A 61,913-nucleotide genomic window follows, 5' to 3' on the forward strand; every position below is an offset into this window, starting at 1 on the left:
CCAACTTGAAAAACTTGGCGCTGCTAGCAAGCAGCGCGGGAAGTTCAAAATACAAATGTTTCAAACACTATACACTAAATTACACACAATATTTACAAGTCCAAGCACACTTGAAATTGAAAAAATTGAAAGGGATTCACTAAAGTTGTTCGTTTTCCGAAAAACCAGCGTTATGCTTCATCGGAAGTGGTATATCTGTCGTCAGGTCATGCAAAAACGATTGCGCAATTTCTACATACGTCCTACGACCGTAGTTCGAGGACCGTTATTCCCGGCTCTCGTGACTTCCGCTTGTTCTGTGGACGACAGGGTGATCGCGTGTCAAGAGCGACGCGAAGTGCATTTTCCTGACGACAGACCGTAGCCGACACGGGCGAACTGAAACGGGAAATCGGTGTGTTGCATTTTAAAGAGAGAAAGAGTTTTGGAAATGAACGGGCGGTCGAGGCAGCTGATGGCGGGTGCAGACCACCAACTAGCAAGCGGCGAATGGAAGCGGGGTGTGTTCCTAATCATGTAAATGCTGAAGGATGGCGTGTTCCGCCTCTGTGGCCTCATGAATAAGCGCCCCCAGTTGGGACGGCCGCGGCAATCCCCGCCCGCGATGATAGCGCGCGCAGGAAGGCCCCCGGAAGAATGGAATGCGATGATGCCCCTCGATTATAAACGCATTTAGTCGGACGGGTTCCCCCCTGGGGCAATTGAAGGACCATCGTTGGGCTTACGCATTTCAGTGCGAGCTAAGTATATGAAAGTCTTAGGTACTCCTATACTTTATCAAAAATCATTACCAAAAACACTTTCACAACGTTGTCTCTTAAATTGATAAAGATTTGGAAACGTTCGTAATATTTGCACCAAATGTTGACGTACCAGGAAAAAAATTATTTTCAAGTACTTTTTTTAGGGATTTTATTCTGATTTTTTATTAACAGTAAGAGACAGGAGGAAAAAACTGGCAGTTTACCTAGTGTAACAAAAATGATATAGTATTTACGCTAACTTTGACCTCAGGAACTGTCCATAGCTAGGACCAATTCCTTGAAATAACCTGAACTTGAATAAGAAATTATTTTGTGCCAGCTGCGTTTAGGTACTTCAGAAATAAAATCTGGCTGAAATACAACTTTGGTGTTTTCTCGTGATTGACATTGGGAAACGTTGGCATTGGTAACTAATCCGTGTGTTTTTTTTTCGGCAGACGATACACTCCAACTTTACCGGCGATTGTCCTTGATCGTCGGGGAACATTTTTAAAGATTTCCCGGCGAGCCATATATATTTCTCCGAGATTTTCGAGTGTTCCAAATTCTTCCGGAGGGCAGCTAAGGTACGGCGGCTCAGTTGCCGGCGTGCCCTTGGGGAACATATGGACCCTTTTTTTTCTGTTACGTCCTTTATTTCCCCCCCCCCCCTCTCCCGCCAAATACGACAGCTTCCTGTCCTTTCGCCCTCTCTTCCTTCCCGTTGTCATCTGCCCTCCGCCTCGCTTTCCGCGGACGACGAGAAAAATATTTTTTCCCTTCCTCCTCCTCGGGACCCGACAGCGACTCCGTATAAACCGCCAATATCCCGGACCCCGCAGAGTTCAAAACACAATCCCCCCCCCCCTTCCCAACGCAGTGCTTACCTCGAGCAACCACCCCTCCCCCCCTCCCCGGGCGAACAGCTATGAGGGTGGAGACCACGTGAGCTCCGATTTACGACTCGGTGTTCACCGGAAGGAAAAATAAACTACGTCACAGCTCCCTGTTTAAGTGGGAAGTTGACGAAGAAGGCTTTCAAAAGTTTTTTTATAATAAAAACTCGAAACTTACATAAAAGTTAATTTTGCTTTTGCTTTCACTTATTTACTTAAACTCTTATTTTTGGGACTTAATTCTCTCTTTTTGTGGCAACTTCGTATCCCATTCCTTTTGTTTATTTTCTCATCCTAGGACTGGAGGCGCCTCCATTTCGGACAAGGCGGAGAATTTATTTTTTCTCATTCCTGCTCGTACATGCAATGTATGTCACCATGTGTGACAGTTGGTAGCCCTGAAGCTCCTCAGCGGTCTTAAGCCCCCCGCCATTCCTTTTTCCCAACATGATGTAGCATTTGAATTCCAGAGCCGTGTAGAGTCATTTCCTAGTCTTGTTGTTTCTATGTTGTTGAATTCCCTTGTGGCCACCACAATAAATTTTGTTTCTCTTGAATGTTTGTAGTCTTATCTTTGTTCAACTGTAAGTTATTCCTGGTGTTGATTTGACAACCATGATCGGTGCTCTTGTAAGGCTGTATACTTTATTGTGGGAACTGCATAGGTTCTGCGAGTTGTAAGACGACAACTCAGTATTATAACTTATGTTATATTGACTCGTCAACCTACTGTATAGGACATATAACTTACCTGAATCATAGCTCGTATACATTTTAATGTTAATCTTTGTCTTGTTTCTGATTGTACTGTTCTATTAGAGTAATGCAATGTCAAGATTGTTATTTAAAAGTTGTAAGCATGAGTAATGTGTATCCACATTCGCTGGGAATGTTTTAGCTAGCTCAACATCAGCTTTAAACTCCTTTTTTCGCGAATTTCTGTGCATTGGAATTATTTTTTATTGACCCCGAGTTGCGTTAGATTCGCAGTCCGCGTATGCACTCGTGTTTAATATTGCACTTGATCGTTGTTTGTATTGGTTTTGAGACATTTAAAATTGTTATCATTATTGTATACATGCTTCCGTGTTTACTTCTTATGATGTATATTGATTTAATAAAAAAGAAAGCATTTTTTTTTTTCCTTGAACTCAATTTTTTTTATGATTCAGATTCAGCACACCTTCTATGCTTGTAAGTTTCCCTAACAGAAGGGAATTTTCTTTGAGTTTCTCTAATTATGTCCTCGTTGCTGGTTGGAGCTTCCTCTGACGGGATCTCATCACAGTACGCTTCAAAGTGACAGAGTTTCATGACTTTATGTAGGCTTTTGGAGATACGCCATTGCTTAGCACATGTATGTCTGTAGAAGAAAACTACAAAAAAACACAAATCAAACAAAAAAAAAGCAAAAAATTGCTGTTGTCAGGATTTAACGCCACACAATACTCCACAATAGGAATATGGTCAACAAACAAAGAAAAACAAATAAAAATGGACTGATAGAACGAAAAAAAAAACACAAATGATGAAAGCACAAAAAAAAAAACCGAACCCAAAAAAATTCAGCACAACAGTTGAAACGAGACAAAAACACAGCAAAACGAAAAGACGAAACAAACACAATAGTTTCCAAAAACAAAACAACAAAAGAGAAACGAAAAAACCCACACAAATGATGACAGCACAAAAAATATTGAACCCAAAAAAATTCAGCACGACAGTCAAAACGAGACAAAAATACGACCAAACGAAAAGACGAAACAAACACAACAGTTTTCTAAAACAGAAACAAGCTACGTTTCGGGAACTGCTATCTGCTCCCGTCCTCAGGCAGAGACGCACATGGTACGGAAACACAGGTGCGAAACACAGGTTTCATATTATCATTTTGCAAGGTAGGGCTAAAGGCTTGGTCTATCACGTTTTGTTGAGAACTTAGTTTTCTTAGCGTTACTCTTATTGAAAAGGCTAGTCTTGTACATTTTGCTGAAACAGATTTTTTTTTGTTTGCAATTTATATTCCATCTCAACATTTTTCTTTAAATATTTACTTAATTATATATCATAGTGGTTATAAGTCACGCAAGTGTTCATAGATATTATACTTTGCGTTATCTTTTATACTCTGAATATAAAGTTTAGTGAAACCATTTGTTACCTAACAACAAGTGCAACAGTACTATAGATTTACAGTAAAAACTCTAATCGTTTTTTTTCCTCTATTGTTATGTTTTTTGTTCATGATTGTTGTTGTTCTGTTTTTTTGCCCTGTTATTATTCATCTCGGTGACATCCCATTTATTGTATTTGTATTTATATCAATCATGTGTATACTTGTGTTTGTATATATTTGTATATATGTGGTGCCAACTATAACAGTTTTTCAAATCTTTTAGCAGGCATGTCACATTAAATTAATTAAATAAATAACCACGAGAACATCTCTTCTGTGTTTGTTCCAGGCGCCCAACAGCGAGGGAACACAAACAGCGCTGATGGCAGAGAAGAGACGAACAAGAACAGCGACAGAACTGAAATATTTTATGCCGCAAAGACCTTTGATTGGTTTGGGATGTCTCGTAGCTAGTATTTTGAAAAACAACACTGGGTAGTGGTCAATTAGATAGCGAGTTTTAACTGAATCGCCGCGAAAGGAGTCAAAGCCGAGGGGGGGAAAGTTCGTAGAGAGAGACGACAAATCAGAGTGAAGATCACTTCAGCCTTAAGTCTAAGGGGAATGAAATAGTGGCCTTGTCCAAACAACTCAAAGCTTCCTAGAAATAATGTGCTAATGGTTGTGAAAACATTTTCCGTGGTGGTGTGGTTAAGTTAAATATATATATTTAAAAAAAAAAAACTTTCCTGGAAATTCGTAGGCTGTATTCTCTTCTTCAAGCTGGTATTGTCAAGTTAGCTTCAGGGGGGAAAAACAACTGTGGTTGCAGTAAGGAAAGAGGTGTGTAGCGTAATGTGCAGTTTCTAACCGAGCTGAAGTTATTAGTTTCTAGTGCGTTCAGGTGGGCTAGGGAATGTAATATTGGTGAGGAAAAAAAAGGTGAAAGGTTTCATAAAAGACAGTAGCAAAACGCGTGGTTTCTATTAGCGCGGGAAACATCTGTTCTCTTGGCTCGCTGGAGGAGCAGATGGTAATGTCGTTGAGGAACATGCGGCGGTAGGAAGGGCGGAGGCTCTGCGAACGGTCCGTAGCGGGACGCGCAGCTACTAGCCGCGCCGAGCACATCCGCCTGCGTTGGCGGCCAACAATGGCGTGTGGGTGCGCGCGGGCGACCTGGACCTGCTGGTAGTGGCGGCCGCCTCCGCGCCGCCCCCGCCGCCGCCGCCGGCCATGCTGATCGGGGACGGCGAGGACAGCTGCTGCTACAGCGAGGACGACGAGGAGGGCGGGTCGCCGCCCCCGGCATCGCCGCCGCCGGCCCCCGCCTCCGAGCCGGGCACGCCGTGCCGCCGCTGCCGGGGGCGGGCCGGGGGCGGGCTCCGCCGCCAGCTCAGCGCGCACAGCTCGCACAGCGCCGCCACCGTCAACAGCTACACCGGCTCCTGCCGCAGGGGTGAGTAGTCTCCGCTTCCCCCCCTCACTGGGTAGTGACCTCCAACTCCTGGTCGCCTGACTCTGCCTCTAGGGGCACGGTTACACGGGGTAGTGACCTCGTTGCCCTGGATTGGTGTTGCCCATCATTAACGTGTAGTATTCTACTGTCCTTTACAAAAATAACAGCATAGACCTGCTTACATTTAAAAAAAAATTACATAATAGTAGCCAGGATTCTGCCATTTCAATTCGAAAATACCTTGCTACCCTTCAAAAAATATACGCAATACCTAGTTTTTACCCTCAGCAGCTCTCTCTCTCTCCCTCTCTCTCTCTCTCTTTCTCTCTCTCTTTGAAAAACAAGAGAAACACTGCGACTTAACTAAACACACGAATCATAATAAAATGAAAACCGTTTGGTTCTATGTGAGTCTCTACGACCACTACACACTTATATGCTTTTCCCTTGTCCAAGTTTATTACAGCAGAGTACTTCACCTTTCTGGTTAAATGGTGCCCGTACTAAATAGGTTAACGCTGGTTTTACAAATTACCATGAATTTTATCACAGGCTCAATCAAATCTGAAGTTACGTTTTGGCTACCACCAACGAGTCACTTCCCACCGTCACAGCTGCAAAGGGAACATGCATTTGTCAGAGAATACAAGATGATCATAGCCAATACCCAGCTACCATTTCCCTCCATGCAACCACCAATCTACCTAGCCACATCACTGTTAGCAGTGGTTTTAAACAGGAAAACAAGAAGAAAGAACAGTAGATTGGAAAATTTTCCAACCGACAGTCAGGTATTGTAGTAAAACAATCAAGAGCCGCCGATATTTCATCTTCCTCGTAATATACGATCATAAAAAAAATCGGATCAGGATTAATATGTACCGAAACTACCTATTATAAATGGTGATAGAATACCCTCAATGTGATTATGTTACAGGAAACTCGACTATTCTCTACCCTGTCCAGCAATATCCCCTTGAGACATGAACAATTTTATTGGATGATCTTTAGAATGCAACTGATAGAACACTCGGATTTTTTGTGAAATTCGGAAACCTGTTTATCAATACAGATCGATACAATACTCCTATACTGGTTTTATACACAATTTCATTGTATCCTTTTCTCTCGTGATTAAGATGCGTTTCATAAAATCCAGATGTGTCCAGGGGAGCTGTGGTGATGTCTTTTTCCCAGGATGCCCCTTTCGCCAACAATTTTGGTTTATGAGGCATTTTCGCGTACAAAACACGCTTGAAGACGAAACAAAAAGAAGGCCGGGAGAAATACATGGAGACCTGAAAAATTCGCGGATACATTTCGCGACAGGTTAGAATCCAAATACGTTGGCCTTCTTGCTGCTTCAGTGATTGGGCAACAGTTTATTTGAAGGACTCTGGGCCAATGGAAAACCATTAACCAATGAAGTATCGAATACGATCATTCCAGTTAACATGTGTCAGGATTCAGTAGCCAATGAGCAGTTGTAGTTCGTCTGAGTGCGTAGATGATATTGGAGTTCATCCTATAGGTCATTTAAATCGCGAATTTTTACGGTCTCTAGATATTACGCTATGTGGTTGTTAAAATACGATATAGAAATCCTCATAATTTGGAATTGGTGCGGTTTCTTCTCAAGAAGTGCTCGCCGTTGGGCATCCAGGCTGAACAGAGATCACGTAATTCACGGAGGTCTCTCAGCAGGGGACATCTCGGGCACCCGAGGAAGGAGTCCCCCGGTCGAGGTCTGGCACCGGAAGCACGGGGGTCGCTCCTAGGGAGTGCCGCTTGGAGCTTCCGGCGAGGACCCTGTGCGGAGGAAATGACGACGGCTCCTGAGGACTCGAAGGAGTAAATCAAACCGGCGCGCGAGGGGGTCACCACGCCCACCTCTGGGCCCGACAAGTGCCTCACCCGTCCCCTTGAGGCGCGCCGGGGAATGTATTAGCGCGCCAAGTGGAAGACTCCGATTGGTGCAGCGGAGGAGGAGAGGCGGCGTGGTTGGTCGTGCGGAAATATTGGGGGGAGTGGAGGGTTGGGGGAGACGCGAGCCTGCTTTATCTGCGCCGTTTCCGCCACGGGGAGAAAATGGATGCGTCAGAATCGTTCCCTCCGAGGAGGTGGGGGAAAAAGAGACGTGGAGCGACGAAGACTCCGACGGGTATAGTATCGCCGGAACAATGTGGCTTGTCTAATGACGCCTCTCTGTCGTCCTGCTCTGCTCCCGTCGTCGCCCCAGCGCAAACACTCGGAGCTCTCCGGAAACACGTATCGACATTTCCCCCCGGCCCTTCAGACACACCCCCCGTCCTCCTGCGCGGTGGAATTTGAAATTCATGAGTCTGCGGAGCGTTGCGCGATTTATGCGAGGAAAAATTTGACGGCGGCTCTGAAAGAGAGGGAAAAAAAACGATTTCATGGGAAGACCTGTATGTTTTTTTTTTAAGAAATCTGAATGGATTCTTGTGATGATGTGGCTGATGGGTTTGGCTGGGTATTGTTAGTTCACGGATTTACAACCCTCGGTAGCACTGGCAGGTGTAATTATAGCCGATGTATTTAACGAAAATAAGAAAAGTCAGTTATTTTAAAATCAACGAATTATTTACGCTAGGTGAGGACTGTGACGCATCGCGCGGGCTGGAGGGGGAAGCGCCGCCATTTTGAGGTCATTTTGCTGCGTTTCAAGATTTACATTTAGTATATATCTTTTGACTCGGAGAAGCTACGACGTTCGTTTGGTTTTCAATCGTCAGCTCTCGTCAAAATCTATCGATCGTATATATATGGTGAATATATATGGTGTTGAAATAAAAAAAAAGCGTATTTGATATTTTTTATAGATAATATTACCTGTTACGTACACGACATGTCCATGACACAGCCACACCACCTTTTTTTATTATTTGCTGTAAACGATTCCTGATAGTTAGGTTCTTGTCAAGATTGCTGTGTCTTATAATTCTAAAAATTTCTTGTTTGAATATGTAATATCTTACAAGCACTTTGCTCCTCCCAGACGCAATGCCGACAGTGCTTGAGAGTTAGTAACCGTTACGTTAAAAATACGCGCTGGCTGTAACCACAGAATTTGAATTTAATGAATCCAAAATGACAGCGGGTACGTTTGTAACTCCAAATAAAAGAACGTGCCGTTATTTACTTCAGATGATTCGGACCGTTCATTAGGCAAATTCTACTCGTAAGTGAATGATGGGCCACACAAACAGTCCACCCCATCGTTAGTCCAGGGTATCGCCCCCCCCCCCCCCCCCCCCCCCTTCCCAAACTTTTCTAATCTCCAATATTCTCGGTTCTCCTCAGGCCACGAGCATAAACCCATTCTTCAGACAACCGGAAAAAAAAATTGATTGAAATATCGGACAGCCCTCGTCATAAACTCGCGCTGTTGGCTGGCGGGGAGAGGGGAGGGGGTAATGCTAGCCATGACCCGGAGCTGTGCGGGCGGATCGCGAACTCAGAAAGGGGGGGGGGGGGGGGGGAGAGAGATTCTATCCGAGGCGTATCGCCTGAGTTATCGCGACCAAGAGCATTACCTGAGCCTCGGCCAAGCTTTCCTGGCGGGTAATTGGCGGCGGTCACGAGCGTAACCTCCCGCCCGTAGCCCGGTGCACACGAGCCTGCTTCCCGCCCGTAGCCCGGTGCACACGAGCCTGCTTCCCGCCCGTAGCCCGGTGCACACGAGCCTTCTTCCCGCCCGTAGCCCGGTGCACACGAGCCTGCTTCCCGCCCGTAGCCCGGTGCACACGAGCCTTCTTCCCGCCCGTAGCCCGGTGCACACGAGCCTTCTTCCCGCCCGTGGCCCGGTGCACACGAGCCTGCTTCCCGCCCGTAGCCCGGTGCGCACGAGCCTTCTTCCCGCCCGTAGCCCGGTGCACACGAGCCTTCTTCCCTTCCGTATCCCGGTGCACACGAGCCTGCTTCCCGCCCGTAGCCCGGTGCACACGAGCCTGCTTCCCGCCCGTAGCCCGGTGCGCACGAGCCTTCTTCCCGCCCGTAGCCCGGTGCACACGAGCCTTCTTCCCTTCCGTATCCCGGTGCACACGAGCCTGCTTCCCGCCCGTAGCCCGGTGCACACGAGCCTGCTTCCCGCCCGTAGCCCGGTGCACACGAGCCTGCTTCCCGCCCGTAGCCCGGTGCACACGAGCCTTCTTCCCGCCCGTAGCCCGGTGCACACGAGCCTTCTTCCCGCCCGTAGCCCGGTGCACACGAGCCTTCTTCCCGCCCGTAGCCCGGTGCGCACGAGCCTGCTTCCCGCCCGTAGCCCGGTGCACACGAGCCTGCTTCCCGCCCGTAGCCCGGTGCACACGAGCCTTCTTCCCGCCCGTAGCCCGGTGCACACGAGCCTGCTTCCCACCCGTAGCCCGGTGCACACGAGCCTTCTTCCCTTCCGTAGCCCGGTGCACACGAGCCTGCTTCCCGCCCGTAGCCCGGTGCACACGAGCCTGCTTCCCGCCCGTAGCCTGGTGCACACGAGCCTGCTTCCCGCCCGTAGCCCGGTGCACACGAGCCTTCTTCCCTTCCGTAGCCCGGTGCACACGAGCCTGCTTCCCGCCCGTAGCCTGGTGCACACGAGCCTGATACCTGTCTGTGAGGCCTGGGTTACACGAGCCTGCTTCCCGTCCGTGATGCCCGGTGCACACGAGCCTCCTTACTGTCCGTGAGTTCTGGTTTACACGAGCCTCCTTACTGTCCGTGAGTTCTGGTTTACACGAACCTGGTTCCCGTTCTTGAGACCTGGTGCACACGAGCCTGATACCTGTTCGTGAGGCTAGATTTACACGTACCTGCTTCCCATCCTTGAGGCCCGGTGTGTACGAGCTTGGTACCTCTCTGTGAGGCCTGGTTTACACGAGCCTCCTTCCTATCCGTGAGGCCCAGTTTACACGAGCTTCCTTCCCGCATGGAGGGAAAGAGAGTGCCAACAAGACAGTGCTCACTGGATCGTAAGAGAAGCAGTGTTCAGGACCTCTTTTTTTCATTTTTGCGCTCAACTTTAGTCTTTAGTTTATTTCAGCCCGGAATTTTGCATGAAACTGTATAAAACAAACAAAAAACTAAATTATTAATCAAACCAGGTATTAACTGTATACGTAACCGCTATAAAACGTTGCGGTTACAATACCTTTAGGATAGACCTATTAATCTTCTGCACATCGGGGCAAATATCACCTGCTCATTGGCTACTTTCTTGCCAGACATATTCACTGGGTAATTTGCGATTTCACACTTTCCCTAGTCGAGGGTTTCATGTCGGCCTAGAGTTCTCGGATAAACGTAACCCGAAATACTTCCAATAATTTCCCGGTCCCAATTATTATTGGTAAACCACCAATAACTCAGACTTCAATAACTAAACCAGAGCCACCATTGTTTGATGGATTCATTTAGCTCTAGGATAGACTAAAGTTACCTAAACAAGCAATTTTAGTGCGCTCATTAGTCTACAACAAAATCACACCATTTGGCGGTTTACACGTGATTGTCTAACCATTTCTTCTTCTCGTTTAAAAATGTCTTAAGGTCGTCAACGGCATGTCAAGAGCACTGTGGTCCAACTTTCGACGTGAAGCAGAATTATATGTGCTTCAACCTTCTTTGTCACACAATTGATTCATGAAATAATATTGTCTCTAGTGGAAACAACTTTAGAATTTCGTTTTGGACATCTTTGTAGCTTTCTATTTGCGTACTTTGGGAATTTCGCGCGAACTGGCTGGTGTACCTGACGCTGTCACACACGGTGGTCGTTCACACGAGGGTTTGGCTTCAGCCCGAGCGCGGGGATTGGCCCGTGTGAACCGGGCTTGATCGCCTTGAATCAGGGGGAGGGGTTGGGGAGTAGAGGGGGCGCAGGAGAGGACCTCGGCCCCTGGAGCGGTATGGGTAGAGACCTGCAGAATTCGCGGATTTATTCGGTGATAGGCTAGAATTCAAACACATATACCTCTTAGATGATTTTGCCATTGGCTTACTGTTCATCTGGACGAATCTCAACCAGTTATAAACCCTCAACCAAAGAAGGATCGAATCACAGACAAACCAGCTGAGACGACTTACAAGTCGGCAGCCAATGAACTTGCGTTACTGGCCCAAGTGTACAGGGGTATGTGCAGTCTATCCTGAAGGCCATCGAAACCGCGAATCCTGCAGGTCTCTATGTATGGTTTATTATCCCGGGCGCTACGACGGCGCATTGCGCGGGGCTCGAAGTCCGCTCTTTCCTGGGACTCGGTACCTGCGGCTAATAGCGCATGGGCAGCGTGTTGCCGTTCCGTTACGTACCTACATGGTGTCGCCATGCGCCACGCGCCATTTGCATTTTTGGTTTTTCGGTAATTTGAAGGTTTTTTTGACGTAATAACGTCTTATAAATCGATGAACGCCGGCTGCACGCATGAAAAATTGTCACGTTCCGCCTGAGCCGAGCGAGCAAGAACCGGCCAACCCCCGTGCGAGAAAATCTTCTATAATATCAAACAGGTTAAGGCGGCCTTTTTAACTTATTGTTCGTTATTATATTTAAACACATTATTTAAATTAAATTTGCATAAACTGTAAATAATTGGAAATTAAAAAGTATGTAATTTTTCATCAATTTTTTCTTATGACGTTATCGCGTAAAATTATCGTCCGTTGACCGACTTTACACACAACCCCCTTTTTTAAGAGTAACTTTTTTTTTCAGAAATGAGAGTACAAAAACAATTTTGTATATGCTACCCAGCTGTACACACAGATGAAATGAACTTGTAGAAAGTGACCACGAGCAGTTTATAAGAAGTGGAACATTCCGGCTACACAATTTTGCACAGGCCACAAAATAAAATGCTTATGTAGTTAGAAGTCCAGAGATATTGTCTTTAAATCAAATAATTCAATGAAAATGCTGCACCTAACAACGCGCTTAAAGCCAAGCCTTGATTTCATAGTTTAGTGTCTTTACAACATGTCGCGTCATGACGCATAAAGTTTCAATTGTTCCCTTTATAATTCATCATGTTTAGCTGCAGGTAATTTTGTTACTCTTGTGACCATGGTTCAAGTAAATTAACCATTGTCACGTTTTATCTCACTCGGGAAGTGCGGAGTGCCTTTCAATTCCCGCCAGCGGCGGAACATGCGTTATAGGATTCTGCGTGACATCAGCTTTGATGTACAATGTCCTGGGAAAAGGTCAAGCATCACAATCATGTATTTAGTAGCGTTTAAATTAAAATATAACGAGTATGCCTACCAGCATTGGCGTAGCTTTCAGTAACCCTCTGCTCAGTTTTCAGATATAATAGATGCAGAGAGAATTTAGACTAGAATTTTACAGTGTATTAATTATAAAAAACTAGAAGAATTTATTTTTCAGTTTAGCATCAAATAACTGAACGTTTTTCTTTATTCTACGATGTATGTAAAATTATTTGTTTAATTATCCCTATGGGAAATTGCTTGAAAATTAAATTAGTATTTTGGCTTTAATTTTTTGTATGAATTTGTCTCTGTTTTTATCATATTTTACTTACTTTCACTCCTCTAGGAGGCATGTAATGAACTTGCAGTTCACCAGCCGTGATTTATTTCATCTGCGGATTTCGGATAACCGCGCGATAAATCATCGCAGCCATTAATGATTTTGTTTGTGAACCGTTTTTTTTGCGTCGCCCCGCCTCCGCGCGGTGCGAGCTGGTGCAGTGTTACCGCCCCGAACTGCCCCGGTGTTACCGCCCCGAACTGCCCCTGTTTTATCGGCAGTTGAGGTTTGTCCGAGGATTCAGAGGATCGTGGAGTCTATCCTGAAGGTCATTGAACGCGCCAAGTTGTTAGCCAATTGGTAAGGACCGGAAAAATTCGCGGGTTCAATGACCTGCAGGATGAACTCCATAGTTCTACGTACACTCGGTCAAATGTCACCCACTCATTGGCTGCTGTCTTGTGAGACGTCCCAACGTAGCAGCCTGTGATTCGATGAATCTTTGGTTGGGTGTTTCTCATTGGCCCAGAGTAATCCAGGTGAGTTGTGAGCCAATGGCAGAGGCAGCACTGAGGTATAAATATTTTTATTTTAGCCTATCGCGAAATTAATTCGCGAATTTTTCCGGTTTCTACCAATTGGTTGTAAACAAACTACTGTTGTGCGTGATTAGGTTTATTTTTTGTTGTTAGTTTATTTTGTCTCAGTATTCTTCTAACTATGAGCAGAGGTATGTGAATCTCAGATTGTTTCGGTAGCATAGGTATGCATATGCTCTACTTTGATGACAGAACTACGTTTAAATAATTTAAATGCTGTAACTTCTGCTTCAAAATATCCTAAATTATGTGCAACACATTCCAATCCAGCCAGGTGTGAAAAGAATCTACGAGATAGTCGATGTTAAAGCCATGGGAAAAGTTTCCCAAGCGTAAATTTACAATTTAAAACAGAACTTCAACGAAATGGTTTATGAAATTTAAAAATAAAACTCTGTGTTTATTGTAGAATTAGCGTGTTTAAAAAATATGTTTCGGAAAACAGGTCTCTCAAGAACAGGCCATGCACAGTACATTTGTCAGTCAGTTGCGAATATTACATCAGAACGGTGGAATCTACATTTCCTGCGACAATCGCTTGTACGAATGTCACGTGAGGGGGTGGGAGAAGGTTGAACGACGCGCACAAATCAATCAATCACATCGTCGCAAACAAGCGTGGGTGTGTCGTGCGCGCATGACTTCTCTCGAACCGTTTATGTCGAGATGTGCTGCATTTTGACAGAAGCGATGGTAGAGAAAACATTACCGGATAACGGCTGGCAATACAACAACTGGTAATGGAAAGTTGTATTTCACTCTGTGATACGGCTGGAAAAATATTCCGAGACAACCCGCGAGTTCAACATACACCACTGCTTGTGTGTCGTGATTGGCTGAGTTCCTTGAAGGCGCGTGTCTGATGTCGTCTCACCAATCACAGCCATCCAGTGAGAAAGCAAGCGTTCCCTGAATGACCCGGACAAAGAAGGCAATGACTAGGGACCGGAAAAATTCGCGGATTCAATGACCTCTAGGATAGCCTCCATTATCCTCTGCACATCTCAAGTAAACACGTGTGTTCATTGGGTACTAACTTGTGAGTCGTCTCCACTGGGTATCTAGTGATTACGACGGTTCTTTGGTCGATAGTCTCTCATTGGCCCAGAAAGCTCCAGTTGCACTGCGAGCCAATAGCAGAACCAGCAGAATTGTACACATGTTTGAATTTCAGCCTATCACGAACTGAATCCGCGAATTTTTCCGGTCTCTATATATGCCATATTCATATTTATATTTTCTGTTAGAGACTGGGATTGAACTGTTTTGTGGTAGGTTGATTTCAAATACTCACACATTCGCATTGCTTTGTTCATTAGACTACAGTTATTTTTGCACGCTCCCAGAACCTGTATATAATAACAACTAGAAGTCAAAGGAATGATTAATCCATAACTTAACTGGAAAAATAATCATTTTATTTTGTGGAAAAAAAAAGTAATTGAAGCACCGAAAGGCACTCAAAGTCATAAATAATGAAAATTTCATTCCAGCGTGAAATTATTCTATGAAATTTCCTGATCTGAGTGAATTATGTATGCACGCGCGTTTATTTTTATAACTGAATCTGAATATATATGCAAGTTTAATAACTATGGATATGATTTATTTATGAAATACTAGTATTCATATTCAACTGAATTTTAGATATTTAATAATTAATCACTTGGACCATCGAAACATCCATCTCTCGCGTCGCTTAAAGCGACCGTCGATGCAATAAGCACTAACAAGAAGTCACGTGATAGCGCACGCGTGGAAGAATGGGGTAGAGAAGGAGGATGGGGTGTAAGGGAAGATTTAGTAGCGGAGGTTGGTAGACGAACCGCAGAAAGGGGAGGAAAAAAAATTTACCGCCCGCGCGAACGAATAACGGCTTGCAATACATTTCAGAACTCGGCAGTGCGTGTAGGCAGATGAAAGGGAGTCGGTGGTTGGGTCGTGGAAAATTTGCAAAAAACACTGAAATAACAGAGAAAATGTGCGGGTGCTTTTGTATGCGTGTTGGATGACTAAACACTCAAGAGTTACCACGCGTGCTAAAAGTTCATTGTTACGAATCACGAGCCAGAAATAGCACAATGAGTGTAACCATTTGAATACAACCTTTGGTTTGATGAATAAACTAAAGTTTATAGTTAACATAAAAAGCAAAACATAGCGCATATTTCTTTACATTAAAGATAACTAACAATGTGGTAAATATCAACGCCGTGTATGTTCTAACGTGACTTTATCGGCTAAGAAATTATATGTAAATCTTAAGGGAAACAAACAAATTGCCCAAACTTTGTTCAATAGTTTCAGAACTAAAAAGTAGCTACTAGTAGTTCTTGTATTTTTTCAATATTAAACATTGTTATGAGCATATGCCTTTCAGTTGTTTGTTGATAAACAATATTAGTTTCATCCTCAACGCACCTAAATATGTATGGCTACAAAAACTCACCTGCTACCATGGACATCAGCCGAGGTGGCCATTTATGCCCTAAAAATTAAAGGTTATCTTCACTAATGAGTGAAAGTATCGTGTTTCAATCTCGGCTGCATCTGTTTACATAGCTTACCATTTGCAGCTTTATTCGCGCTAATATTGTGAGATTGTAAGAAAGGTTTGCGCTGAAATCCAAATTTCCTTAAAATCAAGCAGTATGGATACTAAATAAAGTGTAATAAATGAAACGTTACAAAACCATTTTAAGTTTAGAAATTGGTAACGTATATGCTTAAGCCTGTTTCATTGCTGGTTTACGCTTGTTGTAGTAAAGGGCAAAGAAGATGAACACATTAACACACGTAGAACAAACCAGTATAAACTGATGTCATATTCTGCGTAATTGAACAACACAGAAAATTTCGTGGAAAGAATTTAGTCGGAATAAATGACAATACGCAATGACGTGACAGTCTCAACAAGACAATACAGAAAAACCACGACTGCGGAATGAAATAACGTACGAACAGACAAACCTAGTGATAATAAACCCAACAGGTAACTTGGACGACACGGCCAGAAGCACGGACGAACACAGTGACATTTGAACCGCAATTTTTTGACGTGATAACGTCTTAAAAATCAACGAACGCCGGCTGCACGCACGAAAAATTGTCACGTTCCGCCTGAGCCGAGCGTGCAAGAAACCGGCCAACCACCGTGCGAGAGAATCTTCTATAATATCAAACAGGTTAAGGCGGGCTTTTTTAACTAATTGTTCGTGATTATATTTTAAAAAATTATTCAAATTAAATTTGCAAAAACTGTAAATAATATTTGAAAATTAAAAAATATATATATACAACTTTTCATCAATGTTTTCTTATGACGTTATCACGTAAAATTATCGTCCGTAAACCGACTTTACAGACAAACCCCTTTTTTTCTGTAACTTTTTTCCCCCCAGAACCAAGGTCTAAAATCATATCTTATCCTGAATGGGATGTCGAAGGACTCGGACCACGAGGTCGGGTGGAGTCCCAGGGAGGTCGCGGTTACCCTGAGTCGCGGAGGAACTGTTCCGAGGCCGGCGACTCCATGGAGTCCCAGGGAGGTCGCGGTTACCCTGAGTCGCGGAGGAACTGTTCCGAGGCCGGCGACTCCATGGAGTCCCAGGGAGGTCGCGGCTACCCTGAGTCGCGGAGGAACTGTTCCGAGGCCGGCGACTCCATGGAGTCCCAGGGAGGTCGCGGTTACCCTGAGTCGCGGAGGAACTGTTCCGAGGCCGGCGACTCCATGGAGTCCCAGGGAGGTCGCGGTTACCCTGAGTCGCGGAGGAACTGTTCCGAGGCCGGCGACTCCATGGAGTCCCAGGGAGGTCGCGGTTACCCTGAGTCGCGGAGGAACTGTTCCGAGGCCGGCGACTCCATGGAGTCCCAGGGAGGTCGCGGTTACCCTGAGTCGCGGAGGAACTGTTCCGAGGCCGGCGACTCCATGGAGTCCCAGGGAGGTCGCGGTTACCCTGAGTCGCGGAGGAACTGTTCCGAGGCCGGCGACTCCATGGAGTCCCAGGGAGGTCGCGGTTACCCTGAGTCGCGGAGGAACTGTTCCGAGGCCGGCGACTCCATGGAGTCCCAGGGAGGTCGCGGTTACCCTGAGTCGCGGAGGAACTGTTCCGAGGCCGGCGACTCCATGGAGTCCCAGGGAGGTCGCGGCTACCCTGAGTCGCGGAGGAACTGTTCCGAGGCCGGCGACTCCATGGAGTCCCAGGGAGGTCGCGGTTACCCTGAGTCGCGGAGGAACTGTTCCGAGGCCGGCGACTCCATGGAGTCCCAGGGAGGTCGCGGTTACCCTGAGTCGCGGAGGAACTGTTCCGAGGCCGGCGACTCCATGGAGTCCCAGGGAGGTCGCGGTTACCCTGAGTCGCGGAGGAACTGTTCCGAGGCCGGCGACTCCATGGAGTCCCAGGGAGGTCGCGGTTACCCTGAGTCGCGGAGGAACTGTTCCGAGGCCGGCGACTCCATGGAGTCCCAGGGAGGTCGCGGTTACCCTGAGTCGCGGAGGAACTGTTCCGAGGCCGGCGACTCCATGGAGTCCCAGGGAGGTCGCGGTTACCCTGAGTCGCGGAGGAACTGTTCCGAGGCCGGCGACTCCATGGAGTCCCAGGGAGGTCGCGGTTACCCTGAGTCGCGGAGGAACTGTTCCGAGGCCGGCGACTCCATGGAGTCCCAGGGAGGTCGCGGTTACCCTGAGTCGCGGAGGAACTGTTCCGAGGCCGGCGACTCCATGGAGTCCCAGGGAGGTCGCGGTTACCCTGAGTCGCGGAGGAACTGTTCCGAGGCCGGCGACTCCATGGAGTCCCAGGGAGGTCGCGGTTACCCTGAGTCGCGGAGGAACTGTTCCGAGGCCGGCGACTCCATGGAGTCCCAGGGAGGTCGCGGCTACCCTGAGTCGCGGAGGAACTGTTCCGAGGCCGGCGACTCCATGGAGTCCCAGGGAGGTCGCGGCTACCCTGAGTCGCGGAGGAACTGTTCCGCGGCCGGCGACTCCGCTGCGGTCTGTAACAGCCGGGTCTTCGACTCCGTCCTTGACGGCCTATGTTTACGACAGCGCTGCCGGGTCGGCGATACAGCCGCGGCCGAGCGGGGAAAAAAGGAATTATTCAGGCGAGGGCGGACCAGGAGGTAAGTTATGCCCCGCGGGTTGTTTGGGAAAAGGGTTGGGGGGGGGGGGGAGCAGCGCCTCGCGATAACCCAATTTCACGGGCGAGCGGTCGCGCCGGCGACGCGCGGCGTGTAACTCATTACTTTGCTCGCGTGAGGTTACCAAGACTGCCCCGCGCCTCGCGGCCCCGCGGAGGGGAATGTTGTTCCGCGCCTCGAGTGAGTTGGCAGGCGTGCGCCGCGCGCCCAGATGAACAGCGGAGAGCCCTGTTGGGTTCGCAGCACCTCGTAAACGGACCGGAAATTAATTGAAAACAGCGGGAAGCGGCACAATGAGGCTTTAAACCGCGCCGAATTCCCCGGGGGTTATTCGTTCTTCAAGAGGCGCAGTCGGCAGACACTTCAGCGGGAGGGAGGTTCATAGTTGAGTTTTCCGGGTAGCTACCACATGACACTGATACTAAATGGCATTCATACTACATGTCGTAGATACGATATGACTAGAGACCGGAAAAATTCGCGGGTTCATTCCGCGATAGGCTGAAATTCAAACATGTGTACAATTCTGCTGGTTCTGCTACTGGCTCGCGGTTTAACTGGAGCTCTCTGGTCCAATGAGAGACTATCGACCAAAGAAGCGTCGAATCACAAGCTACCCAGTGGAGACGCCTCACAATTTAGTAACCAATGAACACGCGTGTTGACTTGAGATGTGCAGAGGCTAATGGAGGCTATCCTACAAGTCATTGAATCCGCGAATTTTTCCGGTCCCTAGATATGACATAAATACTAGATGATATTAATACTAAATGACCTAGATACTAAATTGTTTTGCTGCTACATGACATGGAAACTGGATGTCATAGATAATAGACGACATATATACTACAATACATAATTACTAGACGTCATTAATACATTGATACTGCATAGCATTAATACTAAATTGCATTGATACTAAGTGGCAGAAAATACATGCAATTGATACTACATGACATAGATTCTACATGGCATATACACTACATGACATAGATATGCATTTCATAGAGAATACATGACCTGCTACATTTTATATAAAAAAATTAAGTTTTGCCACTGTCTTAAATAGTTATAAAATAGAATTTTATATATTAATTTAAAGAGTGAAATTTTGTTACAAGATTTGAAATACCATTTCAGATGTATATTCACTCTCTGTTCATCCATTCAGATATGATAAACCAATATTTTTCATGATAAAATGTAACTCAATCATGGAATTAAAACTATTACCGAATTATATTTAATTTTACTTAACAGAAGATGAAGGGATGTAAAAAGTAATCTATTTTTTAATACACTCATTATTTCATTAAGTATATAAAAGGTCACACTCTAGCACCGCTTCCACAAAAAAAAGTTTTTTTATTTTTAAAAAAACTGCAGGGTATGTATGTAGTAAATCGTAAACACCAGAACTCATAAACATTTGCCTGCACGTTCTAAACTAGAATAATCTAGGAAGTTACATTGATTTTTTCTGCATACTACTTTTTCAGTACCATTTTATTTATATTATCTTATAATGTAAGTATTATTTAACGCGACTTCTTCCCAATCCTCGCAGGAACGCCTCACTCAAGGCGACTGACCTCCGACATTATATTGGTCTCAGAACCACCTGGCGCCGACTTATTGTCCATTAATAGAGACCGGAAAAATTCGCGAATTAATTTCGAGATAGGCTAAAATAAAAATATTTATACCTCAGTGCTGCCTCTGCAATTGGCTCACAACTCACCTGGATGACTTTGGGCCAATGAGAAACACCCAACCAAAGCTTCATCGAATCACAGGCTGCTACGTTGGGACGTCTCACAAGACAGCAGCCAATAAGTGGGTGGCATTTGACCGAGTGTACGTAGAACTATGGAGTTCATCCTGCAGGTCATTTAACCCGCGAGTTTTTCCGGTCCCTATGAGTTCTAGTGGACCTGGGAACGGCAGTGAAGTACACGATATGGACGTGATATATCAGCAATAACGAGCCCAGATGCAGATGGAATATGAGTTTAACATCAACAAAAGTCGTATTCTTGTCCTCATTTTATGTGCCATTTCTTATGACTAGAAAAAAACAATTCACGGAACTTCGCATTAAAAATGACCTACATTTCAGTCTCTCTCACTCTGGGAGGATTGTTTTCAAATGCACGATATCAACGGGAATATTCATGCTTGTTTCAGCGATCACGTGACCACTTCCACCTCGGGCTCTTGGTACGGTGAGGGGGGGAGGGGTAGCCGGGAACTCTCCACTGCACCGCAGAACGCGACGAGACTAATAAATAAGCCCTCCGGAACATGGCGGGCGATTTATAAAATGGCTCTCCCAGTGCCGTAATTAATTTCACTGGACTAATGGGGCTTCCTCGTATCCCCCCCTCCCCCTTTTACTCGCCTCTAGAGGAAGAGTCCGCCCCTCCCACTACATTCCATTGCACTTCCCTCGTATTTCAGCCTCGCCTCCTTCTATTTTTATTATTTCAGTTTCGACCGTGGAGTAACTCTCCCTTGAAAAGCGAATGAAATCTTTAACATCATTAGCCCGATGGTTCCATCATAAATTTTCAAAACCGAAATTAGGTTACTTCGTTCGTTGCCTCTCATCCCCCCACCCCCCTCCGGGTTGAAGAGGGGAAACAGTCGAGGGTGCAGTTGGCTGTGTTTGTTCTTTTCCCCTTTTTTTCGCCCGTCTTCGCAGCGCCGTCTCGCGGATGTAGCGAGAATGCATTATGACTAATTGCCCCGCGCCGGGGACTCCTTCCTTCCCTCCGGCCGCGGAAACCAGGCGTCTGACGGGGAATTCAATTCCGGTTCCTCTTCCCCTTCAAACATCCTCCTCTTCCTCTTCCGACGTCTCTCCCCTTGCGTCTGCCGCCAGGGGTACCAACCGCGCCGCTTCCTCGCATCTTCCCGCGGACCTTTATTCCTCCCCGGGCTTCTGCGCTGCGAAGTTGTCGTCCCTGCCGTGAAATGGAGCCCCTTCCACCTTTCCCCCCTTCCCAACCCAACCCCTCCCCGACTCTTCTGCTCCACAAACACTTACAGACTCCGGAGAGAGAGAGACAGAGAGGTCGAGTGGGCTAATTGGCGGAAATGGGAAACCCTGGCCGGAATTCGGCAACACTGCGCCGCCGGAACTTTACCCCCTCTAAAAGTTGAGGTGACTTTCTGCTGATTTCTCAGAGGACAAAGATCTTTTCATCGAGAAGAAACTAAGTGTATTTATTGAATTTATAGCTCAATCCATACCTCCAGAAATGAAAAAATATATTATATAAAGTCTAAGTCAAGGGAACACCAACAACTTTAGGCTATAAAGGACACTATATATTTCATTTAAGTTATTTTAAATTTTAGGTGTTTGCAATGAGATGTATATATGCACAACTATGAAGTAACATTCAAAAAATTTAGTCTTATAGTATTTTTCAAGTTCACTAAAATCACCAACACCTCAATGAGAACTGTGAATTATCTCAGTGAACTTAGATCGAGCTCATATGGATTAACTTCTCAAAATTATGATGGAATACAGTTAAATTTGTAGTGTTTGACGTTGTAATGCCTCAGTGATCTATAAGATCATTAGCACTGACGGCAAACACAGCGCAGACGTACCACCACGGAAGTGAAGACACTGTAAAAACAATGGCTTCTTGTGTCGTACTGCTTCGCGCGTGTCTTAGTAGTCTGAGAATATAAATCTGAGAACACTGTGGTGTTTGAAAGTGCAATATAATTAAGGCTCGGAGCTTTCCCTGTTAATTCATCACAATAGATGTTTGTAATCGTATGCTTTGTCTCGAATATTCTCATCACGTATTTACTTAATCATACCTAGTAGCTCAAGTGTTCACAACTAGGATCATTTTCGTGACGTTATGTAGCTCGACAATAACGAGTACCTAGTACAAATCTAGTAAGAAACTTTATCACTCAACTAATGTATGTAAACTGTCGGAATGAATTGAGACAAAATTCCTTTAAGCCCTAGTCAGGGTTGTATCGGTGTTAGTGAGGCAGGATGATAAGTGCGACGCTAGCTGGTGCTTCTAGCACGGTATCGTCTCTAAGCGCAAGGCTCTGAAATGGTGCGCAGGACATCAACTATGAATTTTGAGCGGTGATATGGCGGAGAAATGAAGGGAAAATAAAGGTTTAATGCAAGGCCCTTGGATGCTTTCATGTATCTTCACCGGGAATTTCATGTCTAAAAATTATTCTGAAAACACTCGTTTTAGCCCCTTTCACTCTCCTAAAAATACAGTTTAAAAACTAAATACAGAATTATAACCACCCATCCACCCTCAATGCATTCTTAAATGGTTTTCGTAAACAGACATGACTCGTATATCTTGAGCATTTTCCAAATCGCGTGATTTCTCCTACAGCTCTGCACACCGCATGTGTGCGCGGGTAGACGGGGGCCTTAATTAATGTTAATGACAAGGAAATAAAACAAACAACTCGGTGTGTTAGACAAAGCCTTAAGCGTATGTAATTTATTAATGCGCTCACTGAAGCAGAAGTGATTTGGTACCTCCAGCCTCATAGCTGTCCTAGATTTATAGACTTGGAGGATCGTGGGTATAAGATATTTCTGTTCCGTTGGTCTCAGCTGTATTTCTTCATTTGGGCTCATAGTTTTCTCAACAGTGACAAAAGATCACAGGCCAGTAATGTTGGGGAAGGAACAGTCCGCGGCCTGTGATAATGAATCATCGCGTAACTACCTGGACTGGCTTCAGGAAGGAATGGTGGGGATAGCGTGTGTTCTTCCACCGACTTCCGAGTGCCTTCAGTGGTGACATAGGATTTTCTTTTGGACTTTATTAAGAATGCTTTTTTTGGAATATGAAATAGAAAAATATATCTTAATTTATATCACTAACAGGTTGACCATACGCAGGTACTTTAAAATCTTCGAATGAATACTAAAGGTTGGAGGTTTCTAGTTGGCCAAATTTCTTCCAGATCAACAGTGAACCTATAGCAGAAGCAATGGAAAGGTATAATTATTTTATTTTTAGCGTATCACGAAATGAATACGCGAATTTTTCCGTTCCTTTGTCATAGGTGATATTTTGTGCGTTAGTAATTATTGAGTCGGGACATGAATTCCTAGCGAAAAATTTCCAGACTAGGTATGTGATTGTACCATCGCGTGTCTCTCGTGATTGGTTGAGTTTCTTCTGGTACACGTCTACCGTTGGTAGACGAGTCACGGGAATTGTTTGCGGAAGCAAGCGCGTCCTGATTGGCCCGGCCAAGTAAGGTGTTGGCTTCTCTTGCAGGCGGCCGCCAATCACAGGGAAGCAACCACTGGAGCGGACATACCTTGTTGCGATCTCAATGAGTGTCAGGAACTTTTCCGTGAAGAATACCTACCCTCCAGTTTTGAGAAATAAAATTTTATCTTTGATCGTGATCGTCAGTAATGTTTCCTTTTGCACATATTATTTAATTTAAATTTTCAACCGGGTGTGAGATTGAAAAGTGATTTCACAAAAAAAAAAAAATTCAGGCTGGGTGACTCTGGCTTTGAGGGACGAGATTATGTGTTTGCTCTTCAGCCATCTTTGTCGTCTGTCCGCTCTTTGCTTTCCCTCACCCCGGGAAACTCGACCTTAAAGGACGCCACCGGATACCGGGTGACACGCGAGCAACGAAGCCAATCCTGTTGTTTCTCTTGTTCTCCGCTCCGGGGCATCGCCGTCTTCAGAGTCCGGGGGCTTCGGTGAGGAGGGGTGGGGGTCTCTCGACGTCTGCCCTCCCCCCACCCCCCAGCAGAGGGGCAAGAGCCGGCAGACACCCGGTGGCACTGAAGGTAGTGTCGAGGGTCGGCAGTTGTACAGGGAGAAACACCCGTCCCTCGCGAGAGTTTATATCCTGCACACTAGTTACCAAATATTGCGTTCAACCAAGTTACCGTTATTCAACCAAAAAAATATCTATCAGTAGGGACCGGAAGAATTCGCCTATTTAATGACCTCTAGGATAGCCTCCATTATCCTCTGCACATCTCAAGTAAACACGCGTGTTCATTGGTTACTAAATTGTGAGGTGTCTCCACTGGGTAGCTTGTGATTACGACGCTTCTTTGGTCGATGGTGTCTCATTGGCCCAGAGAGCCCAGTTAAACCGCGAGCCAATATCAGAACCAACAGAATTATACACATTTTTGAATTTCAGCCTATCACGAAATGAATCCGCGAATTTTTCCGATCTCTATCTATCAGTCATGGGGACTGTCGACAGAAGTGAAAACTTACATTTTTGTTTTTAAATGTGTAATATGAAATCATTTCTACCTCAAACGTACGCAAGAAAATGATTTTGGTATTATATCACTAGCATGTCGGTGACGCGAACCCATAAGTTTTGCCCCTACCAATGATAACTTTATAACTAGAAGAAATTAAGTTTTTTTTCATTGAAATAATACAAAATTATTAACTTAAATCTACAAAATAATCAACATTATCTCTAATAAATCAATAACCTGAAATTTGAAGAAATTCACATCGTAAATAAATAAACAATATAAAAAACATAACTTCAACTTAACTACCTACTGAAAAAATATCCAATACTCGCAATATGTATCACACAATAACGTTAAAATTTCCTTGGAAAATAAAGATAAAATTAAAAACTTGTATCTTTAAAAATATAATAAATAAAGTTTTATCGTCACGTGACAATGTCGATTACGACTTACATGAATTTACTCCCTATCCAAATCTTCCTATAGAAGTTTTCACTTCAAAAATACTTCACACAGTTGTCATATCCCAACAATATTTCTAGAAATATACAAAAGATATATTCTCACAGAAGCTACTTAAACAAGAAGAAAAAAATTCATAGACCATCTTACATTGTAAAAATATTTGTTTTATTATTATTTTAACGCCACTCAACAATTTCTGCTTAGTAAATTGGTGTCATACAAGGACTTATAACCTCTGCTAGGGATGGCTAGTGGTGGATCCACACACATCTCTGAGAGAAGTGAGTTATGAAAATTTCCAGTTACCCTTGTTACCACTGTTGTTACTGAAATCAGCTGGATACATATGCCTGTTCCTACACAATTTAATTTTTGTATTTTTTTTTGCCCCTGTGGTGGGAGTCAAATTGAAGTTATAACGTCAGACATATATGTTTTCGTGTTTAACATATCGACAAATAATTCCGTTAGTTGTATTGTCTCATATTTGGGATTTATTAGTACATTTTAAATTTTTATCTATTTACTAAGAAATAATAGGTACTACACTTATATTTTTGTGGTATTTGTGGTTTTTCAATGTAATGCGCTTATTTATTGCAAACCGGTTTTTTTATGTATTTAACTAATAAAATTAGATATTTATTTGTAAATGATATAAATTTTATTATCATTAAAAACACAATATATTAAAATGATTTTTCACCTACACAATATATTAAAATGATTTTTCACCTAAAGTAGTTTGCAAGCTAGGATAACATGTTTTCATGACAAACAACTTTATAACTTGACTGATTAAAATATTACTTAGAAATTCTGTTGTATAGTTCATTGGTGGTTTACGTGTGACTTTGTATAAAATGACCAGATGCCACCTAGCAATACTGCACCATGACATCAGATGTCACTTTACTTCATCGACATCCAGTATTTTTTTTTTAAATAATGGTATATCTATAAAAAGTTCTGCCTCTGTTTCCACACAGTTTCTGGTCGCCATTGGATTCCTTATTTTGTGCTCTCGCGTGTTATAGTCTGTGTTGAATGCGTTTGCCAATAACCGTTTCAAACTGTATCAGATTACCTGTATTTCTTTTTCAGCATAATGTCAATGGATAGCTCTTTTCTTTTAAAATACGTGCTTTCGAAAAAATATATATTTTAGATATAACTGGGACTAAGCCCAGCTGACGGAAATGTCCTGTAGTGTATAACCGATAACTGCTAACTCCCAAAGTCATAATTTCGGGAAATTTTAGACGTTATGTGCAATCTGCGTGTATTAATATTGCTATCGTAAAATAAATTTTCCATCGTCTGGACAAAAAAATTTTGCGACGACTGCGTCATTTTGTTCGGGACTATATTTTCATTGTGGTTTTGGAAAATTAAGTAATAATATTTGGAAGAACAAATTGAAATATTGTTTGTAAATTTGTTCTTTGACAAAATTTTATGAGCCAATTTGTATTCTGTTATATACCAACTAGACTAATCATTAATATTTATACTTTATATGATTATCGATCGTGTACAAAATAATACTTCCAACTCTAACAAACAGGAATTCGAAAAATCACACTTTTTTAAGACGTTGAAAGTTTTCTTCTGCAGGCAATAAATATATTTCAACTCTATGCTTAGAGCTCTAGAAGCAAAAAAAAAAAACACATTTATTTTATTGGTGTAATTTAAACTTAAGCAAATAAATAAAATAATTTAAATTTTAAAAATTCCTTTGCATTTTCAATACAAAAAATATTTTAGCAAAAACCGTTTCTCAAAGAATTTAACTTTGTAAAAGTACAAAATTAGTTAGTATATAAATATATTAGCAGACGAACCAGGCTAGGCTGTTTGAAACATTATAAACTCAGTTTTTATAGTGGGTGATTCTGAACTCGGTCGTCAAACTTCAGCTGAGGTTTGATCTCGACAAAATAAAATGCAAACACATACAACTTATGACTTTAATTTCTTCCCAAGTCTGGAGTACGTTTTTGAAGATGGGGCAGAATAACATTTTTATTTATTGTAAATAATAAATAAAAATTTAATATTTAACATTGAGGTGTTACTTCCAATTGTTTCAATGGAACAAATTTGCTACAGCTACAAAGTTCTTGGTAGTTTTAGAACATTATTTAATTAAACATAATTCAGGCGGTCAGTATTCCATCTTATATACTTTCACTACTATTCACAATAAAATTGTCGTTCAGCATAGATTTCAAAGGCACATGCCAGCCTTGGGAAGCACAAGCAAGTCCTGTAGAGGTATCCAGTTCATCATGTCGTGATGAACCTGAAGTCGTAGTTCGTATGTAGGTCGGATTCAGACACACCCTGTACGGACATGAGTCACTGAGTCGTGGAAGCTGGAAGGAACCTGCCACGGCCTGAGGTGATGTTGCCTGGAGTAGTTCGGTCGACCGTGGAATGCCGAGTTCAGGATATGCGGAACTACACTGTTAAAAAAATTGTTTCACTTTCAAATTACGAAGAAATCTGGTTACAGATTATCCAGGGATCTGCGTGAAATTTCCTGATATCTTCGTGAATTAGCGGACACTGTGTCCACTCGCTTCGAGCACGAGTCCGAAAGAATATTATTGGTGGATTGACAAAAGAAAATTCAAAAACTTGTTAAGTCTGCAGTAGGAACGATCTTATTTCATCCATGTGTGTGTTTGCCTTCGTTTTGAACGAAATATACTACTTGGAAGTCTAAAGCACGGAGTAGTTTCTATTGCGAAGTAATCTTAGCTTATTTGAGTTAAATTCTTCGTTGAAAAGTCCGTAGGTTTACTGCAATTCATAACAGATTATCTTATAGCTAAATATTGTCAATTGTCTCTTCATCCCAAGATGTAATCCCCGGTTGGGGTTTGCTTGGGTTTAACATATTCTTTATACATATAGATTATATTCCATTATACAAACACAATTTGTTACAAGTTATTTCCGGGGAAAGCCCGGCCTAGCCTCACCACCACCACCTCACAGGACTGCATCCGTCAGGGTGTACTAGATGCACTACATTTCTTCTTCTACCATCCAGGCGCACCATTGGTTTGGATGAGCCGTGGATGGAGTTGGCCTTTGTTGTTCCATGTTTCCTGAAATGGTATAAATACCATGCAGAGGGCCTTTACCAGAAATAAGTTATCCATTCTGTTCGTACCACCGTGCCAGCAGCCAGAATAAAGCCTTAGTCAATTGTTAAATATTCCACGTCCTTTCATGTGTCCACACATAAAACACGGCGGTGTTTAGTAAAAATTTTCTGTCGTTCCGTGTGAGATCACTCACACGTCCCTGTGTCGGGACGGTCGCCAGCACCCGACATAGCGGCACGGGAGGGTACAGATCTCACTGCCTTTCAGGTGTTTCTTTTCTTTGCCATCTTGACTTTGCCTTTGCCTTTGCTGTTCCTTCTGCTGCCTCTGCAGCCTCACTCCATCACCTGCTTCCTGTTTCCTGTCCTTGCGTTCTTGGTCCTTCTTCTCTGGTCCTGATTACCTATATAAAATTTTGGTTATGAACCATTTATAAAAACTTTTCGTGTGTCACCAATTAAAACTTGGTATGCCTTTTCTGAGGTGTTGTCCACTTTTTCTTGGTCAATTTTTAAAGTAACTTCTGTAGTGGGTCTTGCCATAACACAATATCTAGCAGTGTACGGGTCGTGCAGTGGGGCGAAGGAGGATAGGGGGGTGGAACAGCCGGGCGCCAACTAGCAGGCTCGTCACGAGACGCCGACTGCGTGAGGCAGGCGAGTCACTCGGCAGGCGAGTCACGGCCAGTCTTAACGCGCTCACGGGCCGTGTGCTGGCCCGGGGCCCGTTGTGCCCCCTCCCCCCTCCCAGCCCTAGCCCCAGGCGGGACCCAGTACCGTTACAGTGGCGCTCGCACCGACAACCGCGAACCGTGGCGAGGCGTTTAAATCCGTGAATTTGTCTTCCAAATTATGTGGCCATTGTTATGAAATGATCAACGGGGTGTAAACCTGGCTTTATTTTGAAAATTATTCAAGTTTGGTGTCGGTGACTCGCCTGATTGACTGCTGATGTGTGATCGGTACTGCGGAGTGTGCCATCGCGTGGTGTCTCTGCGTGCCGTTGTACCGGTGGTCGGTGCCGCAGCAGGCCTCGGGCTGGTAACTCGGCGCCTCAGTGCCGCTGAGGCCGCCTGCTCCAGAGGACCTCGGCATGGACAAGGACTCCTGGATGGATGCGACGGCGCGGTTCAGCCTGGACACCGCCCTCACCAGCCTGGGTAGGTCCTGTCGGCGTCACGCTCTCCCTTCGCCCCCCTGCCTGCTCGTGGGCGACTGTGCCGTGTGTCCTCTGCTCCAGTCAGTAGCGGCCATTCCGGCTGGGCATCGCTCATTCCGCTTACAATCTCTCTGGGTCACTCTTGCTCCAACAACAACACATCTCTAAACACCAGTAAGTACTGTAGTCTACACGTAACAGCTATTGATCCGCCCCAAACCACTTCACTCGCTCTGTAAGGCCACTCGAAGTGCGCTGGCTCTTGTGACTAAACACGTCCCTCTCTCGCGACTGGTCGCTCATCGCCTTCAACCTCCCTCTGCCAGCGCTGACCTCCGCGTGGTCCTCTGTCCAGTGGTCTTCGAGCGCTGGTCCTTTCAACCTCCACAGTGGTAGCACCGAACTCAAACATGTTTCATCTCAAAAACTAAGTGAAAATCATGAAATCGGAAACGACATGACCATTCTGTGTTCTACTTCTGGATAGTTCACCCTTAAAACATTATTTTTTTGTGATTTAATTTTTTAAAAATTATCCCCCAATAGTGAATATCTGAGCCCGGTAGCCCCATAGTGAAGAAGCGCTCGGTGAAGGCGTGTTGTGTGTATGTGGACCTTGTCATCACCCCCGGGGTCACGTGTGTACGATCTTGGGCTCGGAACCTATCAGATCAGCATTAAATACTCCAATTAAATAATACTAAAACATCGGCGCAGTAACCAATGTCGCGGAGAGCAACGAAGGCCTACCAGTAGCTGAGAGAACCTTGTTCTGCGCTTTGCGGGCGAATGAAAACTTGGCTGTTGTGTTTTGGAGCTTACGAAATTTGCCTCACTCTATCTATGCCTCTGTTTGCTCCGAGATGGCAAACTAACTCTGGATAGTCTTCGGGAGTCCCGAACTCTAAATATCTGACAATGCCATTATTTCACTTCGGTGAACATGATAACCTTAGCTTCAGGTGGGGGATCGAATTTTATCGAGCTCATCCATAAGTATGTGAGAGTATCACTGACCATGTTTCACCATAACAATCAGAGAAATTGGGACAAAGAGCTGCCAGCCCTCAACGTAGCCCTGATTTCTGTTACACAAAGTGCTGCAGGAAAGACCCCCAGTAAAGGTATGTTTGGCAGAGAAATTCCTCATCCCCTATTGAGCTTGTAGCAGCCCCCCGGGATGTCTTGAAGAGTCGGGAAGAAAGCTGGAAGAAATTTGTAGGGGAACCCTAGGTAGCCCTTGAAAAGGCACAAGTCATCTTGGATATAATCAGGATCGTTCGGAGTGCAACTTTGAGAAAGGAGACCTAGTGGTGTGTCGCAAACTCACCCAAAGTAAGAAGACTGATTTTGTGTCCAGTAAGTTAAGTCCGGCATTTGATGGGCCTTATCGTGTTCTGTCGCTTCTCACTCCAGTTACGGTGACTCTGGGTGACCCTTCCTCTGGGCGTGGGATCAAGAAGACCCACAGCGCTACCATCAGGAAATTCCAGTCATCCTAGAGGTGTGAGTGGTTGATCTTCGCTGTACATGCGTCCTTTGTGGTTTCTCTATTTGAGTTATTTTATCGATAATGTATCGCTGGTTTTTTTAAAAAGGTGTCTTGCGCAAGCTATAATATCTTAAACTAAACGCGCCCACCGAAAAGTGGTCGATTTAACACGCTCGATTTCTCGACCGCAAAACCACTTGAGCTTCTCTTAGGCTGTATAAGGACAAGCGAATTGCCGGACACGTTTTTATCGAGAGATAAATCGATGAAAAAAATCGTTTATCATAATGAGCCTCGTGAAAGAGAGAAAAAACGGAATGTTGTTAAGTCGACGGGCCTTGATCCGAGATAATGTTTACAAACCAGTTACTTTTTTTTTAGGTTGCTTCGAATGCGAGACAGACACGCCCGGGGCGCCTCGCCAGACGATCAAGCTCACGAGCGTGAAGGAGACAGCCATCGGACAGACTAATGCCTATTCTTCACACGATGGCCGAGGGGAAGACACATAATACACGTGCAACATTTACTCACATTAGCATATTTCATCCGGATGATACTGAAGCTACCATTTAGGAAAAAATATATATGCCCGTAATTACACGTGAATACTTCAGCTCCGCCTCGACATGCGCATAATCACTCTGGCAGCCATTTATTATAATACTTAGATGTCTAGAACGCGAAATATTATGCGAGCTCATTCGCGCGTAGTCGGTCCCTGAAGTGTTGAAGTCAGATGAAGCTGAAGTCACCTGCCGAGAGTCTACCCCGATGCCTGTGGCCCAACATTCAGGAGTCCAGTGGAAAAAAAAAAAAAAAACCTTCGAACGCATACATAAAATGTACTTAAGCCTTTCAGCGATATAGATCCTCACCGTCTTGGTTTGACTAAATATTAAGCCACCGCGTGAAGAAAATGATCCGAATTACATTTTACTGCTCGATAAGACATAGGACATGGCCTTGGGCACTTACAGATTTCAATATTTTTGTACAGGTTCGTTAATTATGATTTTTTTTGTTGCTTTCGTGCGATTATAAGTTATATTCTCTCGGAATTTCTAGACCATAACATGTCAATAAATGCCAAGATTAAGTGGTATCACAGCCTAAGAATATTTCTTTAATGTACTGTCATATCAGGAATTTGGATAAAAATACAAAAATTAAAAAAAAGGCAAAAAAAATTATCCCAGACAGACAGATTTTTCTATGTTAAATAATTTATTCGCCTATTTCCAAAGGGTTTTCATTTCCATTTAGGAAATAAATAAAAACAATTTAACGAAACATGTAAACAACCAATATTTTTCATATTATTTCTGAATAAGTCCACCATTGTATTTAAATTTAACTGTTATGGTAAAAAAAAATACAATTTTTCTCAAAAAAGTATATATATCTATTTATATTTAAATGGCTGATTTTGTATAAACAGAAATGAATTGTCTGTCAACTTGAGTAGTGTGGATGGTAAACTGTACAAGACGATGTTTCGAATTAATTGAGAATTATTATTGTGACTCAGGTGCGCTGCACCTCTAGCTTGGAGCAAGAGTGGCTCAGGTGCGCTGCGCCAGCTCTTTTAATTTTCATTTTCCTTTTATTGTGTGAAAATGTTTACATGAATGAAACAGTATGAATCAAAAAAAAATATTAACACGTGATATTATGTGCTGGTAATTTTTATTTTGTATTTAAAAAAAAGCCTTCAAAGATTTTACTACCTTGTAATACGCAATTTCAACGGAATTAGAATTTAGGCATTTATAAAACTTACCAGAGTATAATTTGTTTAGCAAATTATAAATATTTCCTACTATAAATCATCAAAGCATTGGTTAAAATTAATGTTCCAGGTTGGCTTACAAACATTATTTCAAAGAAATATATATTTATTTAAATTTTCTATGTGGTCCCGCCAAACTCCGCCTTTTCTTGGGGGGCTACTCCAGACCTTGAGGCTCTCCGGTAAGGTCCTTCTACAATATATAAGGACCCCACAAGGCCCCATAAGTCCAGCGCCATCACTGCGTCATGTCGCTGCCTCGACCTTGTTGAAGTCACCCACCGTTCCTACCGGGGACTCGAGATGAAGCAAACACTGTTAAACAGAGGCTCGACACTGACTTTACTGTCGGATATTTGTTTCATTAATTACACGCCGCTTCACAGGTTACATCACACACCACAAACAGAAACAGCAAAGTTTCATATCTTCACAGGCTTCATCACATACCACAAATAGAGACAACAAAGTTTCATATCTTCACAGGCTTCATCACATACCACAAATAGAGACAGCAAAGGCTCATATCATCACAGGTTACATCACATACCACAAATAGAGATAGCAAAATTTCATATCTTCACAGGTTTCATCACATACCACAAATAGAGATAGCAAAGTTTCATATCTTCAAAAGCGTCATTCTCATACCACAAACAGACAGCAAGGCTCTTATCTTCAATTCTGTCATTTTTTCCAGGTGGTTGTACCAAGAATCTTCATACTTTTATTTCGTCTGTAAAAGTATATCAGACTCTTCGTCAGGTGTTACTCATATCTTCCTCTTTGTTTCTTTCAGGTGTTACTCATATCTTCCTCTTTCTTTCAGCACTGTTTCCCCCTTTCACCTCTGACTTTTTGCCTTTCATCTCAGAATATTTCACTATTGACTCAGATTGATTCCTTTAGTTACAGTTTTTTTTCTACTTTGGTTGCATTATTCTATTCGTTGGCCTCAGTTTCAATTTCACTGATCTCAGTAATTTTCTTGCACCTCTTATAAATCGTATTTAACTCGTCCACATTATTCATAGTTGAGATTTAATTCTTTTTTCTCTTTGGATGTAGTTGTGGCACTTTGGAAAAGACCGTTTTACGTATATATTTTTTTCAAGTCAATAGCATCAATAGACAATTTAAATTTAAACAATTCAGTTATTTTTAATAAAATTTTATTCAAAAAATCACGTTCAGACAGTAGTTGTATTTTAATTAATTGTATTGATTTATTGATATCATGATGTTAGGCCAAAGCAGTCTTTGAAGGGCACCGAAAAAGGTGTTCGTGTTCAGTGCCTGGCACGTAGAGGCCACGCGGTGTTCGCAACGCTGGCAAGACTCACCCTTATCGCCTCTCGAACCCTCACACGCGCACGGAAGCTCCAGACATCTTGCAACATTAAAACATTTGCGCAGTCGCGAGCAGGGGTGCAGTTTTCAGGAACCTGCACGCGTAATTGTTCGGATCAAAGAGGAGAAAGCTCTGTGCTTAGATGCCGTGGGGGGTTGGTGAGGAGGGGGGAAAGGGGCAAAAGGGTTTGTTGTGAACCGCCAATACGGCGCCGCGCAGTTTTATCCGCCGGCTCCGAGCTGCAGCATGAATATGCAAGAGCTGGCGTGCACGGCCAGAGCTGATTATGGCAATCACATGCTAATGTCTACAGGTGGTTAAGGGGGGGTGAAGCCGTTGGACCAGATTAGTATTTCTAGACCCGACAACGTTCCCTGGGATCAATTTCCCCCCCCCCCAACCCAATCCATACCTTACATCCGCCGTGAGTGAGGATTATATTTATAGCAAGTATACTTATTTATTTAATTTATTATTTTAGAAAAATATATTATTATTAAACGTTATTTATAAATTAATGTATTCGTTAAATGAGTTGAGAGTAAATTTTAGTATGCACAGAAAACGTTTATTAAAGTTGAGAGTCAGACAGCAGTAAAACTTTGCAGACTTTTCGTCGCCATATTTGTTACAGTTGCGAACTTCCTGCGTCAACTTCCAGTTTTATTTAAATTATTTTTTTTTTTTATCTTTGAAATAAATCACTATTTTTTTATTTTCATTAATCAAATTGTTTAATGGCGTTTAAAGTTTCACACCTGACGTCCGTGGCCGCCCCTCACATATTTTTGGTGCAAACTTAATTCGAAGTAAAATACATTAATTTAATTTATTAATACAATTTTGTAATTTATGTTCAATTTTGTTAAAAATGCTTACTAACTTCTTGACTTTTATTGCGTTTTTTTACTAAACCGGGTGTTGACTTGTAATTAGGCGTTTTATGGTGTCACTGCCTAAAAGGAGGGGGGGCATAGCAGCATTCGCCCCTTCACGCTGTGCCTGAATAATTTACATATTTTCTTCTAATTCCTTAACATGGTTTTCCAAACTTATTTTACTGCAGTGCTACAGATAATGGGACTTTTTGAACCTCAAATAAAATGTAGGTGCTAAATATTTCACTCCTAAATTAACTAAAATTGTATTAGAAAATTTAAGTTAGCCCTTCTCTGACCATCATTTTGGACCCGCTCTTGCATGCTGTGCTTTTTCGTTCATGTTTCGGTTTCATCGGAAGACGCCATACAACCTCATCCCTGCTAACAGTCAGACGCAGTGGGAGCTGGGATTGGCTAATGAATCCTGTTGTCTTGGCCACATAGGGTTACAGAACCACGTGCGAGTATTTTACTCACTTTTCCCTCCGTTGTTTTCTTTCTCTTTTTGTCTTGCTTCTGTGTCTTGCGACTGCGCGCGCTTAATTTGATATTCTGCCGCTCTGTCTGAAACCAAATCCTCATCCGAGTGTTTATTTTCTGTCTTTCTCTCTCTCTCTCTTTTCTCGCCGCTTTTTTCCTTCCCCGTCGATTTTCTTCTTTTTGCCAGCAGGAAAATGCGAAGACAATTCCGGGCCCTATTTTTTTCTTCTTCTATGGGGTCGGAGGAGGGGGTATTGTGTGGAATGTAATAAATCTGACTCGCCGGAGCTTATTGCTCCGTTGATATCGCCGATGGTATTATCTCTCGCAGTTTTAAGGCTTCGCAGCCCTTATGCTCCCAGCTAGGGAACTTTTAAATCTCTTATAAACGCTTCGATAAACAAATTTCCCTTAACGTATTCGCAACGTCGTGAATTAGTTCGGAAGAGAAGCAATTCTTCGTTTTCAGAGGCTTAGTTTCCTTTATAAAAAAGAGTAAAACTTTGGGGACTGAAATGAAATATTACTTTGTCAAGGTATATTACCTCACGAATTCCATTTAAAAAAAAAAAAAAATGCTTGATTTTTTCTCTCATCTTCAGTCACATTATTTTTAATATTATAATCATTTTAGCTAAGTTTCATTATTTATTTCAGTATTAAATGGATTTTTAACTAATCGAAACCATACTACAGTTTTTAAATATAACAAAAAATTTATATTTTAAAGTAACCATATTTCGAGAATAAATTCGATATTCCATTATAAATAACGAATGTTGAATTCTAACTTTTCAAAACCATTAGGTATGTCGATTGTTAATAAATTTTACGCTTTGTAATTTTCAATTAAATATGTGTTTCCATCGAGAAAATTAGGAAAATGATATACATTTTTAACTCACATAAAGGAAAATAAGATTTAGGTTATATGCAAACAAAACGAAATTATTTTTTATGTTTCATTTCTTTTTTCTTTTTGTATTTTTAAATCGAATAATCTCTCTGTTTACACAAATATGTTTTAAATTATGTTCCTTTATATACTTTCTTAATGTGAGTTCCATGTTTTTAATTTTTAGTTATTTTAGCATTTATTGTACAATCTGTAAATTTAAGATTGAATGATTAATTCAACGCAAATAATCTTTTTAAGCTTCTTTTCGTGTATATATCGTATTCATTTGTTACGAATGGTAAGTGCAGTCTACGATTGTTTGTAAATAAAAGTCCCTGTTGACCATTAATTTAATGGAAATGAGTTAAAGCATTGTGATTGCAATCGATTGTTATAAACTAAATCTCTCTTAGTCCCACTCCAAGTGAATTATTGGGAAAATTTAACGTCTATTTTTTTTTCGACCTATTTTTCTTTTTCATGAATGAACTAAGTTATAATGACACGCTTATGGAAAAAAATTTCAAATGAAAAAACCTTCAAAGCGATTACTCAAGTTTATAAGATATCATCAGAATATGACGTTTTGGGTTGGAATCCTGTTATTCTATGACTATCGGTGATATTTTTAGCTGTTACGCAACTGCCTTTTTTCATTAGACTATCGGTGGAAAGTAAAATATGTATGATCAACATTTTAAAAATAGCAACAAAAACCACTTAAAATGTTTAAATAATATTCTACTTGACAATTTTTTCGTAATGAAAATATGAAAGAGTTTCCTTAGAAAAAAGTTGCAGGCGTCAGGCAAACTTAAGCTATAACTTTACAGCTTTTTCGAAATAAGAAAACGGGCCTCCATAAGCCATCCTTAGTATCTTATAAATATTCAAGCTAATTCTCAGCATGTGTTGCTATGTCTCTTACATTCGTTGTAGTATGTTTGAAGTAGGCACACACGCTCATATATAAAGCATTGCCCGCGGGGATATGGAGGCAGCCCGCCCGACAGGCGAGTAGTGCCCGGTTGCCGCGACTCCAGGGGCGCCGGAGCGCGACAGCGAGCAGGCGAGGGCCGCCGAGTCGAACGCGCGCGTGCAAGCTCGCGAGCCACGCGTGACGTCACTGCTGGCGAAGAGAACAGCGCGGTGCCAGGGTCGCCAACCGGACAACAGCCGAGTGGAGAGAGTGGCAGGGTGCTGGCGCAGGAGACACGGTTATCATTTTATAACTTATTACTTCATGTACATGTTATTATTTGTTATTTACAACAGATACTGTTCATCCTGTAGATTTTTAGGTGATAATTTTTTTTTAAATTAAAGTCATATATATATACGCGCCATGTATTGGATTATTTAACTACCTGATAAAACTCTAGGTATATACGATCGAAAACATTTTCGCATCCTTCCCATAGGGAAATTTAAATTTATTACACAATTTAAAACTTAAAAATAACTTCTTCGTGGCATAAGACAAATTTTTAAGAAAAGTTTGTTAAACTTTATTTCGTTGTGACGATTTACAGAATTTCTGTGAATTTTGATGCTTGAATAATTTTAATATATTTATCTAAAGTATATTATACTCATATTATGAAGGTTTTAATCTTTTTTTCCTATGAGTACTCTACAATGCGGAAGTTTAATAGTCAGAAAGTAACACGACTTAAATTGTGATGATTATTTTCACAAACTCTAGTGTATGCTAGTTTCACTATATTCCATAGGAAATTGAACTCTCTTCATAAGCTTCACCGTATCATCACGCAGAAGGTAGGCTGGATATCTTCACGTATCTTCCCAATCATCAAATTAGCCCAGCTGACACTGTTATGCAACAAACTGTGTTTTCTGTGGCTGCCTTCATTAAGGCGTCACGCTTATAAGGGGATAGGGATAACCAGTTGATGGTTCGAGTCCAGTCATTGACATGACCTGCATTAACAACTCAGGATAACAGAGTAAGGTAACAACTGATATAAAGTCGCCTTTATACTTGGTGAATATCATAACCTCAAACCCTTCCCTATGCACTAACAAGTTACAGAAAATCTTGCATGTATTTTCGCACTGATATTGTAATTTAAAAAATAGGCAAATTTTGTAGGGAAAGGCGAATCAGATCTACAAAACCTAAAATACCAAAAAAAAAAAAAAAAACTTCAGAATTGAAAATGTTTACACTCGAGAAAAACTATTTGAAGAAACACAAAACACATTTCAGGAAGTTAAATTCAGACTCGAACTATAGGATATTTTCATTTGAAAAAAAAATTCATAACTTTATATTAGATATCAAAGAGATGTTTCTATCTGCCTCCATTTACTTATATGGCTATCATTATTATTTTTAACACTTCAGAGTACATTTTGGAAAAAAAAATATTTTATTACACCGTAATTATGTAATTTTGTATTATTTTTTCAAAAACTAATTTTTAATGTTTGTCAAAAGATTAAACATCTATGTATTTGCTCATATACGATATTATTCCTATTGTTGAGATCTGAATCCGAATTCTAGAACATCAGTCAAAGAATTCAATTCGAGAATCGGATTTGAGAATAAGTGGATTAAACCCATCCTTGACGTTGCTATTCGAGACGTCATACATCAACGCGCTCGTTCGCCTGGGCGCTATACTCGAGCCTGATTGGCTGTAGCCAGCTGAGATAGTGTCTTATTGGTCGGCCAGATGTTTAGGCAAATTCATCACAGGGATATTTAATCACGCAAACGCGAAGCTGCAGTTGGTAATATTCATGGTGACTGCGGCTCTGTCCGCTCAGCTATTCTGCGACTGAAAGACGATTCAGCGAAGAGAGAGGGAAAGAGGATGTTATTTAACTTGGAAAAAGAGGGGGGGGGGGGGGGTGTTTTCTCAGGCGAGTCGGGAGGAAGTGATTGGAGTTCTTGGAAAGACGAATGTAGAGTTTGAAACGTTTCCTCTTTCTTGTTCCTTAATTAGCTTGCATAGCTGAAAATAAATATTTCGTTTGAATTTTAACAAGAAATCAGCAAAGAAAATATTTTTATTTCTTCATAAAATGTTTTGGACCTGCGTCATGTATAAAATTCTTCTTCACTGTGAAAAAAAAAAAGTGGGAAATTGTTTCATGGAAACAGTACTATAAACAAGAAAAATTTTCCAGACACGCTCAACAATTTAACACGTGGAAAATATGTTTCTGTTAATAAATGTAATAAATTCGTGACTATCTCATAGCAATAACAAATCAAGAAAATTTATTTATTTTTCTAGCAACATTGTTCAAATATTATAAATACTATATTAGAAATTATTTTAAAATTAGTTCAACTCTTCAATTTTTCTTTATGTTAGTTTAGTTCGTGTATTCATGTAACTACCTTAGTAAGTTTTATATGAAATTCGTTCAAACTATTCAGTACTGGATGAATTTAGTTAAAATAATTCGAACCATTTTCGTTGTATGGGATATGAGAAAATGTTTAATCGATCAATTTAGAATATCGGAGAACTTATAGGATGTTAATTTGCATTGCGTTTATAGTAGTTTCCTGAAGAAATAGGCACTTACTTTTAAATCTACGTACGTCAGGGCACTGTGCCGAAAATAAATTTTTTGAAATGAAAACTTCTTTAGCCGCGTTGGGAGATTTTTGGAAGGGGCAAAACTTATGGGTTCGCGTCACCGACATGCTAGTGACGTGTTGCGCCAGACTGGCGACGCGCAGTGGCCTGTGTACATGTATACGCTTATATACACTAATACATCGTATATACTCGACTGTATCATGTGCGTGTTGGACTCTTTTTTTGGATGGGTAAAATCGTGTGAGTTCGCGTCACCGACATGCTGTAGTAGCAATACATAAGTGAAGTTAATTTGACCACGTGAATACATGACCTAGGTCTGACATCACTGGTAAGTCATAGCTAGGTAATGAATGACATACCAATGACATCTGTTGTGACTAATAAATTATATAATGCTGACATCGTACTTATATAATACCAAAATCATTTTCTTACGTATGTTTGTCGTAAAAATCATGTCATATTACACATTTAAAAACAAAGTTTTTAAGTTTTCACTTCTGTTGACAGTCCCCATGACCGAATTTTTTTCCTGGGAGCTTTTACAACTATTCCGAAAGATTTATTCAGCAAAAACATATTCCTCAACGCGTAGCAAGGTTAAATACGTCTGCAGAACACTGGTGAGTCCGGATTATTGGCCGGGTTGCATATTGCTAGCTGTGGCACCTGGTTGGCCGACAGGAAGGAAGGAGGGGAGAGAGAGTTATGCATCAGCCGAGGGGGGAGGGAGGTACTGGCCACCACTTATCTCGCCGCGATAATAACTCCCCGCACGGAGAAACGTCACGCAGCTGAGAGATTTATGAGGTCCAGCTGACGGAGTATCGCGGCGCATGAGGCGTCGTGGGACGAGGTGCTGTTCTCGCATGTCGCATGGAGTCGCCGCGAGCATGAACATGCCCTCGGCGCCGCAGAATACCGGCAACTCTGGAGTCGCACAGGTAACATGAACGTTTCTGAAGCGAACTTCTTTCGGGCGCGTGGAGAGTAAAAAAAATTGGTTGTCTGTAAAGTCGGTTTACGGACGATAGTTTAACGTGACAACGTCATAACAGATATTGATGAAATGATTGCATACTTTTATGAACAAAATTAAATCATTTTTATTGGATTATCACTATTTTGTATGGATACAAAGAAGGAGTGAAATTAAATCTACAATTTAATTGATAAATTTACTTTTATATGCACTCATTAATTCAAATATTTTTATTACTTTAACGAAGAAATTATTTTAACTATAACTTTTATACATGTTTGCTATTTAACTTCTTCCAATCTGTGTTATTCATTTAAGGATAGGACGATGGTATGAAAAGTAGGAAACGAATGGGAGGTTTAAAGTTTAATGTGCCTCGAAAAAGTCAAATCGATGGTTGTTCCAATCGAGTGGAAGAGAGCTGGATGCAGCGCAAGCGTACAATGAGCGTAATGGGACTCAGCGTAACGGGACAATGTGCGTTACGGGACACTTTTTCGTGCGTGCAGCCGGCGTTCATCGATTTATTAGACGTTGTCATGTCAAAAAACTTTAGGCCGTATTTTAATGCAACGTTTACGTCAAACGTAATAACTAAGAATAGGTACTTGGCCATAGAGTTATAAAGAGAGCGTTAAACTATATACGTTTCTGGGATTGTTTTCCTTCTCCTCTTTGTGCGATGATTCGTCCCCCGTCCAAAAAAAAAAAAAAGTGGTAACTGTGAGTGCCTTGAGTTTTATATTCGCTGCCAGCGCGCTCGAGTTCCTTCTTGTTCGACCAGCAGCGTAGAGAGCTCTGTTGATGCAGTCCCTTCATTTCCCGCATTTTCCTGAAGGGTACGGGAGTCAAATCCAGAAAATTTCTAAAATTTAAAAAATCGATTCTCTTTCGATTTAGAGTGTTTCCTAACCATTCGTGGACATAACTCCCCCCTCCCCCCCTTTTTTCCCGTTGGGCCCAGGGGAGATGAAATTTGCCCCCGATTTTTTGAAAGTCAATTATGTACGTAGATTTTAACTTGCTTCCGGGCCTTTGGGCACCATCGGGCCCCGGAGAGGGTCTATTGCCCCCAAAATCTTTGGGACATTGAAAATTTATTTTGTGGTGCATGTCGAGGAATTTATAAAAAAATGTATTTATCAACATAAACTAAAAATTAATGAAAAAATAATAATTTTTAGTTCACACAACAAAAAATCGTGTTTATTAAAGTTTTTCAAATATAAGTTTATTCTTTGACAGCGAGGTCACAAATAACGGTGACGCACGCACAGTAACAGGAGTGTTGAGAGCCGAGGCCTGCAGTGGCGAGTCGTAGCAGCACTTGTTGGAGTGAGATCTGCGAACAATGGGAAATGTAGAATCAAGAAGTCCCGTCCGAGATCAGAACCCGGGTCCTCTGTTGAGCGAGCGCAGTGCCTTTCCACTGCGTCACCTCTCTGCGTCAAGTATCTGAACCGAATACTGCGACGCAGTTTTTATTGTATTGATTATTCTTTTTTTTTGTTCTGATTGGAGGGACAGTGTTAATTGCTAGAGACCGGAAAAATTCGCGGGTTCAATGACCTTCAGGATAGACTCCAATATCCTCTACACACTCGGGCAAATGCCAACTGTTCATTGGCTGCTGACTTGTGAGTCGTCTCGACTGGGTGGCCTGTGATTCGACACTTCTACGAGTGAGGGTCTCTAATTGGCCCTCAGTCCTCCAGATTAACACTGGACCAATGGCTGAAGCAGCACTAAGGTATAATTATTTGAATTGTAGCATGTCACGAAAAGAATCCGCGAATTTTTCAGGTCTCTTTTAATTGCTCGTCGAGCAGGTAGCAGCCGGGACGCGGATTGGCCAGTTTGCTGCGAGCCGTGACGTCAGTCCAGGCTGGGACCGCGTGATTGGTCGGCGCGGTACTCCAGGTACCGACTTCCCCTCTCCTCCCCTCATCCTGGTGGGCTGGCAGTTTTGAATGCAGCGATGGCAACCAATCACTAGAGACTGGAAAAATTCGCGCTTTCAATGACCTCTAGGATAGACTCCACAACTCCCTACATACTCAGGCAAATGCCGCCTGCTCATTGGCTATTGACTCGTGACATCTGTCAACTGGGACGCTAGCGATTCGATACTTTTTTGGTTGGAGGTTTTCCATTGGCTCAAAGTCCTTCAGACAAACTGTAAGCCAATCACAGAAGCAATATGAAGGTACAGTTGTTTGGATTCTAGCATAATGCGAAATGAATCCGCGAATTTTTCCGGTCTCTAGAATCACCAACATCACATTTCTCGAGCACAGTAATCAAACGACTTCACAAACAAATTTCCAAAACGTCAAATATGTGCCATCTTTCAATCTTCATTACCAGTCTTCAAACTCTGGCAGTCCTAGCGCCGGGTAGGCGGTGCGACTGAAACACGAAATAATCCCAGCATTGACAAATCACGTTTTGCCATAATTTCTACGGAAAATAACTTATTTTCTCTGGCTAACAACGTAGGTTTCTTTTTTTTCAAAATTGGGTTCATCTTTTGCAGCGATCTCCACGCTACGATCGTGGGAAAATAGCTCCGGGGGGATCATGTAATCACCCGGCCGTCGATGATGCAGGTTTTTCTTTTTTTAATAGTTGCTCCGATGCGTGATGAAGAGTGGTTTCTGTTTCTCAACCAACGTGCCCCACGCCAGAGTGTAAATCACCATAAGTGAGCACTCATTCCCAGAGAAGAGGACAAAAATAAACTGCCGTAAGTTACTGTTCGCGCGACTACAAAGCTCTGAGGTCTCATCTTCGCGGTACGTCATTACGACGAAGGAGACAAGAATGATTTTCTGCTTGATATTTTTTTTATCCTTGTAATTATTACTTTGTGTGACAGGACGAAATATGTCGGCTATGCATCTTCTTGCCTTTTAAGAGAATGTGTTTTTTTTTCCGTATTGCAGTCGTGAACACGGTGATCATAAGCAATATCAACACTCCTTATCTTGGCTTAACAAAATAAAGTGTTTTTTTTCTTCGCGAAGAGAATATACTAACCATTCAGGTTATTTAACCTTAAGTTCCTTAAATCAGTTATAAAGTTTAATGTTCAAAGAAAAACTGCCAGTACACTGGCTAAAATATATTAATCCGATTAAAGAATCAGAAACAGTCACAAAACAACAAGGAATAATTTGGTGAATAAGTTAATACTGCCTTCGTTTTATTATTAGTGTCTGAATTCCCCCTGGCTGAGATGGAACAGAAAGAGATAAAAATGTGGTTTTATTCTGCAAGGTTACGTGAATGTATCACGTATTCTCCAAAACAATAGTGTGTTGTCTTCTCGCGAGGGAAAGCATTGCATGTTTGTTTGTCTTAAAAAACTATGGGATTTATTTCGATGTTGGCTCTGATAGGAGGAATAAACTCTTTCTGCGCTTGACAGAGACGACGAAAGCACACAGGGGGTGTCTAAAAAAGGACGTCATTTGACGCCAATATCAGCTGAGGTCAAGCGTTACGTGCTTAGACAACACAAAGATTTTCCACTGAAAGAATGCGGTCAGAGAAAATGACAGCACATAAGATGTGACTTCTATGACAACCGGCTTAAACAGCAATGTCGTATGCCCAGGATTTTTTCGCGGTTGGGCTTATGCGTTTAGCAATGCACACGAAAATTCTGAAAACCCAGCAAATTTAGAAGAAAAAAGGGGGGTTGTCTGTAAAGTCGGTTTACGGACGATAATTTATCGTGATAACGTCATGAGAAAACATTGATGAAAAATTGCATACTTTTTCATTTTCAAATATTTTTTACAGTTTTTTGCAAATTTAATTTTAATAAATTGATTAAATATAACCACGAACAATTAGTTATATAAATAAACTGAAATCAAATCAATGTCTATCAATTGTTAATTAGAAATTACGAAATTGGACAAATAAATCAAATTTTTTAAATTGCCTTTTTTAAAAAGCCCGCCTTAACCTGTTTGATATTATAGAAGATTTTCTCGCACGGTGGTTGGCCGGTTCTTGCACGCTCGGCTCGGGCGGAACGTGACAATGAGTAATGCTTTTTCGTGCGTGCAGCCGGCGTTCATCGATTTATAAGACGTTATCACGTCAAAAAATAAAACACAAAAAAAAATGTTTCTGGTTGTTTTCCAGGAAGGCACACATAGCCAACAAGTTCTCCGCAAGAGCAAAGGGAAAAGGTGCGCGAATTTGTACGGTCGTGAAAAAAATCAATCGTGTGACGCGAAGCAGGAGCGGCTTAACGCGAACATTAAATTCCCCAAAAGGTGCAATCCATCACGGATGGCGTTCAGCGCCGTCTTGCTGCGCCGCGGGGAATTAAAAACGGCCGTCCAAGTGGCTTCTGAAACGAGCGGAGATCGAAACCGGAAAAAGATTTACGACATCGAGCGAAAAATTGTGGTTGATGAAGCAGAGAGCTTTTCCCTTCGTGGGCGACCGCGCTCAGGCGTGATTATCATTCATTCGCTCCTGTTGCGATCAATCATTAATGGCTAGTTTTTAATTGGTGGCCTTGATTCAACAGGATTATGACAGGTTTGGCGTAACATGTTGTATGTGAAGATCAGGAAAGCTATTTTCATGTGATGCTTACGAAAAAAAACTTCAAATACCAAGGGTAAATCTATGTTTAGTACAGTAAATATTTTATTTAAAAATCTACATTTCATAATAATGTTATAACTTTCACCTAGGGTTCAAGCTCAAAGATGTGGCCACTTGCAATTTTATTTTATTTCTTTTAGCATTGTAAAAGATGGCAAGGTTTTCATTGCTTTTTTTTTCTATGTGTAGTGATTTTAAGTAATCTAGTGCCTAATATATTAGTTTTTTTATTTTATTTTGGTCTTTAATACTATTATTTATTACTTTTATGCAGTTTATATTATTTTATAAGCTTTACTTTAAAAACTCGCGTGTAAGTCAGTTCACGTGATAGAAGTGAAACCTCTTTGGAAATTCAAACCTCGACTAGTGAAGTATATCGTAAGAGGTAAAACGGCAGAGAGAGAGAGAGAGTGAGTGTGTGTGTGTGTGTGTGAAGAAATTTTCTACAAATAACACAGCGCGGAGTTTTGTGGCTTTTTTTTTTTCGAGTATTCAAGAATCCTAATTTTTTTTATTTTTTTTTAAATTTGATTAAATAAAATCATTTAATATTCCACGCACGGGATTTGTTTGGAAAAATTTTAAAATAGCATAATACTTGGTTGGACTTGACATATTTACACACTCGTGGACTCATTATTATTATAAGATGTGTGGTTTAGCATGAAATGCTGCATCCCGCATGTAAGTGCCCAGGATTTTCCCTGTGCCTAATGCAGGTTTTACCTGGGCCCAACTTATCTATTTTTCTAGTATATAGTTGAGAAGTGGGCGGAGTTAGTCGTGGCGCCAATCGCTGCGAAGGCTGGCCAATCCAGTCCTAGCTCATGGTGCATGCTACCTCTCCTGCATGGCTTAAACCCGGCATGAGACGCACTTAGAGTCTCTTCCTAACCCAGACCCCTCCCAAACACACTGAGTTTCTTTGTCATGTTAGGGAAAAATAATAATCGCTTCACAACAATGTTTCACAAAAACGTTGCATTAAAATTCGGCCATGATATCTTCAGTGGCGTAGAAAGCGGTTGGCAGGTATGGCCCCCACCAGGGGCGTCAGAAGAGGGGGGGGGGGTGTTCGCGTTACTGAACCCTCTCCCCCCCCCCCTCTTTTAATCCAAGAGGGGGCGCCATTTTCAATTCTGGCCAGGGGCGCTAGTCACCTTAGCTATGCCACTGTATATCTTACTCCCATCGCGCCCAAAGGAGTTTCACTTCAAAAACTACCGTTGTAAGAATACTGTTTCGTTGGGGGAGCCCCGGTGACGTCACGCAGAGTGGGCGCCGACAGCGCGCCTGGCGGCGACTGACGGAGGCTCGCGCGCGGCTGTGCACTAACAGTCGTTGTATCACGTCTGCCGCGGCAATTAGGTCGGCTCCCCGGCGAATAAACTACACCAGATGTCGGTGTTAACGGGCTTACGAGTCTGCAACTGACTGCTTTATGGTGCAATGATTTTACCAGTGAGCCTTGTTAAAGTGTCTGGCGAGTACATTTTAAACAACCTTCTCCATCACACCGACCATCAAGTCAGACGTTTATTCATCATTTTAGTTATTGCATACAAACTGGCTTTACTCTTATTTTAATGGTTGAAAAATGCGTTTATTTAAACGTTATGCTCTACGTTAATGACATATTACTAAATTAAGCTGGTGTCAACCTGACCATACTACTACTACTACCACTACGTCACTCTACATCGGGTGCAGTTCGACGTTTTGCATACTAGGCCTGAATCAGCGAGCCAAGTTGTGGAATTGCGAAATCAACCTCGCTTTTGTGAAGCTATGCTAACAAGATCTTGCACTTTCATTTTCAATACTGTTTGCTGTTTCTGTGGCCCCAGCTAACGTTCCCGCTCTTGAGAGAAGTGAAGACCCATTTGTAGAGTCCGGAAAAATTCGCGGATTCATTTCGTGATAGGCTGAAATTCAAACATGTGTACAATTCTGCTGGTTCTGCTATTGGCTCGCAGTTTAACTGGAGCTCTCTGGGCCAATGAGAGACTATCGACCAAAGAAGCGTCGAATCACAAGCTACCCAGTGGAGACGACTCACAATTTAGTACCCAATGAACACGCGTGTTTACTTGAGAAGTGCAGAGGATAATGGAGGCTATCCTAGAGGTCATTGAATCCGCGAATTTTTCCGGTCCCTACCCATATGTCTTAGATTAAGGTTTTTGCGCGCAACAAGTTTAAGGCCCTTTGAAACATACATAATTTTTATTATGTTTATTTATTTTGGGAATTTTAATGTCATTATTAATTATATTTAGTACTTTAATTTACCTAGTAAGTTCATACCCACTGTTGCTTTTACTATGCTCCTAGTTAACTGCTAGTAGCATTTGAAAAGTAGGAATTTTTAAGTTTTGTGCAATCTAACCTAATATAAAAAAATAGTTTTACCTGAGTTTCACTTTCTTAAAGATATTTTTTTTGAGATAGTACACTTTACTTTTTTAATTTTGAATTATGATTGAAGTATGTAAACGCAGTCATAGAAATATGTTTGCGAAACTATAATAATTTACCTAACTGAGTTCGCCAAAAAATTTACAAAAATATTCATTTTAAAACATGTTTTCCTAATTGTGTGTATTTCTGTTTTTCTAGTATGAAAAGATACATCTTGAAGTTTGTAGGCTGTCCAGACAAACAAAAGACTGTGGCAAACTAAGCACCACTTCTGCTTGCCATTTATATCAATTTGCTGTATGAAGACGTGACAGTCAGTGGGCAGAAAACGTTCCATATCATACTACATAAAACACGTCGCCGCAGTGATATATAGAGCGTGTTTCTGAAGAGCGGCGCAAAAACTTTACGGATGACTTTTTTTTGTTTACCTCCCGACTAGAAAAAATCGTTTCATGTACATTTGTCCAGGGGTGATTTATTTGTTCTCTTGGTGAATGTTTGAGTCCGTATCTCCTTGAAAAGAAGAAGTTCCCTTTTCTTCTTAGTTCTGCAGAACTAATGGTGTAGTGGTATACGGACTGCAGTGGTCAGAGTATAGTCTATGCCGTGGAACTTGTCACCATTTTTAAACCATAAATGAGTGGTCTTCTGACACTGTTTTCTGCCAAAGTGTTTTTTTTTTAATTACTCTTAATTAGACCATTAAAATATAATTAACAACAATAAACATGTTCATAAGTGGCAATCCCAGCATACGTAGAGCAATTAACGTCCCAAAGAAACATTTCTGGCTGTCCGATCTGTTCAACGTCGTGGGTCAATGCTATTCCGAAAATATCTATAAAAAACTGAAGGGCTGGCGGTTTGTCGATCGCTGGACGAAGTGGAACAGCTGACCGGACGTCAGACGGCCTTAGTCATCCGGCTGTGAACACACGTGATTCAGTGAAACCCAACTGTTATTCACATTCGTGCCGAGTTGTAACAAAATGCGCGGAGTAAATTTAATACGCGGAGCGTGTTAAAAAAATTAAAATAAAAAAAATAACAAGAAACAAGGCAAATTTAAAATTACAGCTGTTCAGTTGCGTCAGTCATGCGTGAAATAAACCAGAAATTGAATATTTATTTCGTAATCACTCACAATTTTTTTTTCAAACTTGCCTAAACGTTTGAAAAAGTAGCGGATTTTAATGTATCGCCAGTCAGTTATAAAAATTCTTGACAGCGAACAGCAATCATTTCCTTGATGCCTTCAGAAAACGGCTGGAAGTATGTTGATTACATTGAAATGGTCACCAAGCAAACTCACACTACGTTCAAAGCAATTACCGAGATTTTCTTAACCTGCGGAAAGCATTTCCATGAAGCATTCACTAATAGCGAGCTTCATAAACGGTTTTTTTAATAAAATATTGTAAATCTTCCGTACTCTAGCTTACCGTCAATAAACGAATCAATTAAAATTATAAAATAACTATATAGGTGTCAAATTCAACTGTAGAGAAGTATAAATATCTTAACTTCATCACTGAAAGGTTACTGATCGCTTCAGTGGTTCGGTTTAACTGAGCCAACAGTGATTTTTACTGCTGTACAAATGAACTTCTGTCCCCGGGCCTTGGATTCCTGTGGCTTTTGCCCAACCTTTGGCCACTTATCCCCACCTTGGTTCGTCATTGCAGTGGCGTGCGTGTGTCTGAAAGAAGAGGGAAGTGCCTCGAGTGGAGCGGACATCTGACGAAATATAATAGAATTTATTCATTCTTAAAACGTGACTATTAATTCCAATTTAGTAATGTAGTTATAACTCGCAAAAAGAGTAGCACATAGCTCCATCGAATGTATGATGTATAAAAGTGTTGGACTTGCCTTTTATTTAAAAGCTGTAAAAAGTGTTTGCATAAGTTCTCCCTAAACATCTACAACACAGTTACATATAATCACGTTTACAAAAATAAGTATTTTTTACCAAAACAAATTTCCATATATTTATTTTATTAAATAACTTTTTGAAAAGTTATCCAAATGAACCAACCGAAAGTGCAAGATTTTAGAGCCTTTGGGTTTTTCACTCAGGTGCCCTTGGGAGAGAGGAAAAAAAACATATTTCGTGTGAATCGGTCTTCAAGGAGGGAGAAGGAAAGCTGTTTGTAATTTGCATTCCCATCAGCGACGATTTGTTTCTTCTGAATCGCCCGACGATTTCTCGGGACTAAGGGATTGGCCGATATTTCTTTTTTTCCGTGAGGCGAGAAATCGAAGACGAGTCTGAGGAAAATGAAGCTCTCGCGATTGTGTGATCCTCCCCCCACTCCACCCCCTCTACCACACCACCAACCCCTTAGAGGCACAATCGCAGCCCTTGTGCCCGCAGCCTCGTTTGTCAGGTATTCATCCGCGGCGACCCTACATCCCTCCGTAACTCGTCACCTCCCTCCCCCCAACTCCGCTTTCTTGGGGCATAGCGCTTCCGGGGATGGCTATAGTACTACTTCCGCAGAACATGTCGACTTTTTATTCTGTTGGTGCCAGTCTTTTAACTATATTCCACCAAACATTATAAAATAAATAAATGTATTAATAGTTTAAAAGAAAATATTTAAAAAATATATTTTAAAACTTTGTTTAGAAAATTTTGTTTTGCAATACCACAAGAGATAACCTATACACTGTCCGATACATCTATGTGATTTTATAAAAAAATGGTTAGACTAATTTGATAGTATACAATAATTGCTTGTTCAGATAAACAACTAGATTAAATTATTCTACAGGAATTTCCTGCAAAATTAACACAGTTAAATATGTGTATTTTCAAGAAAATTAATTTAAAGCCAGTTCCTAAAAATGGTTTTATGTCATGAAAATATTTGTACAGTGCGTGCTCCAAATTTGGTAAATGCAATTTCATTAATTGATTCAGTTCATTGGAAAGCGTGCAATGTGGTATAAGAGTGGCGCGGGAGCTCATGGAATAATATATTGTAGTTAAAAATAATTAAAAATCCTTTGAAACTAATATTAAGGTTATTAAAATAAACAAATCTGTACAAAGTGAACTCCTTTATTTTGATGAAGTAAGGTCATTCCTCGTTCTGCTGAGCTTCAGCCGATGCCCCTAATGCACACCAGGAGTAAAACGGAACGTGATATCGTCGCGGCCGCGGTGCGACTCGTGCAGGAACGGGCAGTAGGAGGAACGAGTGGACCCCACAGCACGCCATAGGTAGACGCGGGGAGGGGAAGGGAAGGGGTTTTAATCTCCCGGCGCCGTGCGGGTGATCTAGCCCGCAGGGGCTCCGACCAGCGGGTAGCAGAGGGTAGTAAATCATGACGTGCCCCCTCCTGTTGTCTGGTGGGGAGGGGGAACACCTGGGTAGCGGCCCAGCAACCCCTACAGAACCACCCCCTTCCAGCCAGGGTAATCGCATTAGGCCGCTGGAACAAGCGGACCTCCGCAGAGACAAAGCCGCCGTCTGGCAAGAGCGGTGTTCCGCCATGCTGGTGGGTGTACCGCTAAGGGTTGGGAGGGGGGGGGGATGTCTCTTGCAAGACTTCCAACAAACAAGAACTCCGAGAGGACAGGATTCCCACGTTCATGCCGGTTGCCAGAACACTCATGAGTGCACACTCGGTTCTTGGAAGTTGACGTAGGATATTCCATACAACGTCGAGCTGGGAGGGTGACTTATTGTATTATTTATTTAGGGTCAAGGTCACTGGTTTAATTGCCTCTGCTGGTCGTGGTCTCTCGGGAAACTCTCCAATAGCTTCCCGTGAACTGAACAAAGCTCAAAATTATTGACGTAACTTTTACATGTTTTCGACGTGGTTTGTTAAGTGTGCTTTTGTTTTATTTTGAACAATCATTTTCATGTTATTTGGAAATCATCTGCAAAGCTGTGCGATTTCATTATTTCAAAAATAAATAAACACCACTATAGTAGCTTGGCTTCTGGGTTGTAGCCGTGTCCTTGGCGAATAACTCACCGACGTTTCGGTCGACATTGCAGTCGCCATCATCAGTAGGCAACTGCTCCCTGATGATGGCGACTGCAATGTCGACCGAAACGTCGGTGAATTATCCGCCAAGGACACGGCTACAACCCAGAAGCCAAGCTACTTCAGACAATGGCCGTGAAAGCCTGCGAACAAACACTACTATGGTCTGTTTGGTTCAACCAATAGCTGACCTGGATCACTTGAACTTTGGAACGGACACCCGCTCCGTGGACTAGTATCTCCGTGTTTTGAACCGAGTAAAAACTAACGGCGCAAAACACCTGCGTGGTGTCAGCCGAACCAGTTCCTGGAGACAGGTAATCGCCGCTTGGCCATTCTCGACTGTGTAATTAGGTCTAATTGCTCTCCGGGAGCCACTGTCTCGCCGGGCGGGGTACGAACACCTCTCGCCGCGGTGGCGGAGGGGGGTGTTGGTGACCCCCCCCCCTCCTTGGCCGGCAGGATGTGGGGTCGACCCCCAAAGGGGACAGGAGTGTTTCATAACCTGTCACTGTACCACGTGTAGCAGCTAGTAGAGGTTGGATAGGCCTCCACCGGACCACGGGTTCACTGGGTGATTGAGGGGTTCCAGTGTGAGGTGGGAGAACGGGGTAGGTGCCAGCAATGCTGAATTCGTCTAAAAGCTTAGGACGCAGCCACTTGTCTGGTTAGCTGAGTGAGGCAGGGGGTGACGGTGGTGTCTATACTGGGATGGGTAGCCTCAGCCTCTGGTCATAGCCGGATCTCCAACACCTCTCCTGTTTCCCGTATCCACGCCCGTGGGGGCCCCAGGCCGGTAAGGCCAAGGCTAAGAGTGCTCGGTTAACAAAAAAAAGGGGGGGAGAAATCCCTTGACTTTCGTGTACCACGTGTAGTACATGCGTGAGTACACAAGCCACCTCACACCTAGTCATCCCTTCAGAGACCTGAACTGACGATGTCCCACTCGTGGTTCGGGGCCCACTTTAACCCTGAGCTCGCGTCGCGGTTCCACCGTGTTTTCGAAGGTCAATCACTATTGGCACCGTTAGGTATGATACACATTCGTGCTAAGCTGTTCAATGCTGGATGCATCGAGTTGATAACATTCGAAACAATCTCGCTGCATGGGATACAAGAAAATATTCTATCAAACATTTTGCAATATTGGAGAACGTAATAGGATGTAATGTACATGAATTTCCAGAATCGTCCTGGTTGTTTATAGGAGTTTTCAGAACATTTCCAGGAGAAAAATTATTCTTCGAAATCTACCTACGCCTGTAGGCAGTGCCTAAAGTCAATTTATATGTATATATACATATATATGTATATATACATATATATATTACACGTGACTTACAAACAAAAATATTTTGGTAGCTGGTTTGAGAATTTCCTTGTAAAGCATTTTATACCTCCCCCCCCCCCCCCCCGCAAAGAGCAATGAGTATAGACCTGCAAAATTTGCGGATTCATTCGGTGATAGGCTAGAATTCAACCACATATACTTCTTATATAATTTTGCTATTGGCTTACTGTTCATCTGGACGAATCTCAACCAATTATAAACCCTCAAACCAAAGAAGGATCGAATCACAGACAAACCAGCTGAGACGACTTACAAGTCGGCAGCCAATGAACTTGCGTTATTTGCCCGAGTGTACAGAGGAATGTGCAGTCTATCCTGAAAGCCATCTAAACCGCGAATTTTGCAGGTCTCTAGCAATAAGTAATATAATATGAGCTTCACTCGGCTGAGTCATGCTGAAGGCGACCATCGCCTCGCCCGACACTGCGCGAGGCGCGAGGCTGAGGACTGCCTCATGAGCCTCATAGTGTCCCCCCTCCTCTCCCCCTGCCCCACCCTGGAGACCCGGGGGAGGGGGGGAGACTTGCACGTCAGCGCGGGCTCGCTGAATAAAACATTGGCCGCAGCGGCTATCCCCGCGGGACAAGAACCGCGCATAATAAGACGGTGGTGCGATGTGCGAACAAAATTATAATAATAATAAAGTAAAAAAAACCTCAGTGCTTTCAGATTTTTTTCTTCTTCATTTACGGTTCACTATATATTTTTTTAATGTAATGTACAGTGTATCCCCTGTAGGAGTCCAGCGAGCATCTATCTTTTTCCCGTTTCACAGTTAAGACTTCGCGAGCGCAAGAGAACCGCGCGGGATTAACTCCCGGCTGTTTCCGACCTTCGGTTACACGCTTTCACGTTACTGTTCCAACTCACAGACACCTGTGGTGGTACAGGAGTAGTATAGTGAAGCAGGTCCGTGCCCTGGAGTAGGAGTGTGGTGTTGGTGGCGGTGTCCGCCATCTTGTATTGTGACATCACGACGGCCATCTTGGACGATCCTTATCTTTGACCGTTACCTTCAAAATTTGTTAACATTTGCCAAATATTAGCCAAAATTTCCGTGTTTTTTTTAAAGAAAAAACATTTCGCTAAACAAAACCCTCAAAAATGAGAAAAATTAAAACATTTCCTTATTTCGAGGAAAAAAAATCCTGTCTTAAGGGAAAATTTCCCGTTTTTATTCCCAAAAATTCAAAAACTCTAAAATTCGAAATGCCTCTAAAGACTTTTGCCTTAGAAAAAAAAATTCTATAAGCAGCTTTAGACTCCTAAAAGCAAGCCGCCCTAAGCCGTTGAGGTCATGACGACCTCGGCCGCCATATTGGATGATGTCACGTCCGCCATCTTTAAAATACGTAGATATTAAGCTAGATATTCGGGAAAAATTTTAAATTAATTTACTACTTAAAGTATTATTTCAGTTCCATTTATGAAGCAGTTAATAGTCCAGCTGGCAGTTTTCAGCCTCGATATTATCCGAGCGTGAGGCAGTCGTGCACTGCTTCACGACTCCTGCAGCTCGGCCGGTGAACTCCTGCTGTTCTGCTCGGTGTTCAGACCTGCACTGGGTGGTGGTGGGCACCGTACAACCAACACAATCGACTAGATAGAAAGTTCGGAACTGTCGTTATTCGCGACTAACATGAAAATCAGTTCGTTAAGGCCCCACCCCATCAGGGCACACACACGGAACACCCAAAGAACAGGAGTTTAGAAGCCAGCGTTTAGTCGTGAGGTCGGAAGTTCGGCATGCTCGCACTTCCGGTTAATGGTACGCACAAGTGACTGGTGTGAGCGACAGCAACATGAACATTGAAGCATTCAAAGGCTGGCGGAAGTAAATCAATCTGAATTTCGGCTGAAGGTTTATTCATTGCACAACTACAATAAAATCATATACAAAAATATTCTTAATAATTTACAATCAATTCATTGACACGCATCATTAAAACATACATACAATATAAATAAATTAAATACTCTAAGGCATAGTTGATACATAATTCGTTTTCCTCTGGCTGCCACTCTAGGCTAGAATGTACGTGACTTTGACCTTATGATCTTATGGTTTTGTAATTAATTGCCAGGTTGTCCTTGAAAAATATTCTTAATAATTAAATAAATACAGAGACTAATATTAATGTGCTTGGCGACTGGACTTTCACCCGTGTATTGTCATATATCCGTATTTAGTGAAAATACAGCGTCCGTGGTATACACACAATAAACAGAAGCCAAAGTAAAGAAAGTTTAATGTTTATATGGTAGCGTTGAGGTGGAATCTCTTGCTATACCTATGTCCAAATAAGTATATGATTTAAAGAAAATTACATGTAAAATAATTTTCCATTCACCATACATCAATGCTCTAAAACGTATTTCGTATTTCATTTAGTTTCTTTAATAAATAGGTCCTCAAAGAGCTTTTCATTGCCAGCTACCATACTCGACTTAGATGTTCATGTTCTTAAAACTTTACGACATGTTACAGAAGGCGAAACAGTGATGGATTCTTGAATGTCTTTACTCCACAAAAACAGCGAAATAATACCCACCACCTTATTTGTTGCAAGAAGACTACAAAGTGCATGGTTGACCTCTGTTAATTTACAAACAGTAAAGTAAATTTTGCAGGCAGTCCAAGAAAATATAATTTTATCATCTACTGAAATTTTAGTATTTCTGGTATGAAGTCGTGGTCCAAAACATGCCACATTGCAGTGCTATTAAAAATATAGTTTGAAAGGGGGTATCCCCTTAATTATTGATAAGCTAATACATTCCGTGTAATATAAAGTAAAATAAAGTGGCACTTTCCAACTTTTGGGACTGTTACAGCATTACAACATAAATGGATATTTTACCTTCTATGTAACATATAATTGTACCATTACTGAAAAATCTCTCTCAGGTATCCTCTGGAAATAAGTAAGGTGATGACATACGTACAACTAGAGAGCAAGGAAGCATCACTTGGTGATCTGCTGGAACTGCAGCAAGATTACAAGGTACATGGTGATGACGCAAATCATCTGAAATGTATAAAATGGAGTTAGGCAGGATGAGTCCACTCAGGAAGAGCAAGGAAGCATCACTTGGTGATCTGCTGAAACTGCAGCAAGATGACAAGGTGCATGATGATGACACCGACCATCTGAGATTCCTGAAATGGAGTTAAGCAGGATGAGTCCACTCAGGAAAAGCAAGGAAGCATCACTTGGTGATCTGCTGGAACTGCAGCAAGATGACGAGGTACATGGTGATGACACCCACCATGAGTTTTCTGAATGGAGTTAGGCAGGATGAGTCCACACAGGAAGAGCAAGGAAGCATCACTTTGTGATCTGCTGGAACTGCAGCAAGATGACGAGGTACATGGTGATGACACCCACCATGAGTTTTCTGAATGGAGTTAGGCAGGATGAGTCCACACAGGAAGAGCAAGGAAGCATCACTTGGTGATCTGCTGGAACTGCAGCAAGATGACAAGGTGCATGATGATGACACCGACCATCTGAGATTTCTGAAATGGAGTTAGGCAGGATGAGTCCACTCAGGAAGAGCAAGGAAGCATCACTTGATGATCTGCTGGAACTGCAGCAAGATGACGAGGTACATGGTGATGACACCCACCATGAGTTTTCTGAATGGAATTAGGCAGGATGAGTCCACACAAGAAGAGCAAGGAAGCATCACTTGGTGATCTGCTGGAACTGCAGCAAGATGACAAGGTGCATGATGATGACACCGACCATCTGAGATTCCTGAAATGGAGTTAGGCAGCATGAGTCCACACAGTAAGAGCAGGGAAGCATCACTTGGTGATCTGCTGGAACTGCAGCAAGATGACGAGGTACATGGTGATGGCACCTATCATGCCGCAGAAGGTGGAGTGGCTGAGAGGGAAGAACCCCCACGCGGTGAAGCGCACCCTCCCGAGTGCCGTCTGCTGCACCAGCAGCTGCAGCTCGGTGACGGCGTCGGAGCGCACGTCCTCCCTGAGGAGCGCCTTCTGGGCCAGCACGGCGCCGCGCCGGGAGCGCGCACGCGCCCAGCTGCACGCCGACACCACGCCCAGGGACTTGCCCAGGTTCACCGCCGTCCACAGCAGGCTGACGAGCAGGCCGTCCCACGCCCGGCGCGGCGCCGGCTGCCCCGAGAGCTCCACCTGCGCGAAGGTCACGGCGAAGTACACGTCCGAGGTGACGGTCACCAGCACCGTGCTCGCGTCGAGCAGCGCCTGGACGCCGAAGGCCACGTTGGCGCAGCGCGCGGCGTCGCAGAGGGCGTCGAGCTGGCGGGTCAGGTCCCTCACGCGCGCCGCCTGGGTCAGCTCGTCCACCCCCAGGACCACCCCGCCGCCGTCCACCGAGGTGCCGTTGTCCTGCGCGACACCATTCCACCAGTCCGAACCACTGGCTCTTAGCTCCAATCAAACCCTGCATTCAAGTAGTGTGGCTTCTTAAGTCTTCCTTACAATTGATCAAATTTTAATAATTAGCAATGGCGTATGTCCAAAAGCTTACATCAAGTCATGCACTCCCATTGCACAAATCTTTCAAAGATAATATCAAAGCCCGGTATGGACCCAGTATGCATATTTCTCTGAGGAAGTTGGAAAATGCTTAGCAATGGCGTATGTCCAAAAGCTTACATCGTCACAATATTAAAGTGTTGTCCTAAAGCGACTCCAAAACCCGACTGATGCCCCGAGGGCAGACGAGCTAGCACTCGTCCATGGGTGTAACGTCGCACCGGGCTCAATCTCAGAGTTGACGCCACGTGAAGACGAGAGCTCGTATACCTGCGCTGCGTAACAAGTTAACTGAGTGTAATGAGATTATGGCAGGGTCCATTATGCCCAACAAAAATTACTATTGCTATAAGGCCACGGACAAGTTCAACACAGCAATCCTGCGCGATGGTTGGAGAAGATGTGTATCAAGGTGTGTTCATTTATTTAAATAGGAAATCAAAATCATGAAAATTAAATAGCCTATAAATTATTTTCTAAGAAACGAACTATTTCTAAATTTATCCACCTACCTTTAGACTCCTTACAGCACATACAAGTGAAATAGCCTAAGGATTCATTGTTAAATAATACGCTTTGACCCTGTCCTGCTGCTGGTTTGATGCCTCACCTGCTTCTCGGACGCAGGGTCGGCGAACAGCTCCCCCGAGGAGAGCTTGTCGTTGATCCTGCCCTGACGGTGACCAATCGCCAGCACGAGGTTCACCAGCTGCAGCATGGACACCAAGTTGACGAGCTGGGTGAAGTAGACGGCGAACAGCCCCACCAGGCGGTCTACGATGCCCTCGTACCACACGATGTTGTCGTAGCAAAACACCAACACCACCAGGAACAGCACCACACCCAGTTCCACCACCTGTTGAAAGTTGGCTCGTCTTCAAAAATATTGTGCTGAATATGAAACTTTAAATGTTTAAATTCTGGAATCTTCTCATAACTCCCATGATTGCGCAAAGTGAAATATAACCTTCAATTTTTGTTTGAGAATCTATGAAAGCATAAAATTAAATTAGAGTAAAATTAACCATACTTAACTGAGCAAGGTGTAAAATATATTTAGACACATATTCATTGACATTGTTGTGTGGTTTCATGCCACCCTCTTCTCAAAGTGACAATTTGAGTGATAAACTTGCATAAGATATTCGTCCAGGATATTCACAAGTGAAAATATAGTAAAAAAAAAGGGGGGTTTGTTGAAAAGTCGGTTTACGGACGATAATTTTACGTGATAACGTCATAAGAAAACATTGATGGAAAATTGCATACTTTTATAATTTTTAATATTATTTACTAATTTTGCAACTTTAATTTAAATAATTTGTTTAAATATAATCACGAACAATTAGTTATAGAAATAAACCGAAATCAAATCAATGTCAATAAATTGTCAATTTGAAATTACGAAATTGGACAAATAAATCAAATTTGTTTAAATTGCTGCTTTTAAAAAGCCAGCACTCCGTTGTTACCTGGATGGCCACTGTCTTCCTGTAGACCCGGGGGGCATCGCCCGCCAGCAGTTGCCGGTCCACCTCCTGCAGGAGGCGCAGTGCGCGTGCCGCCCTCTCTCGGCCGTACGCCGCGAACACCCCCAAGTTGACGAGGCAGGTGGTCGTCGCCAGGCACAGCATCGCCGCGTCCGTCACCGACATGGTGGGGATGGCGTAGCGGTAGGCGGTGAGCGAGCGCGCCGTCAGCAGCGCCCCGAGTCCGCTCAGCACCAAGACGGCCACCAGCAGCGTGTGGGCGAGCTTGAGCCACCAGCTGGGGCGGGACGGCGGGTCGGGGGCAGGGCACAGGCCGAAGACCGTGGACAGGTGCATCATCGGGCGGCAAGCCGTCACCAAGTCCGAGGGGTTCGCCAGTGCCTCCATGTCCCTGAAATACCCCATCAACAATTATCAGCGTTGTAGGGTTCCTTTTATATTCCTGCCACCCCATCAACAATTATCAGCGTTGTAGGGTTCCTTTTATATTCCTGCCACCCCATCAACAATTATCAGCATTATATAGTTCCTTTTATATTCCGGCAACCCCATCAACGATTCTTAGGGTTATATAATTCCTTTTACATTCCTGCAAACCCATCAACAATTATTATCGTTGTATAGTTCATTTTATATTCCTGCAACCTCATCAACAATTACTAGCGTATATAGTTTCTTTTATATTCCTGCCAGCCCATCAACAATTCGCAAGGTAATTTAGTGTCTCTACAGTTCTGGAACTCCTTCAAAAATCCTGTCAAGTAAGACAATTTTTGAAATGATATAATTTTCCATATTGTTGCTACTACAGCTATGTTTGGCCATGTAGTTTGTGTATAAAATTTAAAAATGTCGATTCCTGAGGGAAAATAATATTTCATTAAAAAATATCTAGTCAAATTATGACTAAAATTTGAGTTGAAGAGATTTTTCAGTAATTTCCTTTATGTCCTTTAAGACATCTGAAAGCATTCTGCCAAAGTTTAAACCAAACTTAAGATGTTGGAGCTTGAGCCGTTTGGTGAATTGACATGTAATCTTCCATCCATTATGCCCAACGCTTCTTAGATACAAAATATGTTTGGTCATTATCGGGTTATTTTAAGATATTGCATACTTTTTTCCAATTAATTGTTAACCGGAAATTAGATTCAAATATCTTTTTCAAACGACACATCGCTCAGCTACGAGCGTGGTATTACTTGTACGAGCAGACAAAAAAGTGCGTTCCCGAGCAGGTCGACTGAATACAAATTCGCTGAATCCCACCTCGGCAGTAACCACTGGAACCTCTTTGTGGAGTCGCGGGGAAGGCCGGGTCCGTGTCCGAGCGATTGAAACCCTGACCACTGGCCAGTTTCCCTTCGGGCCTCACTCCCCACCCCCTCCCCCTTTCAAAACCTCTCATGGCTCTTGGGAAGGGTTGAGGGGGGGGGGGGGCAGCTATTTCCGACCGCGCAGTGTTTCGGCGGGGAGAATGGCGCGGAAAATTCCCGGTGTAATTACCTCTGCAGGGGTGAAAACCCCGCAGCAATCGCGCCTGAGCGAACCAGCCAGCCTTGCGATGAACGGTTGGACGAGCTTGGTCCAAAAAATTCCTTTTTTTCTTTGGCATACTTTCATTAGCTTTGTCGAACTACTTCACATATCACTCCAATTTTTTGTAAATTGTCAGGATGCCCCAAATAACTATTAAGTTTTCAACGAGCTTGAACAAAGGTTTCTACGACAAGCTAAATTGGCCAGGCTCATTCCAGCTTTTTTTTTGCTAGCTGGCGAGTGAATTCTGTGCGTTTGGCAATCTTGCGCAGCTTTCACTTACTTGCTGTGCTTCCATGTCTTAGCCAAGTTTCGAGGTTACTCGCAAGGGACGTGAAGGACTAAGCTGTATGCTTAAAAAAAAAGCACTAATTCTTACCTCTCACACTGCTTTCTGCATTCTGTAAGTTACGAATTAAACTAAAACACGTTCAGGGGAGGTGGTTTAATCTAGGGGTGATGGAGAGGCTAAATGACGACCATGGTGACCAACTTCTTGTATCTGTCCTTGGCGAATAATTCAGCCGACGTTTCAGTCAACATTGCAGTCTCGCCATCATAAGAGGAGCAGTGGGTAGCAGTAGGTAACTCTGCTCCCTCATGACGGCGACTGCAATGTCGACCGAAACGTCGGCTGAATTATCCGCCAAGGACACCACGGCTACAACCCAGAAGCCAAGCGACTTCAAACAATGGCCGTGAAAAGCCTGCGAACATTGTTCTCGTATCTGTATATTTTTTTAGGAGTCGATTCTGGGGGGATTGGCAATAGATAGGGACCGGAAAAATTCGCGGGTTCAATGACCTGCAGGATGAACTCCATAGTTCTACGTATACTCGGTCAAATGCCACCCACTTATTGGCTGCTGTCTTGTGAGACGTCCCAATGTAGCAGCCTGTGATTCGATAAAGCTTTGGTCGGGTGTTTCTCATTGACCCAGAGTCATCCAGGTGAGTTGTGAGCCAATAGCAGAGGCAGCACTGAGGTTTAACTATTTGTATTTTAGCCTATTGCGAAATGAAT

General features: G+C 42.8%; 2 protein-coding genes across 2 annotated transcripts; one reads left to right on the forward strand and one right to left on the reverse strand.

Annotated features, from left to right (window-relative positions):
• Positions 1-16,828: 16,828 nt before the first annotated feature.
• LOC134543221 (uncharacterized) lies at positions 16,829-57,105 on the forward strand. Its single transcript, XM_063388124.1, has 4 exons — positions 16,829-18,290; positions 29,351-29,452; positions 37,389-37,542; positions 56,988-57,105. The coding sequence occupies exons 1-4, from the start codon at positions 16,829-16,831 to the stop codon at positions 57,103-57,105; spliced, it is 1,836 nt and encodes a 611-aa protein (XP_063244194.1).
• Positions 57,106-57,140: 35 nt separating this feature from the next.
• On the reverse strand, positions 57,141-59,737 carry LOC134543222 (gustatory receptor 68a-like). The gene is made up of 3 exons (XM_063388125.1): positions 59,333-59,737; positions 58,471-58,716; positions 57,141-57,710 (listed from the first exon to the last, which is right to left on the reverse strand). Exons 1-3 carry the CDS (start codon positions 59,735-59,737, stop codon positions 57,141-57,143), a joined length of 1,221 nt encoding a protein of 406 aa, XP_063244195.1.
• Between the last annotated feature and the right edge of the window lie 2,176 nt (positions 59,738-61,913).

The sequence above is a fragment of the Bacillus rossius genome (assembly GCF_032445375.1).
Source record: "Bacillus rossius redtenbacheri isolate Brsri chromosome 9 unlocalized genomic scaffold, Brsri_v3 Brsri_v3_scf9_2, whole genome shotgun sequence".
Classification (NCBI taxonomy): domain Eukaryota; kingdom Metazoa; phylum Arthropoda; class Insecta; order Phasmatodea; family Bacillidae; genus Bacillus; species Bacillus rossius.

Excerpts from the sequence above, each read along its gene's own strand:
- LOC134543221 (XM_063388124.1), top strand. The coding sequence starts at position 16,829 with ATGGAGTCCCAGGGAGGTCGCGGTTACCCTGAGTCGCGGAGGAACTGT. Across the intron at positions 18,291-29,350 it reads CGGCGACTCCGCTGCGGTCT|TGCCGCTGAGGCCGCCTGCT; the intron begins GTAACAGCCGGG and ends TCGGCGCCTCAG. Across the intron at positions 29,453-37,388 it reads CACCGCCCTCACCAGCCTGG|GGGCGCCGGAGCGCGACAGC; the intron begins GTAGGTCCTGTC and ends CCGCGACTCCAG.
- LOC134543222 (XM_063388125.1), bottom strand. The coding sequence starts at position 59,737 with ATGGAGGCACTGGCGAACCCCTCGGACTTGGTGACGGCTTGCCGCCCG. Across the intron at positions 58,717-59,332 it reads GGAAGACAGTGGCCATCCAG|GTGGTGGAACTGGGTGTGGT; the intron begins GTAACAACGGAG and ends AACTTTCAACAG. Across the intron at positions 57,711-58,470 it reads ACCCTGCGTCCGAGAAGCAG|GACAACGGCACCTCGGTGGA; the intron begins GTGAGGCATCAA and ends GGTGTCGCGCAG.